Source organism: Ailuropoda melanoleuca, chromosome 7, assembly GCF_002007445.2.
Source record: "Ailuropoda melanoleuca isolate Jingjing chromosome 7, ASM200744v2, whole genome shotgun sequence".
Lineage (NCBI taxonomy): Eukaryota > Metazoa > Chordata > Mammalia > Carnivora > Ursidae > Ailuropoda > Ailuropoda melanoleuca.
This window is the reverse complement of record NC_048224.1, coordinates 61,624,605-61,696,693: the sequence shown is the minus strand read 5'-3', so window position 1 is coordinate 61,696,693 and position 72,089 is coordinate 61,624,605. Positions and strand designations below refer to the sequence as shown.

The 72,089-nt window shown below is 38.1% G+C and overlaps 2 protein-coding genes across 4 annotated transcripts; both read left to right on the top strand.

The window, feature by feature from the left end:
• The first annotated feature begins 14,957 nt into the window (after window positions 1-14,957).
• On the top strand, window positions 14,958-45,753 carry ZMYM5 (zinc finger MYM-type containing 5). Of its 3 annotated transcripts, none has more exons than XM_034664944.1 (6): window positions 14,968-16,174; window positions 16,567-16,660; window positions 28,909-29,194; window positions 29,745-29,904; window positions 30,898-31,110; window positions 44,301-45,753. In XM_034664944.1, the coding sequence occupies exons 1-6, from the start codon at window positions 15,848-15,850 to the stop codon at window positions 45,051-45,053; spliced, it is 1,833 nt and encodes a 610-aa protein (XP_034520835.1). In that variant the 5' UTR covers window positions 14,968-15,847; the 3' UTR covers window positions 45,054-45,753. The 3 variants fall into 3 exon arrangements, with proteins under 3 accessions (XP_034520836.1, XP_034520835.1, XP_034520834.1); XM_034664943.1 differs by having other exon boundaries at window positions 14,970-16,330; XM_034664945.1 differs by lacking the exons at window positions 29,745-29,904; window positions 30,898-31,110; window positions 44,301-45,753 and having other exon boundaries at window positions 14,958-16,330; window positions 16,567-16,667; window positions 28,909-29,086.
• A 7,260-nt stretch (window positions 45,754-53,013) lies between these two features.
• On the top strand, window positions 53,014-53,643 carry LOC109490617 (PRELI domain containing protein 3A-like). The gene has a single exon (XM_034664946.1). It carries the CDS (start codon window positions 53,089-53,091, stop codon window positions 53,455-53,457), a length of 369 nt encoding a protein of 122 aa, XP_034520837.1. The 5' UTR covers window positions 53,014-53,088; the 3' UTR covers window positions 53,458-53,643.
• Window positions 53,644-72,089: the final 18,446 nt, after the last annotated feature.

The window sequence follows — 72,089 nt, the reverse complement described above, 5'->3', positions numbered from 1 at the left end:
AATAGATTTTTTCATATATAATATTTTAATCCATTGTAGTTATTTACTGATGGTCATAAAATGTAATCCTCAGTCATTTCAACTTTTGATATGCTCTAAGTCATTTCTCGTATTTCTCTGCATCCTGCTATAACGAGATTTTCCAGGATCATTTTATACATTTCCTGTCCCACACATGATTCACTCATTTTTCCAAGGAAGTTTCATTTTTTAATATGGGAAATAGTAATTAGGGACCATAATCTGGAAACTACGAATGTTTATTACTACTAAATTGGTAATTGTTCATATGCTTTTCAGTACATAGCTAAGAATGTATATATTATGTCATGTTATACTATTATGATATGTTGTTTTGTTATGTTATGTTAGGAATATAACATGAGTTCATACTGAATGATTGAAAAACTAAGGTTTTTACTTAAACACATTGATCTTACATCAGTATTTCCTTTGTCTCATGTCAAAAATCCAAGTTCACAAAGACGCAGACATAATTCTTATTTGTTTCATCCCACACACTGACACAATTAGCACAGAATAACAATACACACAGTAACACCCACAATACAATTACAGAAAATAGCTTAAAATTAGTGTAAATTTACTTTTCCCTTAGGGAAATCTCAACTTATTAAATCAAGCATATGAAGTCACTTAGTGTTCTTTGCTAAATGGTTACATTGCCAACTGAATATACAAGCTTTACTTGCTTCATTTTACTTTCAGTTTTTAGAGATTGCTTTTTAAAATTTTATTATGTTTTATAATGTGTAAAATATTAATATGGAGTATATGAAAAAAAATTAGAGTTAAAATATTCTGAAGTTCTATTTTTTAAGAGGGAGCACACATATAATTTAACTAGATATGTCTAAATCAAGTATGTGTTTTTAAAAATGTAAGAATAATTACTAAAAGAATACAAAAATAAATAATAATGAGAATAAGGAAAATTTGAATGATCAAACAAAAGGCAGTGTATTAGCTACTCTTAGTATATAAGAAATTACCCCAAATCTTAGTAGGTTAACAAGAAATATTTATTATCTCACAGTTTCTGTGAGTCAGTAATTCAGAAGTTCAGCTACATGGATCTGACTTGGGGTCTCTCATGATGTTGCAGTCCACATGTCTGCCAGTACTGTAGTTGTCTGAAGGCTTGGCTGGGGCTGACAGATCTACTCCAAAGACCAGTCATGTGGCCATTAGTATGAGGCCTCAGTTCTTCACTATCTAGCTCCAACAATTTGCACACTGTCATTTCCACTTTATTTGATTCATCAAAAGCAAATACCTAAGTGCAGTCCATACTCAAGGAGAGGGAAATTAGGCACCACCAATTAAATGGGAGAGTATCAGGAATTTGCAGACATATGTCAAAACTGTTACAGGTAGAAAGGAGGAAAACACATAAGCAAAGAAAAACTTAGTAAATAGGAAACACAAAATAAAATATTAAAAATGGGTACAAAAATAGGAGTAATTTCAGTGAAGATGAATAGATTTATTATGCTTGCCTATTAAAAGAGAAATACTTAAAGCAGCTTTCTAGCAGTTTTCAATCACAAGTGGAACATTTGCAAAAGCTGGCCACCAGTTAGGTCAGAAGAGACTTATTTACAAATATATATTTTTTAAGATTTTATTTATTTATTTGAGAGAGAAACAGAGAGAATGAGAGAGAGAGAGAACATGAGTGGGGTGAGAGGCAGAGGGAGGAGCAGACTCGCTGCTGAGCAGGGAGCCTGGTGCGACGCTCAATCCTGGGGCTCCGGGATCATGACCTGAGCCGAGGACAGATGCTTAACGAACTGAGCCACCCAGAGACTTATTTACAAATATTTAGGAATAGGTCTTACGCAGACTGTGGTGCACAAAAATGACAACTTATTTTTAGAAGTTTAAAAGAAATTAAAGCAATAACCAAAAGTCTCCAAAAAGTAACAGATCCAGATATTTTTAAGATAATGTTTTTTATTTTGTTTTTGTTTTTGTTTTTTTCCTAAAGATTTTATTTATTTATTCGACAGAGATAGAGACAGCCAGTGAGAGAGGGAACACAAGCAGGGGGAGTGGGAGAGGAAGAAGCAGGCTCACAGCAGAGGAGCCTGATGTGGGGCTCGATCCCACAACGCCGGGATCACGCCCTGAGCCGAAGGCAGACGCTTAACCGCTGTGCCACCCAGGCGCCCCAAGATAATGTTTTTTATTTTGAAATAATTTCAAACCTACAAAGAGTTGTATTTGTACAAAAATTTCCTGCATACTCTTGTACTCAGATTCACTGATTGCTAAGATTTTGCAACATCTGCTTTGTTGCTTCCTTTCTCTATATATATGCTCATGCTTGTTTTTTTCCAGAATTATTTGAGTTAGTTGCAGACATAATGTTGCTTTGTCCTTAAATGCTTCAGCATGTATTAAATTACAAGGGTATTCTCTATCATATATATAAAGGAAGTGGAGACATACGGATGACCAACGGACACATGAAAAGAGGCTCAACATCAGTCATCATCAGGAAAATGCAAATCAAAATTACATTGAAATATCACCTAACACCTCTCAGAATAGCTAAAATCAAAAACACAAGAAACAACAAGCATTGGTCAGTATGTGGAGAAAAAGGAACCCTTGTCCACTGTTGGTGGGACTGCAAACAGGTACAGCCACTGTGGAAAACAGTATGGGGGTTCCTCAAAAAATTAAAAATAGTCGTGATGAGCACAAGGTGATGTATGGAAATGTTGAATTACAATAGGATACACCTGAAGCTAATACAACACTGTATATTAACTAACTGGAATTAAAATAAAACTTAAAAAAATTAAAAATAGAATTACCATATGACCCGGGAATTCCACTACTGGGTATTTATCCAAAGAATACAACAACACTAATTCAAAAAGATATATACACCCCTATGTTTATTGCAGCCTTATTTACAATACCCAAATTATGGAAGCAACCCAAGTGTCTGTTGATAGATGAATGGATAAAAAAGATGTGAGATGCACACACACACACTGGAATATTACTCAGCCATAAAAAATGAAATCTTGCCATTTGCAACAACATGGATAGAACTAGAGGGTATAATACTAAGTGAAATAAGTCAGTCAGAGAAGGACAAATACCATATGATTTCACTTATATGTAGAATTTAAGAAACAAATGACCAAAGAAAAGAGACAAACCAAAAAAAACCAGACTCAACTATAGAGAACAAATTGATGGTTACCAGAAAGGAACGGGATGGGGATGGGTGAAATAGGTGAAGGGGATTAAGAGTACACTTAACATGATGAGCACTGGATAATGTATAAAATTGTCAAATCACCATATTGTACACCTGAACCTAATATAACACTGTATGTTAACTAATTGGAATTAAAATAAAAACTTAAAAAAATAAATTAATTAAAAAAATAAAAATAGGGGTACCTGGTGGCTCAGTCAGTTGAGTGTCTCACTCTTGAGGTCAGCTCAGGTCATGATCTCGGGTCCCAGGATAGAATCTTGCATCAGGTGCCATGCTCAGCAAGGAGCCTGCTTGAGGATTCTGTCTCTCCCTCTGTCCCTCCTCCCACTCACGCTCTCCTGTCTCTCAAATAAATAAATAAAATTACCAAACTCATTCTATGAGGCCAGGATTACCTTGATCCCAAAATGAGGCAGAGACCCCATCAAAAAGGAGAATTACAGACCGATATCCCTGATGAATATGAATGCCAAAATTCTCAAAAAGATCCTAGCTAATAGGATCCAACAGTACATTAAAAGGATTATCCATCATGACCAAGTGGGATTCATCCCTGCGATGCAAGGGTGGTTCAACATTCACAAATCAATCAGTGTGATAGAACCCATTAATAAGAGAAAAGACAAGAATCATATGGTCCTCTCAATTGATGCAGAAAAAGCATTTGACAAAATACAGCATCCTTTCCTGATTAAAACCCTTCAAACTGTAGGGATAGAGGGTACATTCCTCAATTTCATAAAAACCATCTATGAAAAGCCTACAGTGAATAACATTCTCAATGGGGAAAAGCTGAGATCCTTTCCCTTAAGATCAGGAACACGACAAAGATGCCCACTCTCACCATTATTGTTCAACATAGTACTAGAAGTCCTAGCAACAGCAATCAGATAACAAAAAAGCATAAAAGGTATTCAAATTGGCAAAGAAGAAGTCAAACTCTCTTCACAGATGACATGATACTTTATATGGAAAACCCAAAGGCCTCCACTCCCAAATTACTAGAACTCATCCAACAATTCAGTAAAGTGGCAGGATACAAAATCGATTCTCAGAAATTAGTTGCATTTCTGGGCGCCTGGGTGGCACAGCGGTTAAGCATCTGCCTTCGGCCCAGGGCGTGATCCCGGCGTTATGGGATCGAGCCCCACATCAGGCTCTTCCGCTATGAGCCTGCTTCTTCCTCTCCCACTCCCCATGCTTGTGTTCCCTCTCTCACTGGCTGTCTCTATCTCTGTCGAATAAAAAAAAAAAAATTTTAAAAAAAAAAAAAAAAAAAAAAAAGAAATTAGTTGCATTTCTATACATGAAAAATGAGGTTGAAGAAAGAGAAATTAGGGAATCAATTCCATTTACAATAGCACCAAAAACCATAAGATATCTCGGAACAAGCTTAAATAGAGAGGTAAAGAACTGATACTCTAGAAACTACAGAACACTGATGAAAGACATTGAAGAAGACACAAAAAGATGGAAAAACATTCCATGCTCATGTGCCTCTGTTTTGGCCTCTTTGAGTTCATTTCACTTGGAGTTCATTGAACTTTTTGTTTATATTCACGTCTTTCATCAAATTTGAGAAGCTTTCAGCCATTATTTCTTCAAATACTTTCTCTGCCCCTTTCTTTCTTTTCCTTCTGGAACGCCCACAATGCATAGGTCAGTATTTGATGGTGTCCTATAGGTCCCTTAGGCTCTATTTACTTTTCTTTAATCTTTCTTCTGTTTCTCAGCAGAATTCCATTGTCCTATCTTCAAGTTCACTGATTCTTTCACCAGACTGCTCAAATCTGCCTTTGAATCCCTCTAGTGAAATTTTCAATTCCGTTACTGTACTGTTTAGCTCCAGAATTTGTTTTGCTTTCTCTTTAGATTGTCTCTTTATTGATATTTACATTATTGTTCACACATTATTTTGTTGACTTTCTCTGTCTTCCTTTAGTTCTTTGATCATTCTTAACATGATTGTTTTAAAGTTTCATCTACTATAGCTGCCATTATGTCAACAGTTAATATTGACTTATTTTTTCCCTTTGAATGGTCTATAGTTTCCTCTTTCTTTGCGTCCTTTGTGATTTTTCATTGTACAATGGACATTTCAGTCTAACCATGTGATAAGTCTGGAAATCAGATTCTCCCCCTTTGTCAGAATTTACTGGTTTTGTTATTGTTATTGTTTTTTATTTTTGTAGCCTCTCTGTGTGTCAAGAATCAACCTGAGGTGTATACTTAAGGTCTTTTCATATTTTTTTTTTTGAGTCTTCGCCTGGGCATACATGGTCATTCTCTAATTTTTTCATATAAGCAGTTGTTTTTTAATATTTTAGTCTTTAATGTCTATCTTCTAAAAGGGCAAAAAGTGAAAAATGAAGGGGTAGGGGAGAGTGTGCATGGATGTATCATAATTCTAAAAACTTGTTCCCTATTGATTGATAGTTGGTTATTTCTTTTTTTTATTATCATATAACATATTATTTGTTTCAGGGGTACAGTTCTGTGATTCATCAGTCTTACACTACACCCAGCGCTCACCACAACACATACCCTTCCCAATGTCCATCACCCACCCACCCCATCCTCTCATTCCCCTCCCCTCCGGCAACCCTCAGTTTGTTTCCTGAGATTAAGAGTCTCTTATGGTTTGTCTCCCTCTCAGGCTTTGTCTTTCATTTTTTCCTTTCTTTCCCTATGATCCTCTGCCTTGTTTCTTAAATTCTACCTATCAGTGAGATCATACGATAATTGTATTTCTCTGATTGACTTATTTCGCTGAGCATAATACTCTCTAGTTCCATCCACATCGTTGCAAATGGCAAGATATAGATATATATATATATATATATATATATATATATATATTTTGGATGGCTGAGTAGTATTCCATTGTGTATGTATATGACATCTTCTTTATCCATTCATCCATCGATGGACATCTGGGCTCTTTCCATAGTTTGGCTATTGTGGACATTGCTGCTATAAACATTGGGGTGTACGTGCCCCTTAGGATCACTACATTTGTATCTTTGGGGTAAATACCCAGTAGTGTAATTTCTGGGTCATAGGGTAGATCTGTTTTTAACTTCTTGAGGAACCTCCATACTGCTTTGCAGAGTGGCTGAGCCAGCTTGCGTTCCCACCAACAGTGTAAGAGGATTCCCCTTTCTTGCATCCTCACCAACATCTGTCATTTCCTGACTTGTTAATTTTAGCCATTCTGACTAGTGTGAGGTGCTATCTCATTGTGGTTTTGATTTGTATTTCCCTGATGCAGAGTGATGTGGAACACTTTTTCATGTGTCTGTTGGCCATCTGGATGTTTTCTTTACAGAAATGTCTGTTCATGTCTTCTGCCCGTTTCTTGATTGGATTGTTTGTTCTTTGGGTATTGAATTTGATAAGTTCTTTATAAATTTTGGATACTAGCCCTTCTTCTGATACGTAATTTGCAAATATCTTCTCCCATTCTGTCTGTTGTCTTTTGGTTTTGTTGACTGTTTCCTTTGCTGTGTAAAAGTTCTTTATCTTGATGAAGTCCCAATAGTTCATTTTTGCCTTTGTTTCCCTTGCCTTTGGTGATGTGTCTAGGAAGAAGTTGCTACAGCCAAGGTTGAAGAGGTTTCTGCCTTTGTTCTCTTCAAGGATTTTGAAGGATTCCTGCCTCACATTTAGGTCTTTCATCCATTTTGAGCCTATTTTTGTGCATGGTGTAAGGAAATTGTCCAGTTTCATTCTTCTGCGTGTGTCTGTCCAATTTTCCCAAAACCATTTGTTGAAGAGACCATCTTTTTTCCATTGGATATTCTTTCTTGCTTTGTCAAAGGTTAGTTGACCATAGAGTTGAGGGTCCATTTCTGAGTTCTCTATTCTGTTCCATTGACCTACGTGTCTGTTTTTGTGCCAGTACATAGTGTTTTGATGATTACAGTTTTGTAATAGAGCTTAAGTCTGGAATTTTGATGCCACCAGATTTGGTTTTCTTTTTCAACATTCCTTTGTCTACTCGGGGTCTTTTCTTGTTCCATACAAATTTTAGGATTATTTATTCCAAAATTTGTGAAAAAAGTTGATCGTATTTTGATAGGGAATGCACTGAATGTGTAGATTGCTCTAGGTAGCACAGACAGTTTAATAACAGTATTTGTTCTTCCAATCCATGAGCATGGAACATTTTTTCCATTTCTTTGTGTCTTCCTCAATTTCTTTCATAACTGTTCTATAGTTTTCGAGTACAGATCCTTTGCCTCTTTGGTTCGATTTATTTCTAATTATCTTACGGTTTTTGGTTCAATTGTAAATGGGATCGACTCCTTAATTTCTCTTTCTTCTGTCTTATTGTTGGTGTATAGAAATGCAACTGATTACTGTGCATTGATTTATATCCTGCAACTTTACTGAATTCCTGTATGAGTTCTAGCAATTTTGGGGTGGAGTCTTTTGGGTTTTCCGCATAAGGTATCATATCATCTGCAGAGTTTGACTTCTTCTTTGCCAAGTCAGATGCTTTTTGTTTCTTTTGTTGTCTGATTGCTGAGGCTAGGACTTCTAGTACTACATTGAACAGCAGTGGTGATAGTGGACATCCCTGCCATGTTCCTAACCTTGGGGAAAGCTCTCAGTTTATCCCCATTGAGAATGATAGTCGCTGTGCATTTTTCATAGATGGCTTTTATGATATTGAGATATGTGCCCTTTAACCTGACACTGTGAAGAGTTTTCATCAAGAAAGGATGTACTTTGTTCATTGCTTTTTCTGCCTCTATTGAGAGGATAGTATTTTTAGCATTTTGCTAGTACACCTTTAGATAGAGTCTTAGAAGTGAATTTGTGGTTTAAAATGTAAATATTGGGGCGCCTGGGTGGCACAGCGGTTAAGCGTCTGCCTTCGGCTCAGGGCGTGATCCCAGCGTTGGGATCGAGCCCCACATCAGGCTCCTCTGCTATGAGCCTGCTTCTTCCTCTCCCACTCCCCCTGCTTGTGTTCCCTCTCTCGCTGGCTGTCTCTATCTCTGTCAAATAAAGAAATAAATAAAATCTTTAAAAAAAAATAAAAAATAAAATAAAATGTGAATATTATATGATTATGCCCATATTGTCAATTCTTCTCTGATGTTGTATTGGTTTGCTCTGCCAGTAGAAATATATAAAAATACCTTTTTCCCTACAGCCTCTACAATAACATGTTTCTAACTTCTTTTTTTTTTTTTAAGATTTTCTATTTATTTATTTGACAGAGATAGAGACAGCCAGTGAGAGAGGGAACACAAGCAGGGGGAGTGGGAGAGGAAGAAGCAGGCTCATAGCAGAAGAGCCTGATGTGGGGCCCGAATCCCATAATGCCGGGATCACGCCCTGAGCCGAAGGCAGACGCTTAACCGCTGTGCCACCCAGGCGCCCCCTAACTTCTTTCTTATCCCTTACTAGTAGTGTCCTTAAAGTCCAGATTTCTCCTAAGAATATTCAGTGAAATGTTTAAGTCAGTAAATTGAAAAGATCAACAGAGCAAATGCAAATAAATAAAAAGGAAGGTATTAATAAGGATCAGTTAGTAAATCAACAAACTAAAAAAAAGAGAAATATGAAACAAGAGTTTGGCACCTGGAAGGAGGTGATGCTGTTATAAATTGGTAGAAATGTAGAAGTGGCTTTTCAACTGGGCAGTATGTGAAGTCTGGAAGATTTTGAAGAGGAAAATTTTCCTGGAAATACATCTTAAATTGCAACTTCCCTCTATTTCTCTTTGGGTCTTTCTCACAAATTTTGACATTTTGTATTCTTATTACTGTTTCATTCTTTTTATGTATTTATTATTTATTTATTTTGTATATATTTTAAAGATTTATTTATTTATTTTAGAGAAAGAGAGATCACATGAGCAGGGGGAGTGGTAGGGGGAGAGGAAGAGGCAGAGGGAGAGATAAAGAATCCCAAGTAGACTCCCTGCTGAGTGTGGAGCCTGATGCAGCCCTTTTTCTCACCATCCTGAGATAACGCCTGAGCTGAAATAGAGTTGGTTGCTTAACTGACTGAGCCACCCATGCATGCCTTATTACCATTCCATTCTTAAGTATATCTTCATTTCTTTATAATTTTCTTTATCCCATCAGGTATTTAGTAATCATTTACTTAGTTTTCAAACATCTGGGCCTTATTAATTTTGTTATTAATCTTGAATATTATTAGGTTATGGTTGGAGAAAATGGTCCATATGATGCTGATTTTTAGAATTCATTAAGAATTTGTTTTAGCATACATTACTTTAAGACCAGATCTGATCTATTGTTGTAAATATTTTTAATGTAAAAGGAATATCTACTTTCTACTTGCTAATTGTGTAATTTTCCATATATATATTTATTAACTCAGTTATTTGTTCAAATCTTTTTTATTTTATCATATTTTTTTAAAGATTTTATTTATTTATTCAACAGAGATAGAGACAGCCAGTGAGAGAGGGAACACAAGCAGGGGGAGTGGGAGAGGAAGAAGCAGGCTCGTAGCGGAGGAGCCTGATGTGGGGCTCGATCCCAGAACGCCAGGATCACGCCCTGAGCCGAAGGCAGACGCTTAACTGCTGTGCCACCCAGGCACCCCTATTTCATCATATTTATTAATCTCCTTGATCTATCAGTTTCTGAGAATGGGCATGTTAAAATCTTCAAATAAAACTGTTTGTTGATTTTTCTAATTCTTACGTCACTTCCCTGTTTTGCTTTTTAGCTATATTGTAGCTGTGTGTTAGTTTCTAAGAGCTATTGTAACAAATTACCACAAACTTGGTGGTTTAAAACAATATAATTTCATTCTTTCACATTTCTAGAAGCCAGAATTCTGAAATCAAGTTGTCAGCAGAGCCCTGCTCCGTTCAAAACTATAGATTTCCTGCATCTTCCAGCTTCTGGTTTCTCCAGGCACTCCTTAGATTGTGACAGCATAACCCTAGTCTCTGCTTCTGTCTTCACATGCACTTTTCCTTTGTAAGTTTTCTTTTGTTATATGGAACTGTCCATATTGTCATTGTATTTAGGGCCCACCCCCATCTGAGATGAACTCATCTCAAAGTCCTTAAGTAGATGTACAAAGACCCTTTTTTCTGAATGAGATTACTTTTACACTTTGTGGATGAAAATATATTATGGTGAGGGCAACCTTCAACCCACTATAAATGGTCTATATTAGGTACATGTATGCATATGACAGTTGTACCTTATTACTTGGCTGATCATAATGCATCATTATTTTACATACGTGTATATACATTAACATATAAAAATATATACATACATACACACAAATGTATATAAACGTATATATGCTGTGTCATGCCGTGGGTGGGGTAGGCAGCAGGGGGAGTTGTGAAAGACATCAATAAAATCTAAGGATTATTCTGCTTTTTATTATCACTATGTTCAGGCAATTTTAAATAATGTCAATGGTAAAATACTTCTTAAAATTATCTTTCGTTGGTCTAGGTACAAAATAATTACTACAGGTACTGTTGACTATTAATAATGAACTTGTAAACTTCAAATTAACATGACTTATTGCTTATCATTTACAAAACATTGTATTTTATATAAAGGTTAATTCAGAAAACTCCCAATACTATTAATACCTCACAATACACAAACTTATTTATGTATCTTTGAGAGTAAGTTTATAATAATTCTAAATCATTAGAGCCTGCATTATGTGCAATTCATATCTGTAACTCTTGGCACACTACGTATTACTTCATTTAGACAATAGATTATAAGGAGGCCTGGATGGGTCAGTCAGTTAAGCATCTGCCTTCAACTCAGGTCATGATCCCAGGTCCTGGGATTGAGTCCTATGTCAGGCTCCTTGCTCAGCAGGGAGCCTGCTTTTCCATCTGCCTGCTGCTCCCCCTTCTTGTGCTCTCTCTGACAAATAAATAAAATAAGCAATAGACTATAGATATATGATGATAACACAGTCATTGTAAAGAACAAACAGAATTTACATAATATTAATTCTGTTATCATGTGTGACTACTTAGGGTTTTGTGTCTGTGTAATAACCGTTTAATAAGAACAACAATTAATGTTATTAATTATTCATCTTTTAAACTTTTGTTTTAGTTATTTCTTTTGTGCGGGCTGGGGAGGGGCTCAGGGAGAGGGAGAGAGAGAATATTAGGCAGGCTCTATCCCCAGTGGAGAGCCCATCGTGGGAATTGATCTCACAACCCTGAGACCATGACCAAAATCATGAGTCAGAGGCCCAACTGACTAAGCCACCCAGGTGCCCCTAATTATTGATCTTTTGATTTGATTTACTGCTCATGGAAAGGCAAACACTGAGACTAAGGGTACATTCTCTAGAACCAAATTGCCTGTGTTTGATCTTTATCACCAGCTAGCTGTATGATCATAGGCAAGTTATTTAAACTCTCTGTGTCAGTGTCATCATCTTTTAAATGTGGGTAAAAATAAAATAAAATAAAATAAAATAATAAAATGGATTAATAAAAATACTTTAGACCATTTTGGTAGGATTTAATGAATTATCACATAGATTACAGTTAGAATTATACTTATAACACAGTAAGAACTTGATAAATTTAGGTTTAATTATTATTAATTCATATTATTAATTCCTAACTAGTCAGTGGTACATGAAGAAAAAAATTCTTCATAAAAATATCTTTAATGTAAAATTAATGCATATTATTGCAATACAAAAAGAAAAATACTGTAATACAAGAAGAAAAGATTTGGGGCACCTGGGTAGTGCAGTTGGTTAAACAAACAACTCTTGGTTTTGGCTCAGGGGATCTCAGGGTTGTGAGAATAAGCCAGGTGGGCTCCCTGTTCAGGGTGGAGTCTGCTTAACACTCTCCCTCTCCCTCTGCACCTCTTCCCCCCCCCCAACCCTTTCTCTCTCAAATAAATATATTTTTTATAAAAAGAAGTATAATGCTTGGAATCAGTACATAAAATGAAGAAGCTTGGAGAAAATACACTTGAAACCAAAATTTACTTTTGTAAAGTGGCTTAGTAGTCTAAAATCATGATCCAAGTATTACATAGGATATCAGATTCACAGATCAAAACATTCGTGGAGGTGAAGGACAGGTGAGAAAAGAGACTGAGGGAATTAATGCTTATCTTAATAAGCCACTGCCAACAAAACAAAAGCGTATGTTAGGCAATAAAATGAAGGAAACTAGGAAAGAAGGAAGAAGGAGAAGCTTAAATGGCTGATTGGTTTTTCAGTCTTATTCCCCACTCTCCGAATAAGATGAATGCTGTGATTTCCTATAGAACTTTCTGTAATGATAGAAATATTTTATCATCTATGCTGTACAACATAGCTATTAAGAGCGAGAGAGTTTAAGGAATTTATTGCTGATGATAAAGATTCAATGGCAGGCAACCTGGCTCCAGAAAGCATACTCTTCGTCAAAATGTCTACCTGCCTTTCCTTGAGCAATTAGTCTTTAATTATCAAAATTTCCATAATAAATAATATTCTTATTTATCAGTGTCAATATTTTTTATTTGGACCTTACAACATCCTAAATTATTTAATTGCAAAATAGTAAGTGAGGTCAAAATGAGGATGGTCATGGATTTGTAACTAGAATGAATCTCAATTTCTACTGGATTACGTTCTGTAAGTGGCATCTAAAACTGTTCAACATCAGTTTTCACTGAATTAATTCATTAAAAACCTCATGTTCATCATCATCGTGTAAAACTTTAAATTGTAACATCACACGTCTATTTATTAATAGGCAGTGGTGTTAGATATCATGAAATCGACAAGTCTAATTTATCCATCCATTTATTTCCCCAACACCAACAGTTGTAATCCCACTAACAACCGCTAGGGTGAGACCAAAGAGGCCTCACTTTCATCTTTACGTGGAATCTTGGAAATTGCACAGCACCATGACGTGCGCCGAAGACGTAGGTGTAGACGACGAACAAAGAGAAGCCCCATCGTCGAGGAGGCTTCCCTCGGCACGCCCGCCCCGGGGCGCGCCGCAACACTCCGCACCTTCGCTCGGCTCGCCGCAATCGGGCCGGCCCTGGTTGGGCGAAGCGATTGAGCAAACTGTGGAGTGGAGTCTCCCTCAACCGTTGAGGACCAGGAGATGGTGGAAGGCAGTGGAGAAGCTGGGTAGAGGCTGGGGGAGGGCAACCGAAAGAGGCTGCGGAGGAGAACGACGGCAGCGCCGAAGGACACACCGAGGGGAGGCTCCAGCCCCTCCAACAGGCGGGAGCCCGGCTCCAGGGGAGCCCGCAGCTTCCTCCATCTTGGTTGATGGAGGCGGGGAGCGGCGTCTGGATCTCTCCATCGTGGTGCCCGTCCCCCAAGGGCCCCCCAGGCGCAGACGCTGGAATCAGGGGCTGTCCCCTCGGCCGAATGGCGGAGCCCAGTTGGGGCTTCGCGGGGCCAAGTTTCCCAGCCCCACGGGGTTTGGTTTTGAATTGGTCCCAAGTTCCCACAGCAGTCCCGACAAAATGGAGGACGTCGTCTCCTCCTGCAGCCATGACGGGAGGTGGGGGGACAATTCCCCACGGGGGTGAGGCGAGGGTGGAAGTGTTCCCACTCTCCTCAGCACATTCGGGAACCCACTTCACGCGCTGCCCCGACCTCACACTTTGCCTCGCTCCAGCCCTTGCCCGGGCTCGTCCCTCACGGGGGCTTCAGGAACTGGGCAGGGAGGGCGTTGGGGTTGATAGAGATAGTGACAGCCAGCGAGAGAGGGAACACAAGCAGGGAGAGTGGGAGAGGAAGAAGCAGGCTCACAGCAGAGGAGCCTGATGTGGGGCTCGATCCCATAACGCCGGGATTACGCCCTGAGCCAAAGGCAGATGCTTAACCGCTATGCCACCCAGGCGCCCCAGATTACTTATCTTCTGAGTCTTAGTTTCCTAATGGGTAAAATGGGAAAAAATAGTTTCTACTTCACTTTTATAAGCATTAACTGTGTTAATATCAAATGACATAACACCTATTAAGAATATGTGTTATCTGTTGTATAACTATTATCAATTAAAATTAATTGGGAAAATTTTAGAAATGATATCAGTATATTTCAGTATGGGTTTAAAATGGAGTGATGACTTACATATGAAGTGAGTTTTAATAATTCAACCCCCATATAGTTCCCACCTTCTTCACTCTTGAGTTTCTAAGAAAATTGAGGCCAGCATATATAAACTTACCTCAGCTTTTCATCTATCATTTTTACATATTTCCGTACATTCCATTTATACTTACCTTTTCCCCCTCTTGCCTTTGAGATAGAGGTGATTTTTCACTCATGATCACTTTCATTGCCACCTGTGTACATACCCTCATTTTCTCTCATCTACTTTTAAGAGTCTTGCTTCATCAATTAACTTATTTTTTTTTTTAAGATTTTTTTATTTATGGGGCACCTGGGTGGCTCAGTAGTTACGCGTCTGCCTTCGGCTCAGGGCGTGATTCCCAAGGTCCTGGGATCGAGCCCTGCATCAGGCTCCCTGCTCTGCTGGGAAGCCTGCTTATTCCTCTCCCACTCCCCCTGCTTGTGTTCCCTCTCTAGCTGGCCGTCGCTCTCTCTGTCAAATAAATAAAATCTTTTAAAAAAAAAAGTTTATTAATTTGACAGAGAGAGCGAGGACAGGGAGGGGGAGTGGCAGGCAGAGGGAGAGGGAGAAGAAGGCTCCCAGCTGAGCTGAGAGCCTACATGGAGCTCGGTCCCAGGACCCTGGGATAATGACCCTAGCCAAAGGCAGGCAGACACTTAACTAACTGAGCCACCCAGGTGCCCTAATTAATTTACTTTTCCAGCTTCTTCAACTGTGTCTCTCTGCTGGATCCTTTCCTTTGTCATATCCTAGTGCATAGTAGGTTTACAAAAGTATTTGTTGAATATAACTAATGCTAAGAATTTAGGGCCTAGAATTAGAGTTTGGAGTTTAAGTCCTATTCAGTCTTACCCAGAACAATTTAGTTGGCTTCTCTTTCCTGATGTGTAAAGTGAATCAAATTATGCCTACATTATGGGGCTGTTTTCAGAATTTTACATAAAACACCCATAGCATAATATCTGGCAATTCCTGGACAAAAACAAGAAAGATTCAGAAAGATTTAATAACAGTTATGTCGGAAGCAGAGAATTTGAAAATCAGTGACAAAAGACACTAGCGAAATAAGGATTAGACGGTATCATAGTTATTTTAGTAGATAAAAGTATAGTATAGTAATTATATTTGGATCCAGGGTTAATGGTATTTGATAGAATTCTTGTTACTATTTCCTATTTCAAAGGAAGGCTTTTTTTTTTCATTGTAAAGGTTGAGTAGGTTAAATTGAGTACTATGAGTAAATTTTTTAAGGACTACCACAAATTGGATGATTAATTTCCATCACATTCTGAGGTAAGCATTAAATGGTGAATGGGAGAGAAAAAATAAAATGAGTAACAATTTTTTCCCTAAAAGTTATATAAAAATCAAGAGAATTTAAAATTTCATTTGTGCTATTTCATTGCAATAAAACTCAATAATCATACTAGAACTTTTTTTTTTTTAACTATTCTCTGTCTCCTACAGGTTCTTTGGCATGGATAAATTTTCAGTGAGAGGATTAGACTTGACCGAACAGACTCCTGTTTTATTAGAGCATAAAGCCATGGCAGCTAGTATCATGGATACAGGAAATTCATTTGGTGACCCAGCTAGCCCTTTAGGTAACAGATGTAGAAATTCATCAGTGGAAGATGATGATGATGTTGTATTTATTGAATCTATACAACCTCCTTCAACTTCTACTCCAGCAATAGCTGATCAAAGAAATTTTATATTTGCTTCATCAAGAAATGAAAGGCAACAAGGAAATTTTTCCATAATTCTTCCTTCCTCAAGAGATTTGGCTTCTCAGAAGGGAAATGTAAGTGAGACAATTGTTATCGATGATGAAGAGGACATAGAAACAAATGGAAGGGAAAAGAAAAATTCTTCCAATTTTATTGAATGGGGACTTCCTGGAACTAAAAATAGAACCAAAGATTTGGATTTCTCCATTTCCAGTCTTTCAAGAAGTAAGGTAAATGCAGGAATGGGTAATGTTATCACTACAGAATGGACTCTGAAATTCCTATTACTAATGTTACAACCTTAGAAACAGGTATAAGCTCTGTCAATGCTGGGCGAGATATGAACTTAATGATTACGCATATAACATCACTATAGAATACCAACTTGGGAGATGTCGCTAAAGGACTTCAGTCAAGTAATTTTGGTGTTAATATACAAACATACACCCCATCTTTAACTTCACAGACCAAGACTGCAGTAGGACCTTTTAATCCTGGTAGAATGAATGTGGCAGGAGATGAATTTCAGAATGAAGGATATGCAACTCATCATAGTCCTGGTAAGCAGTAAGTGATTTTATTTACCTTTTATATATGAAATACTTTATTTCTCTTGACTTCCATATTAAGATAGAATATTTTACTTGCAGTGTACTTGGTCCCTGATTTTTCAGAAATTAAATCTATTTTACCCAATGTGATATACATCTGAAGTGTTTTAATTGAAAACCTCCATACATCTCTACTACCACCCTGTTAACTAGTATCTTTATTTTAATGTAAAAGTCATAGCATAAAAAAGTGGACAGTGAATTGAAGAAATAAAGTAATATGTAATAATTGAAATTTATTTAATTTGTAATTACATAACTTGAAATTTCAGTTTTTGTATGTGAGGTGTTTATTTTTGGACTTAATTATCTCTGATTTTTGTTTTTAAATCAGCATTTTATTAGTTGCTTTATTTTAAAAGTTGGGAAACTTTCTTGCCTTTAAGTCCGAGCCCTATATTTTTAAAACTTATATGGACAGTCTTGTTCTGCTAAAATTAAAATACAATGAAAGCTATTTAAAAGTTAACATATGTTTTTGGTAGCTTTATCTTGATCTAGTGTGGGGGTTTGAGAGTTTTAAAATTTGTTTCGGTACTGTGTTTTGGCCGTTTTAGTGCTTTTTAAGCTGTTGATCAACGTAGAATTTTGGGAAAGGACTAAAAAGTAACTAAAGCTGGGGCGCCTGGGTGGCTCAGTCGTTAAGCGTCTGCCTTTGGCTCAGGGCATGATTCCCAAGGTCCTGGGATCGAGCCCCGCATCAGGCTCCTCCGCTGGGAGCCTGCTTCTTCTCTTCCTCTCCCACTCCCCCTGCTTATGTTCCCTCTCTTGCTGGCTCTCTCTGTCAAATAAATAAATAAAATCTTAAAAAAAAAAGAAAAAGTAACTAAAGCTAAGAACCTCATTTACTGCTTTAATGGAATGCTAGAATATCTTTTCTTTCCTTTTTTTAAATTAATCTTTTTCTCTGGTTATGAGAATACTGCCTGATTATTATAGAACATTTGTAAGAAATCATGAGTAGAAACAAGAAAATATTTGTCATTATATCCCACTAACTAGCAGGGACTACTGTTAAAATTTTGTTTGGTTTGCTTAAATTCAGTTCTTGACTCTCTAGTTTTAAAAAATATAATTTAGAACATACTATATATAGTGTTCTGTTGGTTTACTTAATCTAAATTTTAATATGTCATTTTAGAAGTAGAAGTTACTGTGGGACGCCTGGATGGCACAGTTGATTAGGCATCGGACTCTTGGTTTCTGCTCAGGTCATGATCTCAGGGCCAGCTCAGGTCATGATCTCAGGGCTGTTAGATTGGGCCCTGCTTCAGGATCCACAATCCGCTCAGAGTCTGCTTGGGATTCTCTCTCTCTGTGTCCCTCCCACTCATGCTCGCACATTCGTACACTCTCTAAAATAGAAAAATAAATCTTTTTTTTTTTTTTAAGATTTTATTTATTTGAGAGAGAGAGAGCAACCAAGTGAGCATGAGCGGGGGGGAGGAGTAGAGGGAGAAGCAGGCTCCCAGCCGAGCACGGAGCCTGACGCGGGGCTTGATCTGGTCCTGGGATCACGACCTGAGCTGAAGGTAGTTGCTTAATGGACTGAGCCATCCAGGCACCCATAAAATAGAAAAATAGATCTTTAAAAAAATAAAAGTTTCTGTGTCTATACAGTATTTTTGTTTGAGATAACCATTCCTTTACTACTTTTTTTTTTTTTTTTTTAGCATTTGTATGGTTTCCCCTTTTTATAAAGATTTTATTCATTCCAGAGAGGGCACGAGCAAGGGGGAGGGGCACAGGGAGAGGGAGAAGCAGACTCTTGAAGCAGAGAGACTGATGGGGGCTCAATCCCAGGACCCTGAGGTAATGACCTGATCCAAAGGCAGATACCCAAGCAACTGAGCCACCTAGGTGCCCCTATGGTTTCCCATTTTCTACTGTTGAAACTCTACACTAAATTTCTTTGTTTACATTGTTCATTATTTCTGTAGAACAGTTCTCAAGCATTTTAGGCTCAGTTTCACTCTTAACTGAGAACCCCAAAGTTGTTTTTATTTACATCGATTAATTATCGTGTTAGAAATTAAAGCTTAAGAAGTTTTTTAAAGTGTGTATTTAACAATTTTCATGTATTATATGACAAAATACCATTTTTAATGAAAATTATTTTCAAAATTTAGTGAACATTGTTTTACATTTCTGCAAATCTCTTTTAAAGTCTGATGTAATAGAAGACCGCAAGGTGTATGGTATCTTCTCACATCTATTTCTATATTGAATCTGTTTGCAATATCTTGTTTTAAGTATAAAGCGAAAATCTGCCCTCACAGAGCCATTTGGTTGTGAAAGAGAGCACTATTTTAGATAATTGTGGATAGTTGTGGGGTTTTTTGTCACAGCACCAAAACTTGACAAGTGGCAGTTTCTTAAAATTTCTTAACAGTGTGGAATATGAAACCATCTAGTGTAGTTTTCATACTTCGTTACATTAAGATTCATTGATCTGTGATGAATCTTTTACCTTTGTATGATTTGGTAATATTGTGCTTTAGTCAATTAAAAAATACATATATTTGGAAAATATTGATTCACTGAACTTCTGAATGTTGACACTTTATTTTAAATGTTGACACTTTAGAAAGCTGTCAAGCTGACAGTGGTAGTGGATACAGTTTTCAAAGATGCTAATTTTCACTTGAAAGCTCAGATTTTCTCAGCAACAAATACTGTCGTTTTTCTTGAAGTGAATTTTTCTTGGTTTATTTCCAAGAAAATGTCAATAACCAGTTTGTCAGTTATTCTTTCAAGTAAAAATGGTATTTCATGAAAAAGTGTAGTTCAGCTTGCAGTGTAACTATTTTACAAGCACTTTCCCACTTTTCCTTCAGACAACCATTGTACTTTGGTGTGAAACAGGTAGTTTATGTGTGCTTCCCTGCTTACGCGTGTTTCTCTCTTCATCACACAGAATATTAAGATGCGGTCAGAGGCTTAAATTTAGTAAAATTAATAATTTTTACTATTTCATAATGGACATCTATTGTATAAAATGTAATTTTACTGGCCTTTGTCCTTAGTTCTTAGGAGGAATACTAAATCCTTGGAATTTCCCGAGTATTGGGGTTGTGTTTTCTATTTATGAGCCCTTTGAATCACAGTTGAATTTGGGCTAAGACTTAGATGAGATGACTGAGGCTGAAGGAGGGTGATGAGAAAGACCAACCATGTGATTATAGAGTGTTGGGTGTTTTAGCCAGTTCAGTCTTAAGGGAGGAGAGGGAGGCTAGAGATTGATTTCAGTCACATGCAGTGAGGTGCCAATAAAAGCTCTGTAGACACCGAAGCTCAGTGCAGCCTCCTAGGTGGTGTACTCATCAGTGTGCCAGGGAGGTAACGCTACCTGATTCCATAGAGAATAGGTACAGAAGCTCTGCATTTGGGGCCTTCTAGACCTTACCCTTCTTTGTCTCTTCATTTGGTTGGTCCTGATTTGAATCTTTAATATTAAAACTGTGAGTGAAGTATAGAGCTCTCCTAAGTTCTGTGAGTCATTATAGCAAATTATTAAACCTGAGAGGGTCCTTAGGAAACTCCCAGATTTATAGCTCGTTTTCCAAAAGTATGGGTGGCATCTGAAGTGACTGGCAGTCTTGTTGGGGTTTATGCCTTTTAAACCTGTGGGGTCTGATGCTAATTCCAAGTTAGTGTCAGAATTGTATTCACCAGTTGGTGTTGGTATAACAACCATAAGTGCAGGTGACACTTTTTCTTTTCTGCAGGTGTGTGATAGTGAAGAAATAAAATTCGGTTCTACTGCCAGCCATTTTACCCATCACTGCTTTTGCACCATTATTGTAAATGCCAATACAGTGAAAAATGCAAATAATCTTAGTACTATCAGGGAAATAGTTTGGCCTCACACATCCCCGTTTATTTCTTTTTCTAATACAGTGTTAAATAGAAATGGTAAGAGTATAAATATAAAGCCTTGCCTTGTTTTTGACCTGGAGTTAAGGGTAGGGGAGCATTTGACATTTCATCGTTATTAGCTGTTGTCAAATACAGTTATCTTTTTTATGTTTATATAATCATTAAATGGTTTGTTATTTGAAGTTTCTAGTCTTTGCGATTGTAAAGAGGTTTTTCATGAATATCCCTTGCAGTGGCATACTTTTCTTATTTTCTTGAGGAAAGTTTCTGTAGGTGGGATTGCTAGGTCCAAGTGGCAACATGTTAAAAAAAAAACAAAACAGTGTCAGCATATTTTTTTAAAGATTTTATGTATGTATTTTAGAGCACACGTGTGCAGGCACATGTGAGGAGGTAGAAAGGAAGAGGGAAAGGGAGAAGAGAGAATCCCAAGCAGACTTTGCGCTGAGTGCAGAGCTGGACTTGGGGCTTGATCCCACAACCCCAAGATCATGACCTGAACCGAAACCAAGAGTGGGGGGCCCAACCAGCTGAGCCACCCAGGCAACCTGAAGTGTCAACATATATTTAAAACTTTTGATGGCCAGTTCAAAATTGCCCCACCAAAAAATTGTATTACTTTCCTTACAGCATAAATTTTTCCATATCGTATGTTTGGGGATAGAAGTGTTATTTAATGTTTGCTAAACTGATCATTGAAAGGTGGTGTCATCTTAATTTATTACACATCACTGAATTTTTAAAAACATATTTGCACACTTTTTGTTCATGTTTGTCATCCATTTATTATTATGTACATCTTTTTTTTTTAATAAGAATTAATTCTGAGAAACCATGTCATGAAAACTTGTGATCTCTATAACGAAGAATATATTAAACTTAAAAGCAGTTGAAGACTTGAAATAATGTCCATTGAAAATTGTCCTTTTGGGGATACCTGGGTGGCTCAGTCGGTTTTGAATGTCCGCCTTCAGCTTGGATCATGATCCCAGGGTCCTGGGATCGAGTCCCACATCGGTCTCCTTGCTCAGTGAGGAGCCTGCTTCTTCCTCTGCCTGCTGCTCTCTCACTTTCTCTCTCTCTGGCAAATAAAATCTTTTTAAAAAAAACAAATGAAAAGAAAATTGTCCTTTTGGATCTGTTTATTTCTTTTACTCTTTTACCTATCTTTGTTTTATAATTCTTTATTAAATTTTAGATGTCTGTTTGTGTAAGCATGAATTCCATCTTACATACACATATACTCTTGAGTTAAAACCAGAAACCTTGCCATGTATTTCTCTAATGTTTGCCTTGACCATTTTTCATCTTCTGGAATAGTTGATGAAGTTGTGTATTTATTGGTAAATGTGTATAAATAAGATGCTTTTCTTTTCTTCCTTTTTTTTTTTTTTTTTAAGATTTTATTTATTTGACAGAGTACAAGCAGGGGAAGCAGGAGGGAGATGGGGACAAGCGGGCTCCCAACGAGCAGAGAACCTGACGTGGGGCTCAATCTCAGAACTCTGGGATCATGACCTGAGCCGAAGGCAGATGCTTAACAGACTGAGCCACCCAGGCACCCCAAAGATGCTTTTCAATCTAAAGCATAGCATGGAGGGGGCACCTCGGTGGCTTAGTCACTTTGGCATCTGACTTGATCTCAGCTCAGGTGTTAATCTCAGGGCCATGAGTTCAAGCCCTGCACTGGGCTGGAGCCTACTTTAAACACACACACACACACACAGCATAGACTGATACCATAAAAAAGCTTGCTGTAGTTGGATGCTATACTATCATTTCACTCATTCACTCAAATTGTGGACACAATTGAAACTTGAAAATGTTATTTGGAAGTAGTTTCAACTATTCTTGCCTTGTCAGCTCTTTATCTCATTAATTCAGAAGTGTATTTTACATTTCTGTATTTTCTCATAATGTGAAGTATCAATGATTTTAAAATGTAACAAAAACACAGAATAGTTCACTTGACAGTCATTCATTTAAATGGAGATGTTCTTGACTACATATGTTTAAAATACTTTGTTTAGCACATGGCAACAAATTTCTATTTATGAAGTTTGCATGAATTTACAGCATTCCTGAGTTCTCTAAAATTCTATTTTTGGGGACAAAAGTTACAGAACTATATCCTTTAAATAAGAACACTTAGTATGGAATTCTAAAAAGAATGTTTACCAAGTTGTCAGGTGAAAAGTGATGCTGAAGATATGTTTGAAGCATTCTTAAATGTTAAGTAAACTGTCAGAAGGACAGGCTGTCATTGTTGCTATTTTTCTCTCTTTAACTTCAGTGTAGCATAGTAAAAGTTGTCTAAGTTTAGTATTGGCCCTAGGTTTTGTTTTTGCTTGCTGTTAACATTAGTAAAACTAAATTCTACCGGACTTACAGAAGAATATGGCACCAGTTATATTATTATTATTGTTACTTAGAGTCAGAGTGTCTTACTTTAGTTCTATGTGCTTTCTACTTCTATAAATAGAAGGATTTCCAAAACAGAAAAAAAAAAAAAAGAAAAAGAAAAAAGAACAAGGTGAAGATTTCTGGAGTTGAGTTACAAATAAATAATAGGGCTTATAGATTCAAATTTCATCATACAGAATTATGGCTCTGCATAAAACACACGTAAAACTTTGCATATCATCTTACAAAAATAGGATTATGTCCATTAGAATGGACCTTTAAGTCGTTTAATCCTTTTGTTAACTTCTAGTGTTGACTTTTTCAGCAAAAGTTCTTTCTATTCATCACATATCTTTATATAAAACAGCAGAAAACTCATCACAGAAAACACCTTTATGTAGAAGTCGCTCTTCCATTTGTTTTATTTTTCTTGCATTATAGTCATTTCTGGCTATTATTCTGATTCTAGGGAGTTCTGTTTCTGATAATGAAAGACTAGGTAATTCCAGTCCCTCTTGCAGAAAGTAATTGGGGAGGAGGGGCAAAATATATAAAATATGCATTGAAAGCATCACAGAGCTATAAATATAGTGGGAAAAATGAAGGTCCTAAGATCTAAGAGAAGGAGCCTCAGAGAAGTGATCTGTTGTTAGAAGCTGCTTTTGTCTTATGGGTCTGCAGTTCTAAAAAAAAAAAAACAGAGAAAGGCTTAAGAACTTTCAACAGATTCACAGGGGTCCACAAAGAAGGATACAGGTAGAAAAAACACCCCCCCCCAAAAAAAAAACACAAGTCTTCTGGCTTGGGATGCTGATATAATCCACAGCCTTAATTTTTTTTCAGTTTTTCATGTAGACAGAATAAAAAACAATCAGGAACATGAGGAGACAAGGCTCTATCACAGAAATCAAGAGGAAAACAGACAATAGAAGTGAGCCTATAAGGGATCCAGATAATAGGATTATCAGATGCAGATTTTAAGGAACTATACGTTTTAACTGCAGGTTGGGCATAGCTGAAATATAAGTGAACTGGAAGAAATAAGAAAAAAATCCAGATTGAATCAGAGAAAGTCACGAGGGTGGAAAACCAGAAAAGTATGTAAGATGTACCTACGACAGTTGACAAAAAGCACATGTATTTAATGTCCCAGAAGGAGGAGGAGAGAAATGAGAAGAGGTCCAATTGAGGATATTCTAAAATGGAGAAAAAACATTAACCTACAAATTCAAGAACATTTACAAACCCCATGCAGGATAAATACCTTAAGAAACTATTAAAAGACATGTACGGAAATCATAGTCAACATTTGTAGTAATCCAAATGTCCATCAACAGTAGGATGGGTAAATAGTTCTAGCCATACAGTGGAATACTACTGCATGTAATGTGAATGAACCTTCAGACAAGATGTTAAGGGAATCAGCCACAAAATTGTACAATACTTATGATTTTATGTATGTGAATTTCAAAATAAGAGAAAACTTATCTTTGAAGTCAGAATAGGGATGACTTACAGGAAGGGAAGGAAATTATTGAGTGAGAAAAGACAAGGCTTCTGGGTTATTAGACTTTTTCTGCTTGTTTATGTGGTGGCCATGCAAATATATTCATTATAAAAAATTATAATTGAGCAGCATGCCTGGGTGGCTCAGTCAGTTGAGCATCCAACTCTTGATTTCGGCTCAGGTCAGGATCTCAGCTTTAGGAGATCAAGTCCCCACCATCAGGCTCTGCACTGGGTGTGGAGCCTGCTTCAGATTCTCTCCATTTTCTTCTCTCTCTTGAAGTCTCTCTCCCTCTCTCTCAAATAAAAAAATAAAGACTTTACAAAATTTAATTGAGCTCCACAGTTAAAGATTTATAAACTTTATGCATGCATGTTATTCTTTAACAACCCCCCCAAAAAAATAAGACACCAAAAGAAGTTTTCACTAGCAGACCAACACTAAAGAAATGCTAAGATAGTTTTTAGGCAGGCAGGTTTAGACTCGAGAACAATTGAAGAACTTCTAAAAGTCAGTAGTGTGTCTAGTATTTATTAAGCTTTGGATAAATCATGTAACTTCTAGGTCTTAATTTTCCTTGTATATAATCGGGATTTGGACTAAATAACCTACTAGGCCCCTCCTCCCCTAAAACATTATTGGGATAGGATATGGAAGAATTCGATTAAAAGGTTAAGTTTAATCTGGAGACACAAATACCGAAAATAAAATGAAATAAAAATTTGATGAAATAAGAAAATTTGAAATTTGGAGAAATAAAATGGTTGTGCTATTAACAAATGAAACATTTGTGTGTTTTATGCACCAAAGCTAACGTGAAAAAGAAATTTCAGAATCTTGGGGCACCTGGCTGGCTTAGTTGGAAGAGCATGCGACTCTCAATCTCAGGGCCGTGAGTTCAAACCCCATATTAGGTATAGATATTTAAAATCTTTAAAAAAAAAAGAGAAAGAAATTTCAGAATCTAATTATTGTCTTAAGCATATATAGTTGATGTCTCACATTCCATAATTATATATAAATACATATAAATTCCAAAGTTATACATAAATACCTTTATGGATAAGTCCACAGAATTTAAAAGCCCAGTATTTTTTGTTTCTATTTCTCCCATTTTTTTTAAAGCATTATTTATATATTTTGAGAGAGAGAAAATGTGCACATGGGGGGAGGGGCAGAGGGTGAGAATCTCTCTTTTTTTTTTTTTTTAAGGATTTTATTTATTTATTTACTTATTAGAGAGAAAGAGAGAGAGAGAGCATGGGGGCGGGGGTCAGAAGGAGAAGCAGACTGCCTGCTGAGCAGGGAGCCTGATGTGGGACTCAATCCCAGGACCTGGGGATCATGACCTGAGCCAAAGCCCAGATGCTTAACTGACTGAGCTACCCAGGCGCCCTTATTTCTCCCATGTTAATGGTAATGACAAATCTTGTAATTGTTGCTATTTTTTGTTTCTGTTACTTATTAAATCTAGTGTGGCATATAGATGACATGTAGAAAAGTGATCCCAGAATGCAACCTGTGTTTGTTCTATAGTTGAATATGTGATTTTGGTTTTCTTTGGAATGGTTCAGAAGTAGGAAAATTTAGCAGTAATGAAACTTCTGAGCACTAGGTCATAAAAAACTTTATTACAGTATATTCCATATTTGCCAGCATGTCATCCTGTGGAATGAAAGAATTGCTTTTGTTCTGTTTTATTTTTGCTTGTAAGATAAAGGTATTTTAGGTGCCTGGTTGGCTCAGTCAGTTAAGCATCTGCTGCTTCGGCTCCGGTCATGATCCCAGTGTCCTGAGATCAAGTCCTGCATCGGGCTCCCTGCTCAGCGAGGAGTCTGCTTCTCCCTCTGCCCCTCCCCCCACTCGTGCACGCACTCACTCGCTCTCTCACAAAAATAAATAAAAACTTTAAAAAAAAGATAAAGGTATCTTGAAATAGGACAAAGAAAATTAGAAGTAGGTAGAATTTAGAAATAAGAATATAGTTGTCAGTATTAATAGCGTGAGAGGCATTTGGGGCTATGATAGGTGGAGGGGGCAATAGACCTCTCACTAACGACAAAGGTGTTGGTGTTTTTTTTTAAGATTTATTTATTTATTTTAGAGAGAGTGTGCCTGACCGTGGGGAGGGAGAGAGGGAGAGAACCTTCAAGCAAATTTCCTGCTGAGCGCGGAGCCTGACCTGGGGCTGGATCCTACCAAGAGTTGGACGCTCAACCGACTGAACCACCCAGGCACCCCCTACAAAAGCTGTATTTGGAGATAGTGGTAGCATAATTCAGAACTCTGGGGCCTCAAAGCTTCCCCATAATGCAAGAGTTAGAAATGTAGAACGTCCGTTGCCTCCCTAGACCTGTTGATTTTGGATGATGTATTCAGTATACATAAATGCATATTATGTATATGATTTTATTTTTAAGAAATCTCTACACCCATCATGGGGCTTGAGTTCACAAGCGCGAGATCAAGAGTCACATGCTCTGCCAACTGAGATAGTCAAGCACCCCTAGAAGCTCTGTTTAAAAGATTCCCAAGTGATCTCATGCATGTTAAAGTTTGAGAAACATTGTTACCTGTACATAATATTGTACCATTTTGAAGCTAACAATAATATATGATGGAAGAATAAATGATGGAAGTTAGGAAAGCTGAATCTTCCCGCATTAACCCATCACCTATATTAAAGATTATGGAATAATATTTAGAAGGCTGGGAAGGAATTATAGAAAGTGTTGCTTTAAAAAGTGTTTGAAATGGTGAGTGTCTGGGTGGCTTAGTTGTTTAACCGTCTGCCTTCGGCTTGGGTCATGATCCCAGTGTCCTGGGATTGAGCCCCATGTTAGGCTCACTGCTCAGTGGGGAGTCTGCTTCTTCCTCTCCCTCTGTCCCCACCACCCCCGCCCCCTGCTTGTGCTATCTCTTTATCTCTCAAATAAATAAAATCTATTTTTAAAAAAAGTGTTTTGGGGGGGTGCTTGGCTCTACGTCAGTTGGTAGAGCATGCAGCTCTTGGTCTTGGGGTCATGAGTTCAGGTCCCATGTTGGGGCTTACTTAAAATCAACAAATAAAAAGTATTTTGAAGGTGGCTGCGTGGGTCAGTCAGTTAAGAGTCTGCCTTCAGCTCAGGTCATGATCCCAGGGTCCTGGGATTGAGTACTGCATCGGCTTCCCCCTGCTCAGCACGGAGTCTGCTTTTCCTTCTGCCTGCTGCTCCCCCTGCTTGTGGTCACGCTTTCTCTCTCTCTGTGTCAAATAAATAAAATCTTGGTGGGGGGGAAGTATTTTGGAGGAAAGTATACTGACGTTCTTTTTTTTTTTTTAAGTTTTTATTTATTTGTTTTAGAAAGAGCACAAGTGTCAGGAGGCACAGAGGGAGAGGGACAAGTAGACTCCATGTTGAGCACAGAGCCTGACTGGGGACTTGATCCCACAACCCTGAGATCATGACCTAAACTGAAATTAAGAGTCGGAGGCTTAGCCGAGTGAACCACTCAGGCACCCCCTGATATTCTACATATTACTTGGAATACACAAAATACATGGGTTGATTGTTTAGAGGGAATAGGTAGATGTGATAAAGCAAAAATCATAAAATAGTATAGAATCTATTTGTTGGGCATATGAATGTTTGCTGTAAAATTCTTTGACTTCTGTATGCTTTAAATTTTTCGTAATAAAATATTAGGGAGGAAGATGAAAATGGAGATCATATACCAGATTCTATAGTTATCTTTGATTTGCATATTTGCTTTATGATGTATTAAGACTTTCCTCTTCAAGAAGATAAAGTGGCTAATTTTTTTTGCAAGTGCCCCATGTACCAAACATAGCGCTTTACTGTATGCATTATCTCAGTCTTCATAACACTGTGATGAGTTAGGTATTGTTGCCAGTTTGTAGCTGAGAAAACCAACAAAACACAATATACTTGTATGATCTAGTAAGCCTAGGAGATGCTTTTTGAACCTGGGGTCTCTGACTTAATTGCTGATGATTACTGCTTTTCCCAATTCTAGGGTCACCATGTACATTTTCGGCACAGTAGAGTATCCTTCACTGTGAACACATAGTGGAGGGGCACCTGGGAGGCTCAATCGGTTAAGCATCCAACTCTTGATTTCGGCTCAGGTCATGATCTCAGGGTCATGAGATCGAGTGTCCCCCGGCCCTCCCCTCCATCAGGCTTCTCTCTGGGCTTGGAGCCTGCTTAAGATTCTCTCTCTCCAAAAAAAAAAAAAAAATCCAAAGTGTAGCATTCCCCTGGAATTGTGCAACAGGGCTTAACCACTTGTTTATAGGGCTGCATCATTATTCTCTTAAACTTATGCAAAATGAAAATTTAATATATTTTTCTGCTGTGAATTTTGATTTGTTCCATGACGTTTTCTTGTGTGTTTTGTTTTCAAGATTCTTGGATCTCCCAGTCAGCATCATTTCCCCGTAATCAGAAACAGCCAGGGGTGGATTCTTTATCACCAGTGGCCTCCCTTCCTAAACAGATTTTCCAGTCTTCAGTCCAACAGCAGCTTACAAAACCAGCTAAGATCACTTGTGCACACTGCAAAAAACCTTTACAGAAGGGACAGACAGCTTATCAACGAAAAGGATCAGCTTACCTCTTTTGTTCTACCACCTGCCTTTCTTCTTTCTCCCATAAGCGCACTCCAAAGAAACGCAACGTAAAAAGTAAAAAGTAAGCTATACTTTTCAGCATGGCTTCATATAGTTGAAATACTGGCAGTATAGACGTGTGTCAAATGTAATTGGAGAGCTGCATAGATTCATGGATATACAGTTGTTGCAAAGGTATCTTAAGGTTTTTTGAGCTTGAATTATCCTAGGGTTATCAGAGCTATGGATTCATTTGTAGTGTCCTTATTCTTGGCAGGCAAATGGAATGTAGATACAGAAATAAATTGACCCTCTCCCCGCCACTGTCTTTGCCTCATCCCATCCCCATCTTTTACCTTAGTTCTACCAAGCTGCTGCTACCCTTTCAAAAAGTCATAATAACCTGTGACACGGTTCTTCTGCTACAAAATGTTTTTACCACCAAATCATCTCTTGCCATATTAATTAGGAACTCTTGACAGTGAAACCAAAAAAGTGGGTTTTGTTAGACCCAAAAATATAGTTGATTCCTAGGATTAAATCATGAAAAAACAAAAAATGTTTATTGTTCATATATTTGACTTTTATTAAAATACAGTATTCTTAAATTATGTCTGTCCCTTTTGTTTCAGAGATGTACCTACAAAAAAGGCTACTACTCTTCCTCAAGTTGAGTCAAGAGAATCCTCCCAAGAATTTTGTAGTATGTCTTTGCCTCCCTGTGAAGACAACCAGAATCTTAGAAAAAGAGTTAATAAATCAAGATGTATAATCTGTAGTAAACTAACAGAGGTCTGGATTTTTTATCTTATTTCAGTTATTATTTTAACTTTTCAGTTAAAATTTTAATTTATCTTTTCAGTGTTATTATATGCTCTGCCAGCTACGTAAGACACATGTCCTAGATCTACACAATGAAGTTAGAAGATATGTTAGAACTAACTGTCTTAGGAACAGATAACCCATTTGCATGCTATGGAAAGTACACAGCTATTTCCATGAAATTGGTTATACTCCTAAACAAAGCAGTAGTTCTGTGGTGAATTTTGTTCTTATTAGCCACTCTTAACTAAAAGTATAGGTTCAGAACGTGAAGGATACAACCGATCCTGATACAAGAATATGTAGAACAAGTGGAGTGTAAGTGTGTTGATTCCCTCACATTTCTTAAATGGTATTGCCATCTTTCCAGTTGCTGAAAGAAGAAACATTCATACAGGCAGTCTTCACTTAACACAGTCCTTGGTGACTGAATTTGGTGTTTCCCAGAGCCTTGCAAATTGAGGACACAACTTTATCTCAGTTACCACAGAACTGAGCAAAGCATGAACCACCGTATTTATGTATATACAGACACCAGCCTGAATATGGTAATGTTCTTCTTTTAGCTCCTCCCATAAATTTTCTAGGGCAGTGAAGTTTATAATACCAGAAATTCCCAATCCATTTCTTTTAAGAAGGTTATATCAAAGTCTTCTAAACCAGTTCATTTTTCTAGTTTTTAAGTGTCTCTGGGGAACTTATTACTGATTTTATAGGTTTTTTTGTTCCATCTTTTCTTCTGTAAAATCAAAGAATGGTTTTACAAAGAAATCAGAGATAAAAATGAAAGATAACAAAATGTGCTTTTTAGTCTTTCCCCTGAATTTTTTCCACTGACAAACTACTAGAGGTTGTTTTTTTTGTTTTTTGGGTTTTTTGTTTTTTTGTTTTTTAAAAAACTATCTCATTGCTTACTGTGCTAATCTGACTCATTTATTTAATAAATTCTGGCTTTTCTTCTAGATTCGCCATGAAGTCAGCGTTAATAATGTAATACATAAACTGTGCAGTAACCAGTGCTTTAATAAGTACAGGTTGGCCAATGGTCTAATAATGAATTGCTGTGAACAGTGTGGAGAGTACTTGCCCAGTAAAAGTGCTGGAAACAATGTCCTGATCATTGAAGGTCAGCAGACAAGATTTTGCTGCTACGGTTGTGTTAATGAATATAAACAGGTAATTCTTTTCAATGCATTTTAATAGCTTCTCCCTGTTAGCCTACTTTAGCCAGATTTATCTTAGAATCTCATGTAGTTCCATTTTTGTCAATTTGTCATTGAGCCGTCCCATCTCAAATGAGTATTGAAATCAGTTGGTTATTCTAAGCTAGCTTTCCTTTCTCTTCTATTTTTTCGAATAGTTTGTAGAGAAAATAGATATTAACTTTTGTAAAATGTTTGGTAGACTTCACCTGTGAAGCCAGTCCTGGACTTTTGTTTGTTGAGAGTTTTTTGATAACTGATTCAGTTTTGTAAGATTATGTTTCTAGGAATTTACCCATTTCTTCTAAGTTGTCCGTATGTTGGCATATAATTTTTTGTATTATCCTCTTATAATCTTTTGTGTTTCTGTAGTGTCATTATTCTCCATTTATGATTTTGAGTATTCTTTCCTTGATGAGTGGCTAATGCTTTATCAATTATTCTGTTTTATCTTTTCAAATAGTCTTTTCTGTTGTTTTTTTTAATCTCTGAGTATTTACTCTGTTATTTTCTTCTTTCTGCAGGCTTTGGACTTACTTTGTTCTTTTTTCTAGCTCTTTTAGGTGTACAGTTAGATTGTTTGAGATTTGTTTTGCTTTTTAAAGTAGGCCTGTGTTGCTATAAACTTCCCTCTTAGAACTGCTTTTTGCTGTGTCCCATCACATTTTCATTTTCATTTGTCTTCATGTATTTTTTAAATTTTCTCTAATTTCTTCATTGACCCCTTCATTGATTGTTTAGTTGAACGTTTTTTAGCCTCCATGTGTTTCTTTTTTTTGTTTTTTGTTTTTTTTTAGGATTTTATTTATTCATTTGACAGAGATAGAGACAGCCAGAAAGAGAGGGAACACAAGCAGGGGGAGTCGGAGAGGAAGAAGCAGGCTTCCAGCGGAAGAGCCTGATGTGGGGCTGGATCCCAGAACGCCGGGATCACGCCCTGAGCTGAAGGCAGACACTTAATGACTGAGCCACCCAGGCACCCCCATGTGTTTCTTTTTTTTCCCCGTTTTTTCCTTAAATTTGTAGTTTCATACTGTTGTTATCAGGAAAGATGCTTGATATGATTTCAGTCTTCAATTTATTGAGGCTTATTTTGTGGCCTAACATGTAATCTATCCAGGCGAGTGTTCCTTGTGCACTTGAAAAGAATGTATTCTGCTGGTTTGAGATGGAATATATACACATACATACATACATACATACATACACATACATACATACCTGTTGCTAGTCCATCCGGTCTAATGTGTCAATTCAAAGCCACAGTTTTCTTGTTGATGTGCAGTCTAGATGATTTATCCATTGATGCAAGTGAGGTGTTAATGTCCCCTCTATTGCTATCAATTTCTCCTCAATGTCTGTTAACATTTGCTTTATGTATTTCGGTGCTCCTGTGTTTGGTGCATGGATATATACAATTGTATGTCCTTTCTTGCTCTCTTCCCTTGTGAGTTTTTTTTTTTTTTAACAATTTTATTATTTTAACCTTAAAATGCCATCTTTAAGATGATTATGAGTAATTATATGTAAAAACATTACTTTACAAGACCATATTGAACAAAATATAGTCATCAGAAAAATATTAGCATGATATTAGACAGAATATTATGAAACTGATTAAAGCACATTAATATTTACCAAGAGTAATTATTCTGATGATGCCATTTTTAAACTTCAGATAATAGATATAAATAAATTTTTTTTTCTCTACAATGATATATTATTTTTATTCAGTTAGAAATAATTTCATTTCTTTTATTATTATTAAAATATAATGTATTATTTGTTTCAGGGGTACAGGTCTGTGATTCATCAGTCATACACAGTGCTCACCACATGTACCCTCCCCAAAGTCCATCACCCAGCCATGCCATCTATCCCACCCTCCTCCACTCCAGCAACCATCAGTTGGTTTCCTGGGATTAAGAGTCTCTTATGGTTTGTCTCCCTCTCTGCTTTCGTCTTGTTTCATTTTTTCCTCACTTTCCCTATGATCCTCTGCCTTGATTCTTAAATTCTTCATGTCTGTGAGATCACTTGATGATTATCTTTCTCTGATTGACTTATTTCACTTAGCATAATACCCTCTAGTTCCATCCACGTCATTGCAAATGACAAGATTTCGTTTTTTTGTTGGCCGAGTAATATTCCACTGTATGTATATACCACTTCTTTATCCATTCACCTGTCAGTGGACATCTAGGCTCTTTCCATAGTTTGGCTATGGTGGACATTGCTGCTATAACCATTGGGGTGCAGGTGCCCCTTCAGATCACTACGTTTGTATCTTCGGGGTAAATAACCAAAGATTAGTTAACCATAGAGTTGAGAGCCTATTTCTGAGTTCTCTATTAAGTTCCATAGATTTGTGTGTCTGTTTTTGTGCCAGTACCATACTGTCTTGAAGATTACAGCTTTGTAATAGAGCTTGAAGCCTGGAATTGTGATCCCACCAGCTTTGGTTCTCTTTTTCAATATTCTTCTGGCTTTTCGGGGTCTTTTCTGGTTCCATACAATTTTAGGATTATTTGTTACAAGCTCTGTGAAAAAAGTTGATGGAATTTTGGTAGAAGTTGCATTGAATGTATAGTTTGCTCTAGGTAGCATAGACATTTTCATAATATTCATTCTTCCAATCCATGAACACGAACGTTTTTCCATTTCTGTGTCTTCCTCAGTTTCTTTTATGAGTATTCTATAGTTTTCCAGTACAGATCCTTTGCCTCTTTGGTTAGATCTATTTCTAAGTATCTAAGTATCTTATGGTTTTTGGTGCAATTGTAAATGGGATTGACTCCTTAATTTCCTTTTCCTCTATCTCATTGTTGGTATCTAGACATGCAACTAATTTCTGTGCATTGATTTTAAATCCTGCAACTTTACTGAATTCCTGTATGAATTCTAGCAATTTTGGGGTGTAGTCTTTTGGATTTTCCACATAAAGTATCATATCATCTGCAAAGAGTGAAAGTTGGACTACTTCCTTGCTGATTTGGATACCTTTTATTTTTTTTGTTGTCTGATTGCTGAGGCTAGAACTTCCAGTACTATGTTGAACAGCAGTGATGATAGTGGACATCCCTGCCATGTTTCTGACTTTGGGGGAAAAGCTCTCAGTTTTTTCCCATTGAGAATGATACTCAATATGGGCTTTTCATAGATGGCTTTTGTGATATTGAGGTATGTACCCTCTATTCCTACACTGTGAAGAGTTTTCATCAAGAAAGGATGCTGTACCTTGTTAAATGCTTTTTCTACATCTATCGAGAGGATCACATGGTTCTTGTCTTTCCTTTCATTTACGTAGTGTATCACAATGATTGATTTGTGGATGATGAGCCACCTTGCAGCCTAGGTATAACTCCCACTTGGTGGTGGTGAATAATCCTTTTAATGTACTGTTGGATCCTATTGGCTAGTGTTTTGGTGAGAATTTTTGCATCCATGTTCATCAGGGATGTTGGTCTGTAATTCTCCTTTTTGGTGGGGTCTTTGTCTGGTTTGGGGATCAAGGTAATGCTGGCCTCATAAAATGAGTTTGGATGTTTTCCTTCCATTTCTATTTTTTCCAAACAGTTTCAGAAGAATAGGTATTAATTCTTCTTTAAATGTGTGGTAGAATTCCACTGGAAAGCCATCTTCCCCTGGGCTCTGGTTTGTTGGGAGATTTTTGATTACTGCTTCAATTTCCTTGCTGGTTCTGGGTCTGTTCAGGTTTTCTATTTCTTCCCGGTTCAGTTTTGCCTAATTTGTTGGTGTATAGTTGCTCATAATACACTCTTATAATTGTTTGTATTTCTTCAGCGTTGCTTATGCTCTCTCTTCCTTCATTCATGGTTTTATTGATTTGGGTCCTTTTTTCTTTTTGATAAGTCTGGCCAGAGGTTTATCAATCTTATTATTTCTTTCAAAGAACTAGCTCCTAGTTTCATTGATCTGTTTTACTGCTCTTTTGGTTTCTATTTCATTGATTTCTGCTTTAATCTTTGTTATTTCTCTTCTCTTGCTGGGTTTACGTTTTATTTGCTGTTCTTTCTCCAGCTCCTTTAGGTGTAGGGTTAAGTTGTATATTTGAGAACTTTCTTGTTTCTTGAAAAAGGCTTGTATTGCTGTATGACTTCCCCCTTAGGGCCGCCTTGTTGAATCCCAAAGGTTTTGAAAAGTTGTGTTTTCATTTTCATTTGTTTCCATGAATTTTTTAAATTCTTCTTTAATTTCCTGGTTGACCCATTCATTCTTTAGTAGGACGCTCTTTACACTACATGTATATGAGTTCTTTCTAAATTTTCTGTTGTGATTGAGTTCCAGTTTCAAGGCATTGTGGGTCTGAAAATATGCAGGGAATGATCCCAGTCTTTCTGTACTGGTTGAGACCTGATTTGTGACTTAGGATGTGATCTATTCTGGAGAATGTTCCGTGTGCACTCGAGAAGAATGCGTATTCCGTTGCTTTAGGATGGAATGTTCTGAATACATCTGTGAAGTCCATCTGGTCCAGTGTGTCATTTAGAGCCCTTATTTTCTTGTTGATCTTTTGCTTAGATGATCTGTCCATTTTCACGAATGGGGTGTTAAAGCCCCCTACTGTTATTGTATTATTCTCAATGCATTTCTTTGATTTCATTATTAATTGGCTTGTATAATTGGCTGCTCTCATGTTAGGGGCATAAATATTTACAATTGTTAGATCTTCTTGTTGGATAGACCCTCTTCCTCATCTCTTACTCCAGTTTTTGGTTTAAAATCTAATTCGTCTGATATAAGGAGTGCCACTCCAGCTTTCCTTTGATGTCCATTAGCATGATAAATGGTTTTCCACCCCCTCGCTTTAAATCTGGAGGTGTCCTTGGGTCTAAAATGAGTCTCTTGGAGACAGCATATCGGTGGGTTTTGCTTTTTTATCCAATCTGATACCCTGTGTCTTTTGATTGGGGCATTTAGCCCATTTACATTCAGGGTAACTATTGAATGATATGAATGTAGTGCCATTGTATTGCCTGTAAGGTGACTGTTAATGTATATTGTCTCTGTTCCTTTCTGGTCCCTGTTATTTTTGGGCTCTCCCTTTGCTTAGAGGACCCATTTCAATATTTTTTGTAGGGCTGGTTTGGTGATTGCAAATTCTTTTAGTTTGTTTGCCCTGGAAGCTTTTTATCTCTCCTCCTATTTTGAATGACAGCCTAGCTGGATAAAGTATTCTCGGCTGCATATTTTTTTCATGACTATATCTTGCCAGTCCTTTCTGGCCTGCCAGGTCTCTGTGGATAGGTCTGCTGCCAGTCTAACGTTTCTGCCATTGTAGATTACAGACCTCTTGTCCCAAGCTTCTTTCAGAATTTTCTCTTTGTCTCTGACCTTTGTTAAGTTTTACTAGTAGATGTTGGCGTGTTGACCTATTTTATTGATTTTGAGGGGAGTTCTCTGAGCCTCCTGGATTTTGATGCCTATTTCCTTTCCCAAATTAGGGAAGTACTCCGCTATAATTTACTCCAGTATACCTTCTGCCCACCTCTCTCTCTTTTCTTCTGGGAAATCAATTATTCTAACATTGTTTTGCTCTGTGGTATCACTTATCTCTTGAATTCTCCCCTCGTGATCCAGTAGCTGTTTTTCTCTCTCTTTCTCAGCTTTTTATTCTCCATCATTTGGTCTTCCGTGTCACTAATTCTCTCTTCTGCCTCATTTAGTCTCACAGTTAGAGCCTCCATTTTTGATTGCACCTCATTAATAGCCTTTTTTGATTTTGACTTGATTCGATTTTATTTCTCCAGAAAAGGATTCTCTACTGTCTTCTATCCTTTTTTCAACCCAACTAGTATCTTTATAATCGTTATTCTGAACTCTAGTTCTGACATCTTACTAATGTCTGTATTGATGAGGTCCCTGGCAGTGGGTATTGCCTCCTCTTCTCTTTTGTGAGGTGACTTTTTCCGTTTTGTCATTTTGTCAAGACAAGAATAGATGAACGAGAGAACGAAATACTAAAATGGGAACAATGACCCCAGAGAAGTACATACTAAACAAATCAGAGGAGACCTGGGGGGAAAAAAAAAAAAGAATATGATCAGTCTGGTGAATAGAACAGAGCCATACACTAGATTACTAGATTTTGGGTGTAGTTTGGTCTGGTAGAAAAAACTGCATCTCAGAATTTTAAAGAAAGAAAAATATATACAAAAAATATGCTTAAATACAATGAAAAGGTAGAATATGACTGTAAAAATGATTTTTTAAATGAATTATAAGGGGATAATTGGTTGTAAAAAGAAGTAATAATTTTTAAAAAAATAAAATTAAAAAATTTAAAGTTGAAAGACTAAAGAATCATGGGGAAAAAGCCATGAATTCTGTGTGCTGTATTCCCTTAGTACTGGAGTTTGCAGTTCTCATTGATGGGTAAACTTAGTCTTGGCTGGGTGTTTTGCTGATCTTCTGGGATAGGGGCTGTTGCATTGATTCCCCAGGCAGAATTCCACTGACCTTTCTAGGGGCCAGGCTTAAGTATTCTACTCCGGGTTGCTCTCTATACGTTTTGTACCCTGAAGGCTTAATGCATAGCTTTAGAGGATGAGAATGAGAATGGCTGCTTCCCAGTCTCTGGCCCCGGAGGAGCCGAAAGCTCAGGGCCGCATTCCTCATTGCACTCTCAAAGAAAAGCAGTCAGTCCTTCCTGTCTCCCTGGTCTCTGTCCGCACTCTGTGCTAACCTGGCCTGTGACCAAATGTTTCTATCTCTGGCACATGGCCCTGTTTGGAGTCTCCAAACCCAGCAGATTCTTGTAGTGCACTTCCGCACCGCTCCTCCCAGGGGAGGAAAGGGAGGGATTCTCCCCAGTTCTGTTGCTTGTTGGACTCCAGCTCGAAGAGCAGTGGCCTGACTGTGCTGCCGATCACGGTTTATGGCAACCCCGTGCTGAGAGCCAACCCCTCGGCTCTCTCTTTGCGGCCGGTTTCCCCGCTCTGATACTTGGGAGCTCTGCTGCACTCAGGCATCCCCACGCTTCCTGAGGGTCCTGATACCACACTGTCCCAGCAAGGGTTCCACCCCCTGCTTAACCACTGGAGCCACGTCCCTCACCAAAGCAGACCTCTAAAAGTTCTGATTTTGTATTCCTCTGCTCTGTCGCTTGGCGGTAGCCAGCTTACGGAGGCTCCCTCACTGTACTCCCCGCCCCCGCAGTCTGTCTTACCATATATCACCTAACATTCACTTCTCCACATGTCCTACCTTGCAGAAAGTGGTCGCTTTTTCTGTTCATAGAGTTGCTGCTATTCTTTTCTTCGTTCTCCAGTTGAGTTCATAGGTGTTCAGAATGGTTTGATAGCTATCTAGCTGAATTCCTGGGACCAGACTAAATTTAGGTCTCCTACTCCTCTGCCATCTTGGACTCCCAGGACCTCTTCCCTTGTGGTTTGATGGATTTCTTTAATGTTGTGTTTGGATTTCTTTCCCCTTTTTGTGTGTGTATGACAGGTTTTTGATTTGTGGTTACCACTGGGTTCATACATAACATTTTACATGTATAGCCATCTCTGTTAAGTTGATGGTTGCTTTTATTTCGAACGCATTCTGAAAGCACTACATTTTTACTACCCTTTCCACATTTTATATATATGATTTCATATTTTATTTACATCCTTTTATTTTGTGTATTCTTAAACTAATTTTTGTAGATATAATAGATTTTACTACTTTTGTGTTTTAACCTCCATACTGGCTTTATAAGTGATTAATCTACTCCCTTTACAATATATTTGTTTTTACCTGTGAAATATTTTCTTTTCATAATTGTCTGTGATTTGTGGCCTTTTCTTTCCAGTTAAAGAATTCCCTTTAACATTTCTTGTGGGGTGCCTGGATGGCTTAGTTGGTTAAGCGTCTGACTCTTGGTTTCTGCTCAGGTCGTGATCTCAGGGTCCTGGGATCAATTTCCGTGTCAGGCTCCATGCTCAGCCAAGAGTCTGCTTCCCCTCTCTCTTTCTGTCCCTCTGCCCCCGCATGTGCACACACTCTCTAAAATAAGTAAGAAAACCTTTAGGGGCGCCTGGGTGGCACAGCGGTTAAGCATCTGCCTTCGGCTCAGGGCGTGATCCCGGCGTTATGGGTTCGAGCCCCATCAGGCTCCGCTGCTATGAGCCTGCTTCTTCCTCTCCCACTCCCCCTGCCTTGTGTTCCCTCTCTCGCTGGCTGTCTCTATCTCTGTCAAATAAATAAATAAAATCTTTAAAAAAAAAAAAAAAGAAAGAAAACCTTTAAAAGAAAGAATTCATGGGGTGCTTGGATGGCTCAGACAGTTAAGCATCTATCTTTGGCTCAGGTCATGATTTCAGGATCCTGGGATCGAGCCCCAACATGGGCCTCCCTGCTCAGCAGGGAATCTGCTTCTCCCTCTCCCTCAGCTCCTCCTCTCCGCTCATGTGCTTGCTCTCTCTCTCTCTCTCTCTCTGTCTTGCTCTCTTTCTTTCAGATAAACAAATAAAATCTTTTAAAAAAAATTCCGTTTAACATTCTTGTAAGGCTGGTTTAGTGATGATGAACTCCATTAACTTTTGTTTGTCTGGGAAACTATTTCTCCTATTCTGAATGATAATCTTGCTGGGTAAAGTATTCTTGGTTATAGGTTTCTTCTTTATCACTTTGAATATATCATATCACTTTCTTTTGGTCTACAAAGTTTCTGCTGAAAAATGAGCTAATAACCTTAGGTTTCCTTTGTTTATAACTATTTTCTCTTGCTTCTTTAAAAATTCTGCATTTAGGGGCGCCTGGGTGGCTCAGTCGTTAAGTGTCTGCCTTTGGCTCAGGGAGTGATCCCGGTGTTATAGGATCGAGCCCCGCATCACGTTCCCCCACTGGGAGCCTGCTTCTTCCTCTCCCACTACCACTGTTTGTATTCCGTCTCTCACTGCCTCTCTCTCTCTCTCTCTCTCTGTCAAATAAATAAATAAATAAATAAATAAAAATTTAGAAAAATAATAAAAAAATAAAAATTCTGCATTTATCATTACTTTTTGCTATTTTCATTATTATGTGTCTTGGCATGGACCTTCTTGGGTTCATCTTGTTAGGGGCTCTCTGTGCTTCCTAAACCTGTTTTCTTCCTAGAGTAGGGATGTTTTCAGCTAGTATTTATTGAAATAAGTTTCCTTCTGGCATCCTTATACTGCAGATGTTATTATGCTTAATGATGTTGCAGAGTTCCCTTAACCTGTTTTCACTTTTTATTCTTTTTTCTTTTTGCTGTTTAGCTTGAATGGTTGCCAATACTCTTCCAGATTTCTGATCTGTTCTTCTTCTTCCTCTAATCTGCTGTTCATTCCCTCTATTTCAGTTACTGAATTCTTCAGCTCTGGTTGGTTCTTTTTTGTATTTTCTGTCTTTTTGCTGAAGTTCTGAGTTCATCCACTCTTAATACTTAAGTCTAGTGACTATCTTTATGATCATTACTTTAAATTCTTCATCAGGCAGATTGCTTATCTCCATTTCATTTAGCTTTTTTATTGTAATTTGGGCCATATTCCTCTGTCTCATTTTGTCTAATTCTGTGTTTGTTTCTCCATTTTAAGAAGGTCAGCTACATCTTCTGGTCTTAAAAATGATGGCCTTATGTAGAAAAAGTCCTATGGTACCCTATAACACAATCTGTCCTAGTCACTAGAACCATATGCTCCAGGGGTGTCTCTTGTGTGGGCTGCGTGCACCCTCCTATTGTAACTCAGCCATGATTGCCTTCAGTCCAGCCACCTATAATGACCTACTTTGTTTGCTGTTGATGCACGGCATGGTTCGTGATTCCTAAAACTGGGAGGAGAAGCCAATAAATAGTGATACAGACATGTTACTTTGAGATTTGGACATAAACACCAAATGGATCGGCTAATAGTGTTGAAAATGATTGACTTCTGGGAAAGGAGACATGGGTAAAGGTCGTAGGGGAGTGCTATTTGTTTTGATTAACCAGGTATAACTGGTTATTGCTTTATATTAAATGTATATTCAGTTGATTGAATAAAACCTTTACAATATGTTAAAGTTACTGAAGTTCAGAGAAAGTGTCTTACCCAAAGTCACATAGCTAGATTTCACCTCACATCTAAAACTTTAGTTTGCTCTATTGCATCTGACATGAATATTTAATTATACATTTGCCTTATCTCCCTTAATAAGCTATAGGTTCCCTGAGGCCAGGATCTGTATCTGATTCAATTTAGTAATCTTCAGAATAAGTAGCCTTATAAGGTGACCTAACCATCTAACATGACACTTCTGAGAGTAAAATGAGATTCTGGGGATGCCTGGGTGGCTCAGTCGTTAAGCATCTGCCTTCGGCTCAGGTCCTGATTCCAGCGTTCTGAGATTGAGCCCCGTATCGGGCTCCCTGCTCGGCAGGAAGCCTGCTTCTTCCTCTCCCACTCCCTCTGCTTGTGTTCCCTCTCTCGCTGCCTCTGTCTCTGTCAAATAAATAAAATCTTTTAAAAAATAAATAAATAAAATGAGATTCTGTCAATAAATATGGTGCTTTTCATCTTGGTACCTTTCTTTGCAATGTTTTTTGTTTGGTTGGTTTTTTACCTCCTTTTTTTTTTTAGACTTTAGTTAATTGGTGCCTACCTCACCTGCTTTTTACTTAGCTTCCGTTTTCAGCCAGGTCATCAGTAAAAATGTTGGTTGTGAGAGGAGGTAGTACTGCACTAGAGTATTTTTGAATTTCATTTTCAGAGTCTCGTGAATGTCCCCGGAAAGATGCCTGAAGACACAGATAGGGAAAGATATAACCAGTTTAATCTTGGAACCTAGAATAGCAGAAAACCCATAAGTCTTTGGTTCAGCCACCTTTGTCTTCCTATTATCAGTTTTGGTATTAGATCATATTCAGTAATTGTCAGATGATCACAGGTATCCTTGTTAGAGTTCATGCCAATAATAATAGCTAACATGAATTTACTGTGGTGCCAGATACAGTTTTACTTGTATTTTTGCATTTAATCATCTAAAGAGTCTCCCTAGTTAGGTGCAGTTGATATCTTCATTTTATTGCCAAAGAAATTGAAGCTTCAGTGGTCAGGTAACTTGCTCAAGGTCATACAGTTGGGACATGGCCATCCATTGAGAATTATGACTGTAACAAGTTGAATACCTATTCATTACTAGGAAACTCAGGAAGGAGAAACAAGAGCAAGCTTGGGTTTGGTTATATAAAAAATAACACTAACTGTGGTCATTGGCCTTCTGTTGGCTTTTTTATATGCTGTTTCAATACAGATGCATCCGATCCCGTAGTTCTAATTAATAAATTTTGATAATTTCCAAAATATATCTGTACATGGTCTTTCCTCTTTTTTTTGTTTTTTTAATTTTTTTCTTTTCTGTGTAGCTTTTTCTTTTTTCAATTTTTTTTTTAAAGATTATATTTATTTATCTGACAGAGAGACAGCCAGTGAGAGAGGGAACACAAACTGGGGGAGTGGGGAGAGGAAGAAGCAGGCTCACAGCAGAGGAGCCTGATGTGGGGCTTGATCCCATAACGCCGGGATCACGCCCTGAGCCGAAGGCAGACGCTTAACCGCTGTGCCACCCAGGCACCCCTCTTTTTTCAATTTGAGACTAATGCATCCATCTGTAATCTCCATTTGAATGTTCCACAAATACTTCAGATTCCTTGTCTAAAACCAAAACTCCAAACCTTTTTTCGCTCTGTTTCCTTTATCAATAAATGATCCCATCATTCAGTCAGATGCCCAGGCAGAAACTTAGCATCATTCTTTACTCCTCCTTCCTCTTCCTTAGCCTCCAGAGCCACTCAGTTACCAATAATCCAGATATTTCTCAACTCCAGATCATATCTCTACTCCTACAGTCCTAGATATATAGCCACCATCATTTCTTGACAGAATTAAACTACCACAGCTTCTGACTCTGTACACTTAGTCTTCCTTACAGTTAGAAATCCATAATACAATCGGAGCAATCTTTCTAAGTATGAATTTGATTATGTTGCTCCTGCTTTTTTACTTAAGTGCTGCCAGTGTTGCTTTCAGGATTAAATCAAAACAAAGCTTTTAGTTGGTTTGGTTTTGTTTTTAAAATTTATTTTAGAGGGGGGAAGGGCAGAGGGAGAGGTAGAATTCAAGCCAACACTGAACTGAGAACGGAGCCTGATGTGGGGCTTGATCTCACAATCTGAGATCATGAACTGAGCCAAAATTAAGAGTTGGACACTTAGCCGACTAAGCCACCCAGGCACCCCAAAGCTCTTAGTTTTTTAAACATTATCAGATGCAGTGTTCAAGTTGTGCTGTATACAAATATTATAGCTAATAGGGTGCCATTCACATTGTATACATTTTTGTTATTTTGAAATTTTTTACATTTTATTTTGACTCTAAAATTAGTTATATGTCTTTTTATTAAATGGAATCATACAATATGTGATACTTTGTGACTGGTTTTTACATATACTGTTTTCAAGATTCATCCATGTTGTAGCCTATAACTTCACTTGTTTTTATCATCAAGTAATACTCCATTGTATGGATAACACCAACATTTTGTATTTATCCATCAGTAATGGACATTTGAATGATTTCTACTTTTTTGTGTATTATGAATGATGTTGCTATGAAGACTTTGTACAAATCTGTGTGGACCTACGTTTTCATTCTGGTGTTGGTGGGTCGTATGGTAACTCTTTAAGAAATTGCCAGGCTCTTTTCCAGGGCACCTGTACCATTCCTCGTCTGCACTAGCACCTTAGGAAGGTTTCGCTTTTTCCACATCTTCGCCAACACTTGTCATTGTATATTCTTTTATTATAGCCAGCATAGTAGGTGTGAAGTGGTATGTGGTGGTTTCGGTTTGTATTTCTTTGATGACAGATGATGGGCAGCTTTTCATATGCTTATTGGGCATTTGTATAGACATTAATTTTTTAACAATTTTTTAAAGATTTTATTTATTTATTATATATTTAGAGGGAGCGCACACACGGGGGAGGGGCAGAGGGAGAAGCCAACTCCCCACTTAAGAGGGAGCCGAATTCGGGGCTTAGTCCTAGGACCCTGAGATCATGACCTGAGCCGAGGACAGACGCTTAACTGACTGAGCCACCCAGTCACCCCTCTTTTTAACAATTCTAAGATAAAATTGCAATCTATTTCTCCCCAGATGATGGAAACAAAATCAAAAAATTTGTCAGCATCAGAAAACAGAAAAAGGAATGCTGTTAGAGAAGAAAGTGAAAGAAAATTACATGGACCACTGAATATTCTTTTAGAAAAAAAAGAGGGAATACCAGAAAAAAAGGAAAAGACTTCAGAGCTACAGGTTTTGGCAGAATATAGCACAGATACATCATTGATCAAACAGGATGTGAATTTATCTTCTGTGTTAACCATAGCTGATAAATTTCAAGAGCCACTGGAAGAGAAAAAATCAGAAGACTGCATTATATCAGTTGTACTTTCTACAGACCCAGGTACATGGCCCCGAATTTTGAATACTAAACAACGGGACATTCTTGTTGAAAATGATCCACCTCAAGTAAGAAATTTTAACTTTCCAAAAGACAATACAGGAAGGAAATTTTCAGAAACTTACTACACACGAATTCTTCCAAATGGTGATAAAACCACTAGATCCTGGTTACTTTATTCGACTTCAAAAGATTCTGTGTTTTGTTTATATTGTAAACTCTTTGGGGAAGGAAAAAATCAACTGAAGAATGAGAATGGGTGCAAAGATTGGCAGCATTTATCACATATTCTTAGCAAACATGAGGAAAGTGAAATGCATATCAACAATAGTGTTAAGTATTCAAAATTAAAATCTGATTTGAAAAAAAATAAAACTGTGGAAGCTGCAGAACATGGATTACATGAGAATGAGAAAAATGATGGTGTGCTGTTGTTGTACACATAATATACCTGATGTGGTTCTTGACATAACAGGGTCTAAAATTTATTCGAAAAGATCTGTACCCTAATGGTCAGTACCATTTTTGTTGGGAGGCTCCTATAACTTCAACAGTTTGCAGTAAGTATAATAGCAAATAAGTAGTAAAAAATGTTTCTGTTCCAAATTCTAAAGCTAATTGGATTCAGTAGTTAATTACTGCAGATTTCAATAAAGGCAATTGTTATTTTTCATTCTGTCAATTCACACCTTTTAAAATTGGCATTTGAGGGATAACATTTAATGTGTTTGGTTAATTGTTTTGATTACTTTGAAAGAAGGAGAAAAAGGCTTCAATTTATCAATACTAGTTTGAACGGGATACTGTATGACTGTTCTCATCATTATTAAAGTTAAAAACATTTCAGAAACAGTTTGAGAGTAGAATGGAATCTGAAACTGCAGCTTTTGCTATTAAACCAAATACCTGTGATTTATTTCTTTTGGGCAAAACATTTTTTATTTGAGCAAAACAGCATTATTTGTTATGTTATATTAAGGTGATTAATTTGCATTTTATTGGTCTTAATTTATAAATGTTTTCACTTTTATTGCTGTGTGAGAACTGTAAGAATAAAGAATGTATACCTATTTTTATGTTCATACAAATATAAGAAATATTAAAAATATATGAAGTCAATCTTTAGGTATTGTGGCAATTTTTTTTTCCTCTGAAGGAGACTACATGCTTCAATTTGAGAAGTACACTGATGAAAATTAAGAATCTTTTTTCAAATGACCACTATTACCATCTCTGTATTTAGTTATTCTCCCTTTGTATCTGATTTCAGATACTACCCTTATCATATATTAAATTCTTATATACACTTGGGTTTTGTCTCAAAGCTGTGGAACAAAATGGCATATGAGCAGTGACTAGAGCAGAACAAAGTGCATTCTGTTTGGTGGGGTGACACTAGGAGTACTTGTAGACTCTGTGATGCCAGTGCATAAAATTATTTTTAGAATACCTAGGAAAATCATTCTCATTTATTTATAATCATTTTGGTTTTTGGCACTGGACCGTTTCAGTCTTTCAGAGTTGGATTTGAATGAAGCTTAATCCAGTTTACTCTTGGAGGCCGAAGAGGATACTCTAGAGAATATAACACAGGTTTTGAAGTTCCTTTCCAGATGATTAATGGGCCCATTATTTCACCAAAACTTAACAGTTAATTGAATGACATTATATTAGACACTTGGTATTTGTGGTATCTGAGTAAACTAATGCAATCAGCCAGTGGCTATGCCTTCAGCTCGGGTCATGATCCCAGGGTCCTGGGGAATCCAGTTCCCCATATCAGGCTCTTTGCTCAGTGGGGAACCTGCTTCTCTCTCTGCCTGCTGCTCCCCCACTTCTACACACGTGCATGCTCTCTCTCTGACAAATTAATAAAATCTTTAAAAAATTCTGGGGTACCTGAGTGGCTCAGTTGGGCATCTGCCTTCAGCTCGGGTCATGATCCCTGGGTCCTGGGATTGAGCCCCAGATCGGGCTCCCTGCTCAGCTGGGATCCTGCTTCTCCGTCTCCCTCTGCCGCCGCCTTTCTCTGCCTGCCTTTCCACCTGCTTGTGTGCCTGCACACACTTTCTCTGTCAAATAAGTAAAATCTTTTAAAAAACGAAATTCTTTCATTTCTTCAACACACTGCACACCTATAAGGCACCATAAGCTCTTCATGTAGTAATGAACTAAATGTGAAAAATTCAAAAGATGTAGATGGTGGGTTTATCCGTGTTCCCTGTCAATTTCATTAAACTTTTGGCATGTGAAATTTTTCATAATGAAATGTTGAGGGAAAAATCAACTAAATTCAGAACATAGTAAGAGTAAATATCTCTAGGCGCACCTGGGTGGCTCAGTCGTTAAGTGTCTGCCTTCAGCTCAGTTTATGATTCTGGAGTCCTGGGATCAAGCCCCGCAACAGGCTCCCTGCTTGGCGGGAAGTCTGCTTCTCCCTCTCCCACTCCCCTTGCTTGTGTTGCCTCTCTCTCTTTGTCTCTCTGTCAAATAAATACAATCTTTAAAAAAAAATCTCTAGTCATGGGGAATAATTTTTTTTCCATTATCAAGTTTTTTTAAATTGTAAAATTACTATGTTCTTACTGTAGAAGGAAGGAAGAAAACAGTTCAAGTCTTGTTTATCATCTACTTACCCTGCTGAAGGACTTGTCATCAGTGATCTGGACTGTACCAGGGTTTGTTTTCGCCTTTTTAATTTCATTGAGAAAAGGCATTAGGAAACATCTACCACTAATTTGAAACATTAGGAAGGACAACTCAGAATAACAGTCCTTAAGAAATGTCAATTTATTGGTTTTCTCATTTCACAGAGGACAAGTGAAATTCTTTCATAAATTTTGTATATGTACAAGGTACAATTTGCTACATAGGTTGTTATAAGTGAGTAAGTGAAGTAAAGAGCTCAAGTTCTGTAGAAAGAATAATGCTTTATCATTTTAGATCATGTCACTTTATTTCAAAGCTTTGAAGTTCCCCATTGCTTTTAGTTTAAAACTCCCAACTCCTTGGCACATCATAAATAAGTAGCTGCAATCATGAGTGCAGAAAATAGGGAAAGAGGTTGTAGACAAAGACAACATGAAGTACAAAATTGTAGAAGTGAATAGTGCTCTATAATTTTGAATTATAAAGTGTGACCATGTTAGGATGAAATTAAGAATTTGAGAATTTAGGGGTGCCTGGGTGGCTCAACAGGTGAACATCTTCCTTTGGCTTGAGTCATGATCCAAGGTCCTAGGGTCAAGCCCCCACAGCAGGCTCCCTGCTCAGTGGGGAGCCTGCTTCTCCCTTTCCCTCCACCCCTCCCCTGCTCATGCTTGCTCTCTTGAATACATAAATAAAATCTTTTTAAAAAAATAAAGAATCTGAGAATTTAACTACAGCTGAAAGAAAAATCTAAGGCAATTACCCAAGTCTTTGTTTTTGACAAAGTTAGTTTAGGAAAATTGTGTAATATTGAGGACGAGGTTTTCAGAAGCTTGTGATTTTTTTTAAGGCAACAGTGATTTTAAATGTAGAGAGTAGATGATTATGAACTAATGTTCTGGAAGTCAAATCTAGAATGAGGAGTAGTTAATCCAGTTTACTTCTACAGATAAATAAAGCAAGAGAAACCTAAAACCTGGGAAATAAGACTAACACCTCACACATATGGATGTTTAAAAAGACTTTTGTGGCTGGCGCAGTTGATAGAAATGTAACTCTTGATCTCAGGATTGTGAGTTCAAGCCCCATGTTTTAAGCTGACTTAGAAGAAAAAACTTTCATAAGTCATATGCTTATAAATTAATTTAAAAAATCTAATAAACCCCTAGTAAAATTGATCAAGGGATTTAAAAAAGCAAAAATAACCAATAACAAGAATCGCTGGAGGGGTGCCTGGCTGGCTCAGTCAGTAGGGTGTGTGACTCTTGATCTCAGGGTGGTGATTTGAGCCCCGTTTTGGATGTGTAGATTACTTTAGGGGCGCCTGGGTGGCGCAGTCATTGAGCGTCTGCCCTTGGCTCAGGGCGTGATCCCGGCGATCTGGGATTGAGCCCCACATCAGGCTCCTCCGCTATGAGCCTGCTTCTTCCTCTCCCACTCCCCCTGCTTGTGTTCTCTCTCTTGCTGGCTGTCTCTGTCAAATAAATAAATAAAATCTTTAAAAAAAAATCACTGGAGATCCTATGGACATTAAAAACAAAAGGTTATGAACAACTTAGGTCAAAGAATTTGACAAATTTGTTGTAGTACACAATCCTTTGAAAAACACAATTTACCAAATCTGTCCCAAGAGGGGCACCTGGGTGGCTCAGTCAGCCGAGTGTCCAACTCTTAATCTTGACTTCTTGATTTCAGGGTCATGAGTTCAAGCCCTGTGTTGGGCTCCACAAGTGGAGCCTACTTTAAAAAAAAAAAATCTGTCCCAAGAAAAAATAGAAAATCTCAATAGCCCTGTCTCTATTAAAGAAATTGACTCTTAAATTACAAGCTTTTCCACAAAGAAAACTATAGGCTCAGATTCTTTTTCGGGTGAAATCTTCCTTAAGGAAGAAATAATACCGATCTTAAAAATACACAGTCCCAGAGAATAGAAAGAAAGGGTATTTCCCAACTTGTTTTATAAGGCCAGAAATACCCTGATAACAAAACCTGACAAGAATAATACAAGAAAAGAAAATTATAGGCCATCTCTTTTACACTACAGTCCTAACCAAAATATGAGAAATTGATTCCAGTAATAAAAGGGATGATACATCATAACTAAGTAGGATTATTTCAGAAATAAAAGGCTAGTTTAACACTTGAAATCGATACAATTTGCCACACAGTAAAAGGAAAACAATACAAGCCATCTCGATAGAAAAAAGCACTTGATAAAACTCAACAGCCATTCATAATAAAAATTCAGCAAACTAAGAATAGAGGGAAACATTAGGAAAAGAGGAACCTCAAAAAAAAAAACCCTACAATTAACATCATAATAGTGAAATAACACTTTTCTCTCTGAGTTCAGGACAAGACAAAAATGTACACTATTACCACTTCTTTTTTTGTATATTTTTTTATTATGTTAGTCACCATACAGTACATCCCTGGTTTCTGATGTAAAGTTCGATGATTCATTAGTTGCGTATAACACCCAGTGCACCATGCAATACGTGCCCTCCTTACTACCCATCACCAGTCTATCCCATTCCCCCACCCCCCTCCCCTCTGAAGCCCTCAGTTTGTTTCTCATAGTCCATAGTCTCTCATGCTTCATTCCCCCTTCTGATTACCCCCCCTTTCTTTATCCCTTTCTTCTCCTTAAGATTTGACACCAGAAAACTTCTCTCAATGTTGCTTGACGTTCTAGTCAGTTTAATAAGGCAAGGTAAATAAAGGTATAAAGATTGGAAAGGATGAATAAAACACATTTGCATTTGACATGCTTATCTATGGAGAAAAACTAAAAGAATCTATGGCAAACTGTTAGAATTAATATGAGAATTTAATAAGGAAATTAGTTGCAATGCCAAGATATTTTTAAAATTGTATTTCTGGGGTGCTGGCCAGCTCAGTCAGTGGAGCATGTGACTCTTGATCTCAGCGTTGTGAGTTCAAGCCCCACACTGTGTGCAGAGCTTACTTGAAAAAAAATTAAAAATTTTAAAAATTAATTGTAGTCCTATATATTAACAATAAACAATTAGAAAATAAACTAAGTGCTGTTTACAATAGCATCAAAAATTGAAATATATGGAAATAATATAGTAAAATAGATGCATAAACTCCTCCACACATTAGCCTATAAAACATTGAAGAAAACATGAATAACCATTTTCCTAGATTGGAAGATTTGATATTAACATAAAATACGTCAGTTCTCCCAATGCTAATCTAGATTCATTACCATCCCAGTCAAAATCTCAGTCTTGTGTGTGTTTGGTGGAAATTGATTCTAATGTTTATAGGAAATATAAAGTCTTAGAATAATAGCCAAGATAGTGGTGTCCAGATGGCTTGGTCAGTAGAGCATGTGACTCTTGATCTCATGGTTGTTAAGTTCGAGCCCCACATTGGGTGTGGAGATTACTTACAAATAAAATCTCAAAAAAGTGGCCAAAACATTCCTGAAACAGTAAATTTGTGGAGGATCTACCTACCCTGCCCTATCAATATATATTATAAAACTAGTGAAGTCTGATTTTGTGGAAAGGATAGCAAATAGATCCGTTAAGTAGAGTAGAAAAGAGAGCCCAGAAACCAAACTACACACGTATAAACATCTGGTTTACCTTTACAGTAAAGGTATTACTGCAATTCAGTGAAGAAAGGATGATTCATGGTTTTGTCAATAAATAATGCTAGATAAATTGGATAGCCATATGAAAAAGTAAACCTTGACTCGTCTATCCACACCATGCACAAAAATGTATTTGAGATCGACCACAGACTTAAATACGAAAAGTAAAACAATAAAACTTCCATAAGAAAACACAGGAAAATATTTACGCGACCTTGAAAGACACAAGTTTTTAAAAAGATTTTATTTGAGAGAGAAGACAGAACGCATCAGGGGAGGGGCAGAGGGAGAAGCAGAGCACAGCAAGGAGCCTAATGCGGGACTCAATCCTAGGCCCCTGGGGTCATGACCTAAGGCGAAGGCAGACCTTTAACCAACTGAGCCACCCAGGTGCCCAAGATACAAATTTCTTAAATAGGACTCAAAATGCAGTAAGCATAAAAATTAAAAACAGGGATGCCTGGGTGGCTCAGTTAGTTAAGCATCTGCCTTTGGCTCAGGTCATGATCCCAAGATCCTGGGATAGAGTCCCACATCGTGCTCTCTGCTCAGCAGGGAGCCTGCTTCTCCCTCTCCCTCTGCCTGCTGCTGCCCCTGCTTATGCTCTATCTCTGTATCAAATGGATAAATAAAATCTTTGGAAAAAAAATTAAAAACAGACTGGCAAATTGGTCTTCATTCAGAACTAAGAACGAAGAGATGGCAGCATCAGTGGCAGCATAGTTTTTAGATTATCCCTAATCGCCAATAAAAACAAAGCAAATAGCAAAACCAAAACCCATTTAAAAAAAATTTTTTTTACTACAATAAATGACAGGGTGTCCTCACAAACTGGTATCAGCCCTCTGAGGAAAAGCAAAGCAAGGGGCATTCAATGGATCTGAAAACAGAAGAACTGCAAGAGAGCCAACAAGTATTCACTGGAAGATACAGCTTGCCAATCCAAGAACTGACACTGGAAGGGGTTTTCCTAATTCGGTAACTGATGAGTGTAAGGAGCCCATAGGAGACCCTACACATCCGGAAACTGAACTGTCAGGGGTCCCTTCAGGGCAAGGGACACACAGAGAAGTCAAAATTAAGCAGGTCAGGAACAATAGAGACCAAGCAGAGAGAGGTCTGGATTAAAGTGTAAAATGGGAACAGAATCAGGTAATCTCAGAAAGCAGGTTGACATAGTTTTTTAACACTACACAAAGACAACAGATGAAAGCTCTCTGAAGTACAAAAGCTACCTGAACTACACTTCCTAATAATTCCAGAAAACTAAATTCAACCTACAAAAAAGCAACAAAATATCAAGGCCAAACCCCAACAAAATTATTATAAGAAAAAGGAGAATAAGAAACAGAAATCTAAAGAGGTAATAAAAATATGCTAGAAAGACATGCTCAGAAAACATCAAAACTGCAACATATTACTTAAAAACAAGATTCAAAAAGGAAAAAAAGTCAAGAAAACGATTCCCAATTTGACAGAACCTTAATCAGAAAAACTCAGAAATGAAGGCACATATGTCAAGAAAAAATTAGAAATAAAAATGTCAGAAATAAAGACTAAGATAGAAGGAACATGAGAATGAATAAATACAACATATAGTGCCTTAAAAGAAAAAGTGAAATGGAGGACTTTTAAAAATTTATTTATTTAATTATTTTTGATTTTCTAAAAAAGACTTTATTTCTTTGAGAGAGAGAAACTGTGAATAGGGGGAGGAACAGAGGGAAAAGGACCAGCAGACTTCATGCTGAGCACAGAGCCTGACTCAGGGCTCGATCCTATGACCCTGAGACCACAGCCTGAGCTGAAATCAAGAGTTGGATGCTTAACAGACTGAGCCACCCAGGTGCCCCTATTGATTTTATTTTTAATTAAGCTCTACACCATTAGACTTGAACTCACGACCCTGAGATCAAGAGTTGCATGCTCTACTGACTGAGCTAGCCAGGGGCCCCTAAATGGGGGACATTTTTAAGAAAAAAAAAGAAATGGAGATCACACCCAGTGGGCCATCAACCCTATGCCCATGGCTCATGAAGATAAAGATCTAGAACTTAGCGCACATTTTCCCACCCATGGGGCCATGGTAGACCCATGGAGATACCCGGGGTATAGCTGCTATGAGAAACTACTTGAATACTGGAAGTAGATGTGTTGAAGCAGAATACTGATTTGTCCACAGGCTTCATATCCACTGATTCCTCGTGATGGAGTGGGGGTTGCACACTCTTGCAAAAGTGTTGAACCTTCAGATTTTAGGAACTAGTGGATCTTTGATATATATCAAAGAACATTCTGTTGTGGATCCAGTGGTAAAGAAAATGGAATTTTGTGCCGCTTACATCACATTCACAAATTTAATGTCAGTTAATGCAAGGTTGGTAGATGCTCCTCGTCCAGAGAATCCTGGAATGACCGTGCTGATGCAAGAAGCTATCGCCACTGTGAAAGGAATTAGCCGAGGGAGGCATATGGGAAGTTTAAAGACAAACACTATGTCATCTGATCCAAAGAATGGTCAAGGTGCCTTGGAAGCGGTGATCAGCAGACTTCCTGCAGAGTGGGTGGGCCTGTGAGAGTCTGTGGAACACAGTGCATATTCAGAGGGCCAAGAACACGGAAAACACAGAACTTAAGAAGCACCGTCTACCAGATGAAAAAATGTTCAAAATCATTAGCCATCAGGGAAATTCAAATCAAAACCACACTGAGATACCACCTTACGCCAGTTAGAATGGCAAAAATACACAAGGCAAGAAACAACTGTTGGAGAGGATGTGGAGAAAGGGGATCCCTCCTACATTGTTGGTGGGAATGCAAGTTGGTACAGCCACTCTGGAAAACAGTGTGCAGGTCCCTTAAAAAGTTAAAAATTGAGCTACCCTATGACACAGCCATCGCACTACTGGGTATTTACCCCAAAGATACACGTAGTGAAGAGAAGGGCCATATGCACCCCAATGTTCATAGCAGCATTGTCCACAATAGCTAAATCATGGAAGGCCGAGATGCCCTTCAACAGATGACTGGATTAAGAAGCTGTGGTCCATATATACAATGGAATATTACTCAGCTATCAGAAAGAACGAATTCTCAACATTTGCTGCAACATGGACGGCACTGGAGGAGATAATGCTAAGTGAAATAAGTCAAGCAGAGAAAGACAATTATCATATGATTTCTCTCATCTATGGAACATAAGAACTAGGATGATCGGTAGGGGAAGAAAGGGATAAGAAAAGGGGGGTAATCAGAAGGGGGAATGAAACATGAGAGACTATGGACTATGAGAAACAAACTGAAGACTTCAGAGGGGAGGGGGGTGGGGGAATGGGATAGACTGGTGATGGGTAGTAAGGAGGGCACGTATTGCATGGTGCACTGGGTGTTATACGCAACTAATGAAGCATCGAACTTTACATCGGAATCCGGGGATGTACTGTATGGTGACTAACATAATATAATAAAAAATCATTAAAAAAAAAAAAAGCACCGTCTACATTTTGTTTGTCAGGAAAAAAAAACACCAACAACAAAACAAAACATGCTTGCGGAGAAATTGAGTTTATTTGGGAAAGGAATACTAGAACAAAGATGAATTTGTTGTATCTTGACCTTTTTTCTGGTAGGAAGAACTCATTCAAAAAAACATCTTTTCTTTACTAAACAATAAGTGAGGTTGTATCTTTGATATTCCTTCCTCAAAGCTCAAAATATTAAAGTGAAAACGTTATTTTCTTTGACTCTATAATCTCAGAACTTTCAAATAAGTTTCTTCTGGGTTATCATTCTTAATTTGCTGCTACTAGAGACAAATATTTCCTATAGCTTTCTCAGAAAAACAATTGTTGCTTTCAGAGATTTGGAGAAGTGTTGTTTTTTTTAAGATTTTATTTATTTGACAGAGAGAGAGAGAGAGACAGCCAGTGAGAGAGGGAACACTAGCAGGGGGAGTGGGAGAGGAAGAAGCAGGCTCCCAGCGGGGGAGCCCAACATGGGGCTCGCTCCCACAACGCTGGGATCACACCCTGAGCTGAAGGCAGACACTTGAAGACTGAGCCACCCAGGCGCCCCCTGGAGAAGTGTTCTTAAACTTTAGGGAACCTAAGAAAGACCAGGGAGCTTGTTTAAACTGCAGACGTCTGAGTGTGGCTTTGGGGCCTGTACTTTTACCATTCTGTAGAGGATTTAGGTGCAGGCTGTCACTAGATCACACTTTAAGAAATACTGGGCCAGGGGAACTGATTTCTTGCAACTGAATTTGGCATATGTCTGCTTCCTCTTTTCTGTTTTTGCTGCTGCTTGTGACAACAAAATGCTACCTGCCACTGCTGAATTTTTCTGTTCTACAAATGCCATAGCCATTTTTCATGCACACCTAATTTATATACTGGGTTTTATTACCTTCCACTCTCTGTAGGCCTTAAATTTAATTGAGGAGATGGGTTGTTGTTTTTTTTTAATTTGAGAGAGAGAGAGAATGAGCAGGGGAGAAGAGGGAGAGGAAGAAGCAGGCTCCTCACTGAGCAGGAAGCCTGACATTGGGCTCAATCCCAGGACCCTGAGATAATGACTTCAGCTGAAGGCAGATGCTTAATGGACTGAACAACCCAGGCGCCCCAGGAGATAGATTTTTAATTATATATGTATAACAAGTAACACAACCTACCCCTATTTCATTTTAGTTTCTAAATATGAAGTGGAATATATTTTTTCCTAATTTATGTTGTAACCAAACCAAGCAGTATAGTTGTTTCAAAGGAGATCATGTGTTTTGTGGTTTTCAATGCACAAGTCTTTTGTACCATTGATTAAGTGAACTCATGTATTTTATAATTTTTGATGCTGGGATTGTCTTTAAAAGCAAATCTTCATTTTTAAAAATGTTTTTAAAGATTTTATTTATTTGTCAGAAAGAGAGCACGCACAAGCAGGGGGAGTTGCAGGCAGAGGGAGAAGCAGGCTCCCCGCTGAGCAGGGAGCCCCATGAGCAGCTCCATTGAGGACCCTGGGATCATGACCTGAGCTGAAGGCATATGCTCAACTGACTGAGCCACGCAGGCGTCCCTAAAAACAAATGTTTATTGAGTGCCAATATGCCAATGCCCTGAGCCAAACATTTTCATAATCTTTTTTTTTTTTTAAAGATTTTATTTATTTATTTGACAGAGATAGAGACAGCCAGCGAGAGAGGGAACACAAGCAGGGGGAGTGGGAGAGGAAGAAGCAGGCTCATAGCAGAGGAGCCTGATGTGGGGCTCGATCCCATAACGCCGGGATCACGCCCTGAGCCGAAGGCAGACGTTTAACCGCTGTGCCACCCAGGCGCCCCCATTTTCATAATCTTGACTCAAAGTCCTAAAGCTAATAGGGTTGACTCACTTCACCTGTCTACCAGTTTATCCTTCAGTCTAAGATGCCTCAGCTGCCTCTGTTCTAATTTTAATCCTAATTAAAATATTCAATATACACAGCTGACACTCTGGTGCTTTGCTTGATTTCTTGGCTCTCTCCTATAATGCATATCTCTTCTCATTCCATCTTCCCCCTGACAAGACAATCAGAGATCAAATCCTACAGATTTTTCCTCCCTTTCTTCTTGAAATAAGCCTTTCTTCTACATTCCCACTATTGGTTTGGTCCGAGGCTAATTATATTTTTCTTACTCTTTTGCCTTAATTTCCTATACAAGTTCTATCTCCCTGGTATGTGTGTCTCTCCACTACAGTCCATCCTTCACTCTACCACCTAAAAAAAACAAAGGCAGCCTTGGCCAGTCTTCTGACTCAATACTTCTATTAGCTCCTGTATTAGTCTGCTAGACCTGCTATAACAAAGTTCCACAGTCTGGGTGCCCTAAACAGCAGCAATTTAATTCCTCACAGTGATGGAGGGCACAAGTCCAAGATCAAGGTGTCAGCACTGTTGTTTTCTCCCGAGGTCTGTCACCATGGCTTGCATATAACAGTCTTCTTCCTTTGTCTTCACAGTCTTTCCCTGTGTATATGTGTCCTAACCTTTTCTTATAAGGATAGTCATATCAGATTAGGATCCTCCCTAATGACTTCATTTAAACTTAATTACCTCTTTATTTTTTATTATTTTTTTAAGATTTTATTTATTTAGGGGCGCCTGGGTGGCTCAGTCGTTAAGCGTCTGCCTTCAGCTCAGGGAGTGATCCCGGTGTTATGGGATCGAGCCCCACATCAGGCTCCTCCGCTGGGAGCCTGCTTCTTCCTCTCCCATTCCCCCTGCTTGTGTTCCCTCTCTCGCTGGCTGTCTCTGTCAAATAAATAAATAAAATCTTTTTAAAAAAACAGCCCAATTAATTATGAAGAGATTGAGTCAGTGATAAACAACCTTCCAAATAACAAAACTCCAGGCCCGGACGGTTTTCCCGGGGAATTCTACCAAACATTCAAAGAAGAAATCATACCTATTCTCCTAAAGCTATTTCAAAAAATAGAAACAGAAGGAAAGCTACCAAACTCATTCTATGAGGCTAATATTACCTTGATCCCCAAACCAGGCAAAGACCCCCTCAAAAAGGAGAATTACAGACCGATTTCTCTAATGAATATGGATGCCAAAATCCTCAACAAGATCCTTGCTAATAGAATCCAACAGTACATTAAAAGGATTATCCATCATGACCAAGTGGGATTCATACCTGGGATGCAAGCATGGTTCAACACTCGCAAATCAATCAATGTGATACATCATATCAACAAGAAAAGACTCAAGAACCATATGATCCTCTCAATTGATGCAGAAAAAGCATTTGACAAAATACAGCATCCTTTCCTGATTAAAACCCTTCAGAGTGTAGGAATAGAGGGTACATTTCTCAATCTCATAAAAGCCATCTATGAAAAGCCTACTGCAAGCATTATTCTCAATGGGGAAAAGCTGGAAGCCTTTCCCTTAAGATCAGGAACACGACAAGGATGCCCACTCTCGCCACTATTATTCAACATAGTACTAGAAGTCCTTGCAACAGCAATCAGACAACAAAAAGGGATCAAAGGTATCCAAATCGGCAAAAAAGAAGCATTTCTTTTTTTTTTAAAGATTTTTATTTATTTATTTGACAGAGAGACAGAGAGACAGCCAGTGAGAGAAGGAACACAAGCAGGGGGAGTGGGAGAGGAAGAAGCAGGCTCCCAGCAGAGGAGCCTGATGTGGGGCTCGANGCTCGATCCCAGAACGCTGGGATCACGCCCTGAGCCGAAGGCAGACGCTTAACGACTGCGCCACCCAGGTGCACCTATATTGCATTTCTTGAACTGAATAATCCAATGTGATCTGTTTGTATTCTTCCTCTAAATATCTTCATTAAGGGTCACCTAGGTGGCTCAGTCGGTTAAGCGTCTGCCTTTGGCTCAGGTCATGATTCCAGGGCCCTGGGATTGAGCCCCACATTGGGCTCCCTGCTCAGCGGGGAGCCTGCTTCTCCCTCTGCCTGCTGCTCCCCCTGCTTGTGCGCTCTCTGTCAAATGGATAAATAAAACCTAAAAAAAAAAAAAAAAGTGATGAGAGTGGGCATCCTTCTCTTATTCCTGATCTTAGAGGAAATGCTTTCACCTTTTCTCTGTTGAGTATGAGGTCAGCTTGGCTTTATCATATATGGCCTCATTTTTTTTTAAGGTTCTATTTATTTATTTGAGAGAGAGAACATGAGTGGGGGAGGAACAGAGGGAGAAGCAGACTCCCTGCTGAGTGAGGAGCCTGATGTGGGGCTTAATCTCAGGGCCCTGAGATCATGACCTGAGCCAAAGGCAGATGCTTAACTGACTGAGCCACCCAGGTGCCTCTCAGATATGGCCTCTATTATGTTGAAGTATGTTCCCTCTATATTCACTTTGTTGAGAATTTTTATCATAAATGGATGTTGAATTTTGTCAAATGCTTTTCTTGCACCTACTAAGATGATCATATGATTTTTTTTTAAGATTTTATTTATTTATTTGACAGAGATAGAGACAGCCAGCGAGAGAGGGAACACAAGCAGGGGGAGTGGGAGAGGAAGAAGCAGGCTCCTAGCGGAGGAGCCTGATGTGGGGCTTGATCCCAGAACGCCGGGATCACGCCCTGAGCCGAAGGCAGACGCTTAACAACTGCGCCACCCAGGCGCCCTGATCATATGATTTTTTATACTTCATTTTGTTTATGTAGTGAATAACATTGACTGATTTTCTGATATTGACCCATCTTTTCATCCCTGGATTAAATTCCACTTGATCATTGGGAATGATCCTTTTCATGTAGTGTTGAATTTGGTTTACTAGTATTTTAGCATGTATTGTTGAGGATTTTTACATTTGTGTTCATCAGAGATATTGGCCTGTAATTTTCTTTTTTGTAGTGTCTTTGTCTGGTTTTGGTATCAGAGTAATGCTTGTCTTGTAGAGTGAATTCAGAGGCATTCCTTCCTCTTCAATTTTTTGGAATACTTTGAGAAGGATAGATACCAACTCTTCTTTCAATGTTTGATAGAATTCACCTATGAAGCCATTTGGCCCTGGACTTTTGTTTGTTGGGATTTTTGTTTATTACTGATTCAATTTCACTAGTAGTAATCAGTCTGTTCAGATTTTGTATTTCTTCCTGATTCTGTCTTGGAAGATTGTATGTTTTAGATATTAGTCTATTTTTTCTAGATTGTCCAATTTGTTGGCATATAATCTTTTTGTAGTTGTCTCCTATAATCCTTTGTATTTATGTGGTACTGGTTGTAACTCCTCCTCTTTCATGTCCAATTATATTTATTTGGGCCCTTTATCTTTTTCTCTTGATGAGTTTGGCTAAAGGTTTATCAGTTTTGTTTAGTTTTTCAAAGAACCAGTTCTTAATTTCTTTGATCTTTTCTATTTTTTACTTTTAGTCTTTATATGATTTATTTCCACTGTGATCTTCAGAATGTCCTTCCACCTACTTTAGGCTTTGTTTGTTCTTCTTTTTCTAGTTCCTGTAGGTGTAAGGATATATTATTTATTTGAGTTTCTCTTGTATCTTGAGGTAGACCTGTATTGCAATAAACTTTCCTCTTAAAAGTACTTTTGCTACATCCCAAAGATTTTTTGTTTTGCTGCATCCCATAGATTTTGAAATGTGTTTCCATTTTCCATTGCCTCCGTGTATTTTTTACTTGTTTGATTTCTTTGTTACTCCATTGGTCGTTTAGTAGCAAGTTGTTTAGCCTCCAAATGTTTGTGGCTTTTTTCCATTTTTTTCTAGTTTCATATCATTTTGGTAAGAAAAGATGTTTGAAATGATTTCAGTCTTCTTAAATTTATTGAGACTAGTTTTGTGATCAACATATGGTCTATGCTGGAGAAGGTTCCTTGTGCATGTCAAAAGAATGGTATTTATTGCTGGTTTGGGATGGAATGTTCTGTATATATCAAAGTCCATATGGCCTAATATTCAAAGACACTGTTTCCTTATTGATTTTCTGTCTGGCTGATCCATTGATGTAGGTGGGGTGATAAAGTCCCCTACTATTATTACATTACTGTTGATTTCTACTCTTATGTCGATTGATGCTTGTTTTATATATTTAGTGCTTTTATGTTGGATTTATAGAAAGTTACAATTGTTGTATTCTGTCATTGGATTGAATCCTTTATCATTCTGCAATGCTGTTCTTTGTCTCTTGTTACAGTCATTGGTTTTGTTTTTTTTGTTTTTTTTTTCTTTTTCAAATTTTTATTTAAATTCTAGTTAATTAACATATAGTGTAATATTGGTTTCAGGAGTAGAATTTAGTGATTCATCACTTACATATAACACCCAGTGCTAAACACAAGTGCCTTCCTTAATACCCCTCACCCATCTGGCCCGTCCCCTACCCACCTCCCCTCCATCAACCCTCAGTTTGTTCTCTATAGTTAAGAGTCTCTTATGGTGTGCTTCCCTCTCTCTTTTTTCCCCCCTTCCCCTATGCTCATCTGTTTCATTTCTTAAATTCCACATATGAGTGAAATCATATGGTATTTGTCTTTCTCTATCTTATTTTGCTTAGCATAATACACTCTAGCTCCATCTATGTCATTTCAAATGGCAAGAGTTCATTCATCTTGATGGCTGAGTGATATACCAATATCTATATGTATATATATAAAATATATACACACACATACATACATACATATATATACATATATATGCACCACATCTTCTTTATTCATTCATCAATCAATGGACATTTGGGCTCTTTCCATAATTTGGCTATTGTTGATAATGCTGCTATAAACATGTAAACGTCGGGGGGCATGTGCTCCTTTAAATTAGTTTTTTTGTATTCTTTGGATAAATACCTCATACTGCAATTGCTGGGTTATAGGGTAGTTCTACTTTCAACTTTTTGAGGCTCCTCCATACTGTTTTCCAAAGTGGCTGCACCAGTTTGTATTCCCACCAACCGTGCAAGAGGGTTCCCCTTTCCCCACATCCTCACCAACATCTATTGTTTCCTCTGTTGTTAATTTTAGCCATTCTGACAGATGTGAGGTGTTATGTCATCATGGTTTTGATTTGTATTTCCCTGATGATGAGTGATGTTGAGCCTCTTTTCATGTGTCTGTTGGCCATCTGGATGTCTCCTTTGAAAAAATGTCTATTCATATCTTCTGCCCATTTCTTAACTGGATTATTTGTTTTTTTAGTGTTGAGTTTGATACATTTTTTAGTAGATTTTGGATACTAACCCTTTATCAGATATGTTATTTGCAAATGTCTTCCATTCCATAGGCTGCCTTTTGATTTTGCTGATTTTTTTCCTTCTCAGTGCAGAAGATTTTTATCTTGATGAAGTCCCAATAGTTTATATTTGCTTTTGTTTCCCTTGCCTCTGGCAATGTGTCTATTGGGAAGTTGCTACAGCCGAAGTCAAAGAGGTTGCTGCCTGTGTTGTCCTCTAGAATTTTGATATATTCCTGTCTTACATTTAGGTCTTTCATCCATTTTGAATTTATTTTTGTGTATGGTGTAAGAAAGTGGTCCAGTTTCTTTCTTCTGATGTCCAGTTGTTGCTGTCCAATTTTTCTAACACCATTTGTTGAAGAGAAGGTCCTTTTTCCATTGGATATTCTTTCCTGCTTTGTCGAAGATTAGCTGACCATAGAGTTCAGGGTCCATTTCTGGGTTTTCTATTCTGTTCCATTGATCTATGTGTCTGTTTTTATGCCAGTACCATACTGTCTTGATGACTACACCTTTGTAATATAGCTTGAGGTCCAGAATTGTGATGCATCCAGCTTTGTTTTTCTTTTGCAAAACTGCTTTGGCTATTTGGGGTTTTTTGTGGTTCCATACACCTTTTAAAATTGTTTGTTTTGGTTCTGTGAAAAATGCTGTTGGTGTTTTGCTAAGGATTGCATTAAATGTATAGATTGCTTTGGGTAAGACAAACTTTAACAATGCTTGTTCAGCCAATCCATGAGTATGAAATGTTTTTCCATTTCTTTGTGTCCTTTTCAATTTCTTCCATAAGTTTTCTATAGTTTTCAGAATACAGGTCATTTACCTCTTTGGTTAGGTTTATTCCAAGGTATCTTATGGTTTTTGATGCAATTATAAATGGAACTGATTCCTTGATTTCTTTTTCTGTGCCTTCATTATTGGTGTAGAGAAATGCAACAGATTTCTGTACATTGATTTTATATCCTGCAAATTTGCTGAATTCATCTATTAGTTCTAGCAAATTTTTGATGGAGCCTTTCAGGTTTTCTACACAGAGCATCATGTCTTCTGCAGATAGTGAAAGTTTGACTTCTTCCTTGCTGATTTGGATGCCTTTTATTTTGACTGCTGAGGCTACAACTTCCAGTACTATGTTAAATAACAGTGGTGAGAGTGGACATCCCTGTCTTGTTCCTGACAGTAAAAGAAAAACTCTCAGTTTTTCCCCATTGAGGATATTAGCTGTGGGTCTTTCATATATGGCATTTATGATGTTGAGGTATGGTCTTTCTATCCCTACTTTGTTGAGGTTTTTTTTTTTTTTTTAAGATTTTATTTATTTGACAGAGAGAGACAGCCAGCAAGAGAGGGAACACAAGCAGGGGGAGTGGGAGAGGAAGAAGCAGGCTCCCAGCGGAGCAGGGACCCTAATGCAGGGCTAGATTCCAGGACCCTGGGATCACGCCCTGAGCTGACGGTAGGTGCCTAACGACTGAGCCACCCAGGCGCCCCTTTGTTGAGGGTTTTTATCAATAACAGATACTGTACTTTGTCAAATGCTTTTTCTGCACCTATTGAGAGGGTCATATGGTTCTTATCTTTTATTAATGTGGTGTATCATGTTGATCGATTTGCAGACATTAAACCACCCCTGCAGCCCAGGAATAAATCCCACATGATCATGGTGAATAATTCTTTTAATGTACTGTTGGATTCATTTTGCTAGTATCTTGTTGAGAATTTTTGCATCCATGTTTATCAGGGATATCGGCCTATAATTCTTTTTAGTGGGGTCACCATCTGGTTTTGGAATTAAGATAATGCAGGCCTCATAGAATGAGTTTGGAAGTTTTCATTCCATTTCTATTTTTTGGAACAGTTTGATAAGAATAGGTATTAACTCTTCTTTAAATGTCTAGTAGAATTCCCCTGGGAAGCCATCTGGGGCCTGGACTTTTTTTTGTTGAGATTTTTGATTATTGACTCAATTTCTTTTGCTGGTTATGGCTCTGTTCAGGATTTCTATTTCTTTCTGTTTCAGTTTTTGTAGTTTGCATGTTTCTAAGAATTTATCCATTTTGGGGCACCTGGGTGGCTGGCTCAGTTGTTTGGGCAGCAGGCTTTGGGTCAGGTCATGGTCCTGGAGTCACAGGATCGAATCATGCATTGGGCTACCTTCTCAGCGGGGAGTCTGCTTCTCTCTCTGACCCTCCCCCATCTCGTGCTCTCTCTCTCATACTCTCTCTCTCAAATAGATAAATAAAATAATTAAAAAAAAGAATTTATCCATTTCTTCCAAATTATCCAATTTGTTGGCATATAATTTTTCATAATATTTTCTTATAATTGTTTGTACTTCTGTGGTATTGGTTGTGATCTCTTCTCTTGCATTCATGATTTTATTTATTTTGTTTTCTTCTCTTTTCATTTTTATAAACCTAGCTAGGGCTTTATCAACTTATTAATTCTTTCAAAGAACCATCTCTTAGTTTCATTGATCTCTTCTGTATTTTTTGTTTGTTTCTATATCATTTATTTCTACTCTAATCTTTATTATTTCCCTTCTTCTCTTGGCTTTAGGATTTATTTTCTGTTTCTTTTCTCGCTCCTTAAGTGTAAGGTTAGGTTGTATATTTGAGACTTTTCTTGGTTCTTGAGGTAGGCTTGTATTGCTATATACTTCCCCCCATGACTACTTCTGCTGCATCCCAAAGGTTCTGGACTCTCATGTTTTCATTTTTATTTGCTTCCATGTTTTTTTTTAATTTCGTCTTTTTTTTTTAATGTTTTTTCATTATATTATGTCAGTCACCATACCGCACATCCCTGGTTTCCGACGCAAGGCTCGATGCTTCATTAGTTGCGTATAACACCCAGTGCGCCATGCAACACGTGCCCTCCTCACTACCCATCACCAGTCCATCCCATTCCCCCACCACCCTCCCCTCTGAAGCCCTCAGTCTGTTTCTCAGAGTCCATAGTCTCTCCTGCTTCATTCCCCCTTCTGATCACCCCCCCTTTCTTTATCCCCTTCCTCCCCTACCGATCTTCCTAGTTCTTATGCTCCATAGATGAGAGAAATCATATGATAATTGTCTTTCTCAGCTTGACTTATTTCACTTAGCATTATCTGCTCCAGTGCCGTCCATGTTGCAGCAAATGTTGAGAACTCGTTCTTTCTGAAAGCTGAGTAATATTCCATTGTATATATGGACCACAACTTCTTAATGCAGTCATCTGTTGAAGGGCATCTCGGTTCTTTCCACGATTTAGCTATTGTGGATAATGCTGCTATGAACACTGGGGTGCATATGGCCCTTCTCTTCACTATGTCCGTATCTTTTGGGTAAATACCCAGTAGTGCAATGGCTGGATCATAGGGTAGCTCAATTTTTAACTTTTTAAGGGACCTCCACACTGTTTTCCAGAATGGCTGTTCTAACTTGCATTCCCACCAACAATGTAGGAGGGATCCCCTTTCTCCACATGCTCTCCAGCAATTGTTGTTTATTGCCTTGTCAATTTTTGCCTTTCTAACTGGCGTAAGGTGGTATCTCAGTGTGGTTTTGATTTGAATTTCCCTGATGGCTAATGATTTTGAACATTTTTTTATGTGTCTGTTAGGCATTTGTATGTCATCATTGGAAAAGTGTCTGTTCATATCTTCTGCCCATTTTATGATTTATTTGTTTCTCGTGTATTGAGTTTGAAAAGTTCTTTGTAGATCTTGGATACCAGTCTTTTATCTGTAGCACCATTTGCAAATATATTCTCCCATTCCATGGGCTGCCTCTTAGTTTTTTTGACTTTTTCCTTGGCTGTGCAGAAGCTTTTTATCTTGATGAAGTCCCACAAGTTCATTTTATCTTTTGTTTCTTTTGCCATTGGAGATGTGTTATGAAAAAGGTTGCTGTGGCCAATGTCGTAGAGGTTGCTGCCTACGTTCTCCTCTAGGATTTTAATGGATTCCTGTCTCACATCGAGGTCTTTCATCCATTTGGAGTTTATCTTTGTGTATGGTGTGAGAGAGTGGTCAACTTTCATTCTTTTGCATGTAGCTGTCCAATTTTCCCAGCACCATTTATTGAAGAGACTGTCTTTTTTCCACCGGATGTTTTTTCCTGCTTTGTCAAAGATTAGTTGACCAAAGAGCCAAGGGTCCATTTCTGGGTTCTCTATTCTGTTCCAACGGTCTATGTGTCTGTTTTTGTCCCAGTACCATGCTGTCTTTGTGATCACAGCTTTGTAGTACAGCTCGAAATCCGGCATTGTGATGCCCCCAGCATTGTTTTTCTTTTTCAACAGTTCCTTGACGATTCAGGGCCTTTCTGGTGCCATACAAATTTAAGGACTATTTGTTCCAGTTCTTTGGAAAATGTCATCGGTATTTTGATCGGGATAGCATGAAAGTGTAGATTGCTCTGGGTAGCATTGACATTTTAACTATGTTAATTCTTCTGATCCATGATCATGGAATATTTTTCCATCTTTTTGTGTCTTCCTCAATGTCTTTCAAGAGTGATTTATAGTTTCTAGAATATAGATCCTTTACGTCTCTGGTTAAGTCCAAGTTAATGTATGGTTTTTGGTGCTATTGTAATTTCGTCTTTAATTTCCTGGTTAACCCATTCACTCTTTACTAGGGTATTCTTTAGCCTGCATGTATTTGTGGTCTATCCAAATTTTTTCTTGTGGTTGACGTCAAGTTTCATAGTGTTGTGGTCTGAAAATATGCACAGTATGATCTTAGTCTTTTTGTACTTGTTGAGACCTGATTTGTGACCCAGTATGTGAGAGTGTTCCATGTGCACTCAAAAAGAACGTGTCCTCTGCTGCTTTAGGGTGAAATGTTCTGAATATATCTGTTAAGTCCATCTGGTCCAGTGTCTCATTCAAAGCCATTGGCTCCTTTTTTACTTTCTGCTTAGATGATCTTTTTTTTTTTTTTTAAGATTTTATTTATTTATTTGACAGAGATAGAGACAGCCAGCGAGAGAGGGAACACAAGCAGGGGGAATGGGAGAGGAAGAAGCAGGCTCATAGCAGAGGAGCCTGATGTGGGGCTCGATCCCATAACGCCGGGATCATGCCCTGAGCCGAAGGCAGACGCTTAACCGCTGTGCCACCCAGGCGCTCCTAGATGATCTTTCTATTGCAGTAGGTGGGGTGTTTAAATCCCCTGGTATTATTGTTTTATTATCAATGAATTTCTTTATGTTTGTTACTAATTGATTTATATATTTGGGTGCTCCCATTTTAGGAGAATAAATATTTACAATTGTTAGATCTTCTTTTTGGATAGACCTCTTTTTTGTTAATAATAATTTTTTATTATATTATATTAGTCACCATACAGTACATCCCTAGTTTTTGATGTAAAGTTCCATGATTCATTACTTGCGTATATCACGCAGTGCACCATGCAATACGTGCCCTCCTTACTACCCATCACCAGCCTATCCCATTCCCCCACCCTGTCCCCGAAGCCCTCAGTTTGTTTCCCAGAGTCCATAGTCTCTCATGGTTCATTCCCCCTTCTGTTTACTCCCCCTTTCTTCTTCCCTTTCTTCTCCTACCAATCTTCCTACTTCTTATGTTCCATAAATGAGTGAAACCATATGATAATTGTCTTTCTCTGGTTGACTTATTTCGCTTAGCATTATCTCCTCCAGTCCTGTCCATGTTGCAGCAAATGTTGAGAAATCGTTCTTTCTGATGGCTGAGTAATATTCCATTGTATATATGGCCCACATCTTCTTAATGCAGTCATCTGTTGAAGGGCATCTCGGCTCCTTCCACAATTTAGCTATTGTGGACAATGCTGCTATGAACATTGGGGTGCATATGGCCCTTCTCTTCACTATGTCTGTATCTTTGGGGTAAACACCCAGTAGTGCAATGGCTGGGTCATAGGGTAGCTCAATTTTTAACTATTTATGGGACCTCCACACTGTTTTCCAAAGTGGCTGTTCTAACTTGCATTCCCACCAATAATGTAAGAAGGATCCCCTTTCTCCACAACCTCTCCAACATTTGTTGTTACCTGCCTTGTCAATTTTTGCCATCCTAACTGGCGTAAGGTGGTATCTCAGCGTGGTTTCGATTTGAATTTCCCTGATGGCTAATGATTTTGAACATTTTTTCATGTGTCTGTTAGCCATTTGTAGGTCTTCATTGGAAAAGTGTCTGTTCATATCTTCTGCCCATTTTATGATTTGTTTATTTGTTTCTCGTGTATTGAGTTTGAGAAGTTCTNATTATTTGTTTCTCAGGTATTGAGTTTGAGAAGTTCTTTGTAGATCTTGGACACTAGTCTTTTATCTGTAGTGTCATTTGCAAATATATTCTCCCATTCCGTGGGCTGTCTCTTAGTTTTTTTGACTGTTTCCTTGGCTGTGCAGAAGCTCTTTATCCTGATAAAGTCCCATAAGTTCATTTTATCTTTTATTTCTCTTGCCTTTGGAGATGTGTCGTGAAAAAGGTTGCTCTGGCCGATGTCATAGAAGTTGTTGCCTATGTTCTCCTCTAGAATTTTGATGGATTCCTGTCTCACATTGAGGTCTTTCATCCATTTGGAGTTTATTTTTGTGTATGGTGTGAGAGAGTGGTCAAGTTTCATTCTTTTGCATGTAGCTGTCCAATTTTCCCAGCACCATTTATTGAAGAGACTGTCTTTTTTCCACCGGATGTTTTTTCCTGCTTTGTCAAAGATTAGTTGCCCAAAGAGCTGAGGGTCCATTTCTGGGTTCTCTATTCTGTTCCATTGGTCGATGTGTCTGTTTTTGTGCCAGTACCATGCTGTCTTTGTGATCACAGCTTTGTAGTACAGCTCGAAATCCGGCATTGTGATGCCCCCAGCTTTGTTTTTCCTTTTCAACAGTTCCTTGGAGATTCGGGGCCTTTTCTGGTTCCATACAAATTTAAGGACTATTTGTTCCAGTTCTTTGAAAAATGTCCTCGGTATTTTGATCGGGATAGCATTGAAAGTGTAGATTGCTCTGGGTAGTATGGACATTTTAACTATGTTAATTCTTCCAATCCATGAGCATGGAATATTTTTCCATCTTNATGTTTTCGTGCTAGTACCATGCTGTCTTTGTGATCACAGCTTTGTAGTATAGCTTGAAATCTGGCAACGTGATGCCCCCAGCTTTGTTTTTCCTTCTCAACAATTCCTTGGCGATTTGGGGCCTTTTCTGGTTCCACACAAATTTAAGGGCTGTTTGTTCCAGCTCTTTGAAAAATGTCATTGGTATTTTGATCCAGATGGTGTTGAAAGTGTAGATTGCTCTGGGTAGCATAGACATTTTAAGTATGTTTATTCTTCTGATCCATGAGCATGGAATATTTTTCCATCTTTTTGTGTCTTCTACAATGTCTTTCAACAGCGTTCTGTAGTTTCTAGAGTATAGATCCTTTATGTCTCTGGTTAAGTTAATTCTGAGATAATGTATGGGTTGGTGCTATTGTAAATGAAATGGATTCCCTAATTTCTCTTTCTTCAGTGTCGTTGTTCGTGTATAGAAATGCAACTGATTTCTGAGCATTGATTTTGTATCCCGCCAGATTACTGAATTGCTCTATAACTTCTGGTAGTTTGGGGGTGGAGTCCTGGGATAGAGCCCCGTGGCGGGCTCCCCACCTGTCAGAGAGCCTGCTTCTCCCACTTCCTCTGCCCGCTGCACACCACCTTCGTGTTCTCTCTCTGGCTCTCAAATAAATAAATAAAATCTTTTCAAAATAAAAAAAATAAATAATAAAATCTTATAAAAAATAGTCTATTTTGTCTGATATAAGTATTGCTACCTCAGCTTTATTTTTTCATTTCCATTTGCATGGAATGTCTTTTTCAATCTCTTTATTTTCAGTCTCTATGTGTCTTAAGGTCTGAAGCAAATCTCTTTTAGGCAGCATATAGATGGGTCCTGTTTTGGTTTGGTTTGGTTTTGTTTATTCATGTAGTCACCCTTTGTCTTTTCATTGGAGGATTTAGTACATTTACATTGAAAGTACGTTTGATAGGTTATGCTTATTACCATTTTCTTTTCTGGTTGTTTTTGTAGTTCTTTATTCTTTTCTTGCTGTCTTTCGTAGTGATCTGATGACTTGCTTTATTGTTACACCTGGATTCTTTATTTTTTGTGTATCTATTACAGGTTTTTGATTTGTGGCTACCATGATGTTCCTAAATATCACCCTATGTTTATAGCAATCTGCTTTAAGTTAATGGTCACTTAAGGACAAACACATTCTAAAAGCCCAATTTTACTCCCCACTAACACGTTTTATGTGTTTGACATCACATTTCACAGCTTTTAATTTTGTGCATCCCTTAACTAATTCTTGTAGATATAGTTGATTTTACTACTTTTGTCTCTTAGCCTTCATACTAGCTTTATAAAAGATTACTCTACTATATTTATTATACGTTTGCTTCTACCAATGAAATTTTTTCTTTCATAATTTTCTTACTTCTATATATAGCCTTTTCTTTTCCACTTTAAATAATCCCTTTAACATTTCTCATATGGCCAGTTTAGTAGTGATGAACACCTTCAACTTTTGTTTGTCTGGGAAATTCTTTATCTCTTCAATTCTGAGTAATGATCTTCCTGGGTAAAAATTTTTTTTAAAGATTTTTTATTTATTCATTTGAGAGAGGGTGAGAGAGGGAGCATAAGCACGGGGTAGGGTCAGAGGGAGAGGGAGAAGCCGACTCCCCCATGGAGCAGGGAAACCCAATGTGGGGCTTGATCCCAGGACCCCATGACCCCAGGGTCATGACCTGAGTTGAAGGTGGCTTCTTATTCGACTAAGCCACCCAGGCACCCCTGGGTAAAATATTCTTGATTGTAGGGTTTTTTTTCCTTTTAGCATTTTTAATATATCGTGTCTCTCTCTTCTGGCCTGAAAAGTTTCTGCTGAAAAATCAGTTGACAGCCTTATGGGTGTTCCACTGTATGTAACTAGTTGCTTTTCTCTTGTTGCTCTTAAGAGTCTCTCTTTATCTTTTTTTTTTTTTTTGTGATTTTAATTATTATGTGTTTTGGCATGGATCTTTTGGGGTTCATTTTTTTGGGGTCTTTTGGTAGCTCCTGGACCTGGAAGTTTGTTTCCTTCTTTAGGTTAAGGAATTTTTCAGCTATTATTTCTTTAAGTTTTCTGCCACTTTCTCTTTCTTCTTTTTTTGGGACCATGTAATGCAAATGATAGTACCCTTTTTCATAAAATTAGAGAGAGAGAGCACATGATTGGGGGGAGGGGCAGAGGGAGAGGGAGTTGCAGATGCCTCGATCAGCAGGGTTCCTGACATGGGGCTCCATTCCAGGATCCTGGAATCATGACCTGAGTCAAAGGCAGACACTTGACTGAGCCCCCCAGGTGCCCCTAACGTTAGTACCCTTGATGTTGTCATAGAGGTCCCTTATCTACCCTAATTGTTAAAATTCCCTTTTCTTTTTGCTGTTCAGTTTGAATGAACAGCAAACTCTCTTTTAGATCGCTATCCTGTCTTTTAGATCACAGATCTATTCTTCTGTGTCCTCTAATCTACTATCAACTCCTCCAGTGTATTTTTCATTTCATTTATTGTATTCTTCTGCTCTGATTAGTTCTTTTAAATATATTCTATCTCTTTGCTGAAGTTCTCACTGAGTTCATCCAGTCTTCTCCCAAGTTCAGTGAGCATCTTTATGACAATTACTTTGAACTCTTTATCAGGTGGATTGCTTACCTCTGTTTTATTTAGTTCCTTTTCTGAGGTTTTGTCTTGTTCTTTTGTTTGGAACATATTTCTCTGTCTCCTCTTTTTGTCTGACTCTCTGTGTTTGTCCCTATATATTAAGTAGGTCAACTACATCTCCTGGTCTTGAAAGTAGTGGCCTTATGTAGAAGGTACAGTTTCTCTCAGTTACCAGAACCAGGCACTACAGTGACATCACCTCTATGAGTTGCATGTGCCTTATTATTGTGATTGGGCCGTAACTGATGCGGGTGCAGTGGTGGGCAGGACTGCAAGGCCTGGCCATGACTGGTGTGGATGTGCTGTTGGGCCAGGTGGCTTCCTTCTGTGAGAGCAGGAATTTCTTTGGAGGGGTGCTGTTCCCTGCTGAGGCTGCCCACTGGGTGCAGCAGAACAAAAACTGCTTTTTGAGTGTTAGCATTTTAGATGTAGAGTGTCAGAACTGGTGCCTATTAGTATCAAGTCAACTAGGCTGAATGAGGGCAAGAAAAATGGCACCCATCAGTCTTCCTTTTCCCAGACAAAAATTTCTACAGATCTCTGTCCCACTGGCACATGCCCTAAAATCACTCAATAAGTCTTCACTTTTGGCCCAGGTCCTTTTCACACTGCTGCCTCTGTGTTGTGTCTTGGAGGGAGTGAGATTGTGTGCTAGACCTCTAAGAGTGGAGTCTTGGTTTCCTCTAGCACTCTGGCTCTCCTGGAGTTAAGCCCCACCCATTTCATAGCCAGACATTATGGGAGCTCATCTACCTGGTTCAGATTCCCCAGGGCAGAGATTAC

What these genes read in the sequence shown, in the direction of transcription:
- ZMYM5 (XM_034664943.1), top strand. Translation starts at nt 15,848, where the DNA reads ATGGATAAATTTTCAGTGAGAGGATTAGACTTGACCGAACAGACTCCT. An exon ending in TCTGTAGTAAACTAACAGAG is followed by an intron (nt 29,905 to 30,897) that starts GTCTGGATTTTT and finishes CTTTTCTTCTAG; the next exon opens with ATTCGCCATGAAGTCAGCGT. An exon ending in GTGTTAATGAATATAAACAG is followed by an intron (nt 31,111 to 44,300) that starts GTAATTCTTTTC and finishes ATTTCTCCCCAG; the next exon opens with ATGATGGAAACAAAATCAAA.
- LOC109490617 (XM_034664946.1), top strand. Translation starts at nt 53,089, where the DNA reads ATGGAGTGGGGGTTGCACACTCTTGCAAAAGTGTTGAACCTTCAGATT.